The 72,089-nt window shown below is 34.7% G+C and overlaps 1 protein-coding gene and 2 long non-coding RNA genes across 3 annotated transcripts; 1 reads left to right on the top strand and 2 right to left on the bottom strand.

Moving 5' to 3' along the window:
- Positions 1-11,208: 11,208 nt before the first annotated feature.
- On the bottom strand, positions 11,209-14,422 carry LOC123523634 (uncharacterized). The gene is made up of 5 exons (XR_006681149.2): positions 14,388-14,422; positions 14,060-14,171; positions 13,337-13,420; positions 12,786-12,919; positions 11,209-11,330 (listed from the first exon to the last, which is right to left on the bottom strand). It is a non-coding gene; the product is annotated as an uncharacterized LOC123523634 (long non-coding RNA).
- A 16,124-nt stretch (positions 14,423-30,546) lies between these two features.
- On the bottom strand, positions 30,547-34,444 carry LOC123523635 (uncharacterized). The gene is made up of 4 exons (XM_045301292.2): positions 34,287-34,444; positions 32,730-32,813; positions 32,212-32,339; positions 30,547-30,711 (listed from the first exon to the last, which is right to left on the bottom strand). Exons 1-3 carry the CDS (start codon positions 34,432-34,434, stop codon positions 32,227-32,229), a joined length of 345 nt encoding a protein of 114 aa, XP_045157227.2. The 5' UTR covers positions 34,435-34,444; the 3' UTR covers positions 30,547-30,711; positions 32,212-32,226.
- A 460-nt stretch (positions 34,445-34,904) lies between these two features.
- On the top strand, positions 34,905-62,283 carry LOC128555514 (uncharacterized). Its single transcript, XR_008370122.1, has 3 exons — positions 34,905-34,991; positions 58,202-61,528; positions 62,156-62,283. It is a non-coding gene; the product is annotated as an uncharacterized LOC128555514 (long non-coding RNA).
- The last annotated feature ends 9,806 nt before the right edge of the window (positions 62,284-72,089 follow it).

Below are 72,089 nucleotides of genomic sequence, written 5' to 3'. Positions count from 1 at the left end.
ACATTTTCTGAAATTTTTTTCAGTTTTCATTTATTCTGTTGGATATCTATTCTAGAAACAAAAAGAGTTAGATCGCTATTGGAAAAGTATATTTTATTACCTTTTGTGAAATTTTGTAGTTGTCTCCTTTTTATTTTTGTTCAAAGCTTGGCTGCCACATTTTCCATTCTGAACATAAAATACACTCAGCAAAATTCCTAATCGGTCAGTTTTTATTGTATTACTATTTTGTCAATAATGCATGCATTTTACAAGAAAGTTCACATACCGACATTTGAGTAGGTACTGCAGCTAATTATTGATTTATTTTTGGCCGACTCACGGCCAACGTAACCGCATTAGGCGTTTTGACCAATATAGCATATATTGCACGTTCTGGGCATGTACACCAATATGCATGTGTTCATGGACACATTTGGCATTACTGACGAATGTCCTGCTAGAAAAACACAATACGCGACCTACCTGTCTGAATAATGCTAGCCGGGACACATTTACGACCTGTAGGTATTATTTTTGGCACTATAATCTTATAAATACTTCTTAATGTTGGTATTTGACTGCAATAAATAACAATTTTTATTACCTCCCTTTATAAATACAGCACATGATCAAGCATGTTTCATGCTAGAATATATGTTTTTCATCAGTATCAACAGTTACAGAGAGATAAAGGTACATTGTGCACACTAGGGTTAGTTAGATATACAGAATGATGAACATTTAAAATGGTGGACCATTGCCCAGGACTGAGTTTAGAGTTACCCTTGTCAGGGCCTCATTCGCATTGTATATTTGCCTATCGACTTTCCTTTGTCAAAATGTTTTATTGTTGTAAGCAACTTCAATTTTAAAGTTCGTGTTTACTATAAGGAAGTGGAGAGCAACATCTGTTTCTGAACTAATGAGAAGGGTTATCTCCTGCTTTTCTCTTATTCTGTATTACTGGCTTTTCCAGTAAATTACTTGAGATTTTAACCATAAATCAGCGAGAAGATCAGGAAGTATAACGATGAAATATTTGTTAATTGTTTTATAAACAGACCTTTTCGGCGTAAATGTATATATATGCGACTACGTACATGTATTATGTAACATGTACTTCGGACAAAAGTAGGGGGTTGTCTCAAGACAACAAAGTATAACGTATCACCGGTTGATATTAGTACCAAGTCTCATAGAATGGCACAGCTGACTTTGACCACCCTAAGAAATGGTCTTGCATATCGCAATTTTGAATATACTGAATAAGATACTCCAAATGATCTTACGCTCGACCTCTAATTTTTGCGTCCAGTTGGTATTTTTACACAAATCATAGGAAACCTGGAGTCACCTATCTATATTAAAGTGATGACTATTAGAAAATTAGGGGCGAGACTGTCGGTAAATAAATGCTCCACCATTAAATTAATATAAATTAGTAGCTTGTCTTCTTTCAGTTATAAGAAATCAATTTCTGGAAATATATTCTAAAATTTTATAGGACATTTTGCTCGCTTTACTTTCAATTTATAAATATTTCAGCTAGCGGTCATATATAATTTGCCGACCCTACTGTGTTGTTCATTTTGCATAAACTCCGAAAAAACAACAACATTTCTTATATTTACACAATGCATCGTATTTCTTTTCCATTTGTAAGCAAGATTATATTAAAAATTGCACACATTTTGTTGCATCAAACATTAAAATCAGCTTCCTGGCTATTCTGTGTACAAGATGGAACTTCTGTGATGTCAACTCAGGAACGTTCTCTCTGACTATACGCGGACGTCGTCAAAACAGCGACCCGATACCATTTAGCAGCATTGTCGTAACTTTGGCGCATTTTCTTTTGCAGTGCATACAAAATGAACGTTATAATTTTCAATGGAAAAAAAATGACGAATGTAAATATTACAGCAAGGATATCCACATATGTATTGCTTCACGTGCAGTATTACAACTAAATTTAAGAAATGACATGACAAAATTTTACCTTTATGCCTACACCGTAATGTGTTCTTATTGTGCATAACCTTTTGTTTCATATATGCCTTTCACCCATTTAAACATGTTTATTTATACATGATACTGTTTGCAGAAGAAGTAAAATTATGACTTGCAAAAACGCACACAAATGTTTCTCGCAACTGTACTTTTTATGTTAACAGATGTTTTGCACCAGGTTTTCTATGAACGTAAATAAAGGGGTCTGAGAAAAAACTGGCAGCCCAAGCTCCACTAACTGTCTAATGGCTATCTTATTATTGAATCACCAGCACAGCTTTTATTCCCCGGGTGTCGATAACCCGCGAGGCATACGGTATCCGTCTGTCCTTCACTGTGAATAATTGTCGGTTTCAGCTCTTTGTAAAGTGCTCATTCAAATTAAATAAGACTAGATATATATCACTAAATGCCTATTTTCTCTAGATAACCATTAGTTAAGTATTATCACAAAGTTTCATAGTCTTGGCACAGCTGAGTTAGACCACTTAAGGAAAAACTGATCATACTTATCGCACCGCCAGAATTATTATCACGTACTTCCTGTTTTGACTTTGTATGTAGACTTGTTGAATTATTCGTTAAAATTATTGTTATTCAAAACATGTTTTGTCCTAAGAAAACCCATAAAAATGATCGAAATACGTAAACATTGAAGTAGTTGTTTATATTTCCATTTACACTGAAAAAGGTCTAATGCTAATATTTCTACTTATTCTATACCTATTTTATCTATCCAATCGCGAACGTTCATTTGCAACACGTGACCGTACAATATATTACGGTATTTGGATGCACGTGCGTACAAAAATCCTGTATTTTCTGTATTTGGACGCACGCGCGTACAAAAAATCCTGTATTTTCTGTATTTGGACGAGTCAACAGTCCCATGTTAAACATATGATAAAGCCAGAAACGCGTGAAAATGTTCCGAATGTAAATCGGATAAGTAGGCGCTCTGTGTACAGAGTTTGATTATGCGTCTTGAAATCTGGATTTAGTTTTAGTTTGTTTTTTGTTGTTTTGTTTACAACACACAAAAACGATTCAAGGGATAACAACGCTATTTGATTTAGATATTAAAACGTTCGTTAAGGAATACAGTAAAAAGGATCATCAGATGTTGGAATATTTGAAAAGTCGCTAAAAGAAGCCGTTCCGGACGAAACCTAGAAATTGGTGTCTGAATAGCTACCTAAGCATTTTTTGTTTAACGGTTAGAAACAAAATGGAGAAGACTATAAATGGCAGCGGACGGGCGGTCAGCATCCAAAACATGTCTGCTCTATAACTCAGTTTTCGTCGGCTCTTCACCAAACTTGCTGAGAATGTTAGTGGGCATTACATCTCGGCCAATTTCGATAACCAGCCAAATTGTACCAGGCACTCTTTGATTATAGTCCTTGAATTACTCGAAAAACGGGGAATTTAGCCTTGTCCGCTCTTTTAAGTCTAACAGTTTTCCTCCGATCTTCACCAAACTTGCTGACAATGTTTGTGGGCATAATATCTGAGCAAAGTATTATTACCACCCAAATCGCCAAATGGCTGTTGTAGAGAGGTTGCACCATATACTTTTTTTAATGATGATACGCAGAAAAAACAACATTCAATGAATTACGTATATTACGTATGAAGTGAAATAAATATAGAATAAAAAGGTTATTTAAGGTCTAACATTGTTCTGTATAATAATTATATATTTGTACTCATACCAAGCTGGGTAAAAAAAGACAGGAATACAATATTCAGTGAAACATTTTTAATTTAAACTATTATTATAGTAAGATAAAATAGATATAGAATAAGAAGGTTATTTAACATTGTACTGTACAATACGAGATATATTTGGACTCGTACCCAGCTGAGAAAACCATATTGAACTCGCCTAGCGGCTCGTCCAATATGGTTTTCTCAGCTGGGTACTCGTCCAAATATATCACCGTATTGTATAGAACAATGTTAAATAACCTAATATTATATCAATTTAATTTTACATACTGTTCTGTACATAGCATGCTTGACTCTGAAGAGTTTGGTGTTGTTAGCCCTTCACAACTAAAATGAAATGGCATGAAGTCATCAAAAAATCTCATTAAACAAGTTTCAGTCTTGTGTTTTAAAAAAATGTTGTGAAATACACAAGTTTTGAAAATAACTGTGAAATATCTTGACATATATGGTAGCCATCTTCGCTGAGTCTTAACAATCATTTCAAAGTGTCTCCTTAGGTGAATTAAAATTGTGTTAAATTCATTGATAAACTGCATACTTTAACAGAATTATTGTACTAAAATTTCAGCAACAACAGATTTTTCAAAACGAAAAAGTTTAACGAAATATTTAATATAGCTTCGCTAATTTAACAACATTTTTATTGCTAAAATTCTGAACACCCGAACAGTTTTACAGCAAAATTTAACAAAATATTTAACGAGCCTTAAGCTATTTAACAAAAATATCATCGTTAAATATTTAACGAAAGTTTTGAACAACTGAGCCATTGTTTACACACAAACAACGAAATTACGGAAAAGTTCGTATTCTCTCAGAAGATAGTGTCCAATAAAAACACATAACCGATAGACTACATCCAGATGGCAGAAGATAGATAGAAGCTACAAAGACATGAGAAATGCCAGCAGTAGGTTGTTTGCTTGGCACTCAGCACTAAATGGGAAACTGGCTTCTCTTCTCTCATACCCTCGCGGTGTTGGATTTCGTCAGGAATGAGGTCTCGGGAGTGATTAATAGAAGTTTCAGAATTTGCTTCAAAATCGACCTAAGATAATTAGCATAGATTAACGTTAATTTCGACAGCTTTGTAAATATTAATGTTAGATACTACTTGTAAGTCAGAATTCTATTTCTTTGACTTTATACTAATTGACTCAATCAACTATTTGTCACTTGAAAACCTCTGGCAATGCCATACACCTGAATATCTGGACGAGCATTCGAATAATAAAAGTTACGTATGATTGACATTATTGCAATGCCTCTTATATTTAAATTTGAGTTTTTCCCGGCATCCGTAAGGATAGTGAGGACATTGACCCAATAGTTCTTGATATTGCGACCCACTGCATAACATCGAGTCGAAAAGATCAAAACAAAGGTTTATTAAATATCGTGTCATGCTGGTGAAGTTCATTTCGTTCACTTGTCTCGTTTTATAAGCAGAGTGTCATACTGAAGTTCTTTGCAACATCAGTCAATAAGAATCTCACTAACGATTAGTCGGAAATGCTTTTTCACGCACGGCATGTGACGGCATGTGGTATGTTTTAAAATCGTTGGGATAGTGCTTATAAAATGCATGAAAGATAAGAAAACCAGAATTTTTGTAAACGTGCTTTAGTACACTTCATTTACTAATCTGTCCTTCTACTAGTCCATTGACATTTGCAATCCCGTTCTAAAGTAGTTGAGAAATATAGCCACATACCAAATTTTTGGTTGCGGGTTTATCCCGCTACCAAAGTTAAAGTGTATTTCTGACAATCATAGCATCTTTATTTTATTCCGAATCATATCCAAAGGATGTTCATGTGCTACACAAAATAGTCCCATTCAAGAACAATGCGGATGAATTATCAATGAACAATCATATGTATCCACTCACACTGACGATTTAGATTATATAACATCTATCGATGATAAGGTATTCCAGCCCATGGTTACATCACAAGGTGGGTCAGCAAAGTTCATCTTAGATATGAGGCACATTAAATTTGTATTTGTTTCTCATTCATGTATATTCATAGACTGGCATTTAAACAGAAAATAAATCTACCAAAAACCCGCAACCATCATACATTTCGAGGCTTTGATTCCTTGGTCTAAGACAAATATAATATGTATGTATCTCTTCAGAGACCGCGACAGGATGCGAAAGTGACGACCGATCACGAAAATAATACTGCTGAATAACGTCTGAAAAAAAATCAGTAAAATTACTTATATGTAATATCGGATATCAATTCATTTAATAAGCCAGTGTGATATTTCATATTTTTAGGATTACACTTTCTCGGAAAAAGATCAATTTAATTTATTTTAACAGTTTAATTTGTACCCTACCTACTTTATTTACAATGCATTCTTTGACGTTGCTTCCACCTCTTGATATTAATTATTATCGAATATCATTATGGTGTTGAATTTGAAATATGATTATTTCAGAAAGTTACAAGAAATATAACATGTAACCAATATCTGCCTTAAATAAGAACCTAGAAGGAAAGGAATTTGACGAAAATTCAGTACAAATCAATGTCGGTACGAGCAGTTGTCTATGCTCTAATTATAAGTTTATGTGCAAATTACATGTATTTGTTTGCAATTTCAGTTTCATCAGATTTATGCATGATCAAGACAATTGTGCCAGTAGAAGTTATACAGATCTTTTTTTTTTAATTAATGCAAGTGTTAAATGTATTAGATTCATAATAGTCTTCTTAATTACTCAAAAATACTAGTTAATTATAATCATCAAAAGTTGACATCAATACTGAGAGTATTTTATTTAATTCGCCTTCTACCCCGCGATAACAAAGCTATCTACAGACAGTATTACCTATTACCCCTGCATTCAAAACGTTCTGAGTTTATTGCAGAAGGAAGGACATCAGGGGCAGGTGTAATGTTGTCATAGCATAATTATAATAATGTTGACTGGAACAATGTAATTATTTTATTTCTTTCTTTCATCATTTCTTCCCTGCAACTAAAAGTATTTCTCAATAGATCCAGTATGTGATATACTATTATTCATGTAAATGAAACGTTCCAACAAAACAGCCTCTTTAACCTGTAACACTGCAGCAATGAATCTATAGTTTAGAAGAACAAAGTAAAACATATAGAATACAAGCTCAAAAATAAAGGAACGTAGTGCGGCAACGCCTGAAAAACAACACTGGTGTGTTTATAACAGTAGTTTGGGAAAAATGCTCACACTGTATATAAAAAAGATTACATAAAATTAAGCTCCCGGTATCTGAGTGTCTTATTCCCGTAAGGGAAACTAAAGGCACGTTATGTGAAACAAAAAAGTGATAAGGTTAATAATTATATGAAAGACCTCTGGTCTAGAGAGCAAAAGGGGTATTTCACCTTTCTAAACCTGTAATGAACAAACTCAGTCAAATCAATTCTTCTATTATTGTGCTTAGTTGAGTTTTATACTTTCAAGGGATCTTGAATTTCACAATAACTGCTATTTTCATACACTATGTAAACATGACCTACAAAGTTATTGTGCGACAAAACCAGCTGATATATTTCAAAAGATTGTATGTAGAACCCATCTAGATAGATAAAAATAAAATTCGAGTAAATCTGTGCACTTAAATCAATTTTCAATATGGATATATGTCAGTCCCAAGCAATGCAGTATTGTAGTCTTTGAATTGTTAGTTCATTTAACAAGTGTACAACCCGGCATGAAGATTATCAACTATTCGAGCAACAACTGATTGTCCGTATTTGGAAACATCACCAAGAATGCGCGAATTATTGTTAACCTCACCTGACTGTGTAAGCAGCAAGCAGAAGTTCTCACGGAACACTAACACTAATTACCTCTCGAAAAACTGCATTCCCTAACTGGATATCAATGTTCACAATAAGAAGGCGAAGGTTTTACGAACTGCCTCACAGGCTCACATGGAAATAACGTTTAGCAATGTTACAAGCAGAAAAAGGCTTAACTGAAATTGAATGCTCAAAAAGTGCATTTAATCAAAGCAGTTTCTTTGTCATTCATAAGATTATTTGGTAGATAGGTACAAATAGTCAAGAAATCATATAAAATCTGGAAAGTAGATCCCTCGGAAGCACCGAAAACAAGGCAAACAGTGAAAATTCAGTAAAACGACTGAAAAACAAGCCTTGTAATTGTTGGATTTAATTCTTCTAGAGTTTGCCAGATTTTGCATTGACTACGGATGTGTTTACCAGAATTTGCTTATACGTTGTCGCAATATCTTTTCACGTGGGGTAAAACAGCAGTTCGACATGAGGATATATGATTAAATGAATTAGTAGGGGTACATGTATAAAGGTTAAATTATCTATGAAACGAGCTTAATATGATTGTATATGCAATCAAGGAATCCAACATAATCTTGCTGATCATTTATGCGAACTTTGAAAATACAAACTTTAGGGATGTATTTAGTATCAAAATTTTGTTCATTGGAAGGACTCAAGTGTAGGTTTCAGTACTATAAAGTTCCTTATGTAAAACGTAAATAATACTGCAGGCGTTAAACCATGATGACATCATAGACCACCTTGTATGCTGAACTAAAACATACGTAGAGAAACTCCTGGTGATTCCTTTCAAAGATGTCTTTTACTAAAGTTTACGGGGAAATATGCATGAATTGGATTTATCAATTTTAATAGGAGAATCGACACTATAAAATAGTTAACATTTTTAAGCTGTTTATGCGTTAGAAACAGCTTCCTCAAGAATGCACTGTGTCACAGATCTTTTTCTATTGATTTTGCGTTCTGACCACAGTATCGGGACATTAACCTGATCTGACACACTCATACAGATGACAAGGGTATGTAGACATATAATCAGACTATTTTTAATCGCATATACTGCGCCATTAAACAAAATTTGCTAGCTATATATCGTTATTTAGTCATTTTCGGACACTAATGGATACTTCTTTTCATTTTAAGCAAAATATAAATTCCACCTTTTTCATAAAAGTATTTTATCTGCTAGAATAAACATTACCTTTAATAAATGTATACTTTTTACAATTATATCATAGTTTTCAAGGATGTAGTCACCAGCAACTATTCAGCAGTCATACACTTTCTACCTCTCTTATTTTCTCTTTAGCCGCCATATTTATGACGCCATGACTGTTCAAATCGCGTGCCCGGAAAGAGATACATGGGAAATTAAAATAGCTCACTTCAATCTACAATGTAGTATAGGCTTCATAGTTCTCGATATTTTTCTCACGGCGGCCCATATCCCCACAAATCGCCATAAACTATACCTGGCGGGGCTAAATGACAGAATGATTTCGCTCTGTTAAGATGAATAATCTGCTAAATGTCATCCATACATATACAGCTAATGTAAGCAAATAATTCAGTGACGTAAGACAAACAGTGATCTTAGCACTAAACTTGTTTAAATCACATGTTACGTTGTCTCGTTTATAGACTTGTTATAATAATTTACATACAACTGTTATACACATAGTCAAACTGAAACAGACATTAAGTCCTTGTGCCAATGAAATCCAATATCTTACAGTGATACGCTGACAATTACGGTAAACTGGTTAAACAATGTTCCAATTATGCAGCTTGTAGTCTCTATAACTTAATCTTACATTTCCAACTTCTTATGGCCTACTAGATGTTATATAATAAACCTTTTCTTTAGCGAAATAAGTTTGTGTTATCAGCTTTAGCATTCCTTTTTTACCAATATAGAAATATCATGTTTTCTTTAACGTTTCTATGTCTGCCATAGGTCTAGTATGAACTCTAGCCTATATAATATACTTAAGTGAATAATGCACACGTTTTACACATAAATGCACTTTTTAAGAATGATAGTCATTGAATCCGCGGAAGACTGTCGAATTCCAAATTTAACATAGCTGAATCATTTTGAATGTAAAAAGACTCTAAGAGGTAATAATATTTTACATGGGCGCAGAGCTAGTTGAATATACATTTTACATATGGCAATATTTAATGTTACTATATACTTTATTAGGAAAATTAACTAAAAGGCGTTACAATAAGACTGTCGTTGCAAAGGTGCAATGTGCCTCACGAGCCATAATCAGAATGGCCCCTGTAACTGGAACGTCTGCGCGTTTTGACGTTGTCGTCATATAGCAAAGTCATTATGGCGGAGGAAATTCTAAATGTGTTATAGCGATACAAATGATACTTCTAAGCTTATAGAAAATAGGCAGACTGAAAATACTAAGGTTGATATGAGGGAACGTATATTTTAAAAAAGATAATAATAAGGTCGATAAGCAGGTAGTGTTATGTCCTCTAGCAATAATAACATACCTATTTTCATAATTCATAATGGCTCTTGGGTTAAAGCACTAGGGCAATTTTGACACCAAGTGTGCAATAATAGCAAGAAGATACATCCAATCCATATATAACCTCTTAGTAATGAAAACGTTATAACTAGAAATTACAAATATTTTTCTGTGTAAATATGTCTTGATTTTCCACTTCTTTAGTAAATTCATATCAACTTAGATCTGAGATTAAATATCGAAGTCTAGGCATATCTGATGTTCAATATAGTAAGAGGCCCTGTGGAGTGTAAACACTGGTAATACTTAAACATAATATATGATACAAAACTTGCCTAATGACAGCGCGCTCGGCTTTTTAAAGCCCTTCCACCCAAATAAATCCAATAATGCTTTAGGTGTGTGGAGATTCTGGAAACAAATTGTCATGTTATTCTTGAGAAACATAGCGCTTTATTTAACTTGTCCTTGGGGTCATCCCACCTCGTTCAAAGCAAAAACATGAAACTTGGAGAATTTTGAAGAAGCTGAGGCATTTCAATGAGTGGTTTAATAAATGAACGTCTAATAAATTCAGAAAGAAATTTTTCAACATCTTCATTTGACACAGAGTCCTTCAAACACCTTGAAATGTCTTGACTGCCGGGCCAGTCTTTACGTTGCATTATGCTTGCCAGTGTTTCGATTCTGCACGATACTTTTTTACTATTTTCACTGAATTGTGTATTCGCTCAATCTGCTGTGAATGATAATGACGTAACTCTGAATGACCGTATCTTCACCATATCTTTCAAGAATATCTATTATATTTTGAAGTATTTAAACTGAATTGAGGACGATGTAATTATTTGAGTGTTACTGACAGGACAAGAAAGCTAAAGACTTAGTTCAAAGCAAATGTTTCTTAAAAAGAACATCGTCGCATATAGATTCATCATTGTCGTATCATGAAATGGTAATTGGTGTAAACAAGTTACGAAGTTACGGTAAAACGTTTCCAATAAAGTATTCCTATATTTATTGACCATGGGCCGTAATAATCACTGTCAAGATGTGTTTCACCTTACTGTAATACGTAACTGTATGTTACACATTATATACATCATGGTAATAGTGCAGATACAAGATTAGACTCTGGTTTGCTGCTGAAGGATAAGATTTATTAAATAGAAAATACAACTACGTTAAGATACAAATAGTCATTAAAACAACTGCAAGTGGCAATCTCGTTAGTCGGTATCAGTTCGTACTTGTTTCTCCCTGGGTACTGCTGCAATGTACTATATCCTGAAAGAGGAATTAATCAAGGCATTGAAATGTCTGATGGTTGCGGGTTTTTTGGTAGATTTATTTTCTGTTTAAATGCCAGTCTATGAATATACATGAATGAGAAACAAATACAACTTTAATGTGCCTCATATCCAAGATGAACTCTGCCTGACCCAGCTTGTGATGTAACCATGAGCTGGAATACCTTATCATTGATAGATCTTATATAATCTAAATGGTCAGTGTAAGTAGATACAAGTTTAGTAAGAACTGCTTGTTCATTGAAAATTCATCCGCACTGTTCATGTATGGGACTATTTTGTGTAGCACATGAACATCCCTTGGATGTGATTCGGAATAAAATAAAGATGCTGTGATTGTCAGAAATACACTTTAACTTTGGTAGCGGGATAAACCCGCAACTAAAAACTGAAAAACATGAAACGGTTTTGATAACATAACTCATACATGGATATTTCATGTTCTTACAGTAACAGAATATGTTTGATTGTTGGTATATTTCTTTGAGTTTTAAATCTCACAGACATGGATCAATGAGGCCGCCATCAAAATATTTCGACATAGTACTTATACTTTCTATTATAAATGTAATTATTATGATCATAATAAAAATATCATATTTTTCTGATATCAATTTCACCCCTCGATAGGACATTTATTATCTTACGAAAAGCAGATCTAAGATAATTTTTTTATAAAAATTGTAAGTAAAAGTATAGCAAACTTTCTATCCATTACATAATCCATCTGCACGAAACAAATTAAACGAAATCAATTTGAAACTTTACAGGAACAATCATCTAGAATTTACCATTAAATATGTGCTTTTATACTATTTGGGAAACATCTCTACATACTTTTGAAATAAGATAAAATAATAATGAGTGCATAAGATGTCTAAGTTAATGAGCGTAAAATGCCTAAGATAACGAATGCATTATGCCTTAAAACGGGTGTAGTATGTCTAAGTATGTCTTAGATAACGAGCATAATATGTCTAAGATAACGAGTTTAGTATGTCTAGGACAACGCGTGTAATATGTCTAAGATAACGATGGAAAGATGTATATGACAACGAGTGTAAAATGTCTAACCTAACAGGTGTAAGATATATCAGCTAACGGCATGTCATTCATTATATGGGTCATAAGTATTCTACTATATGATTCAAGTGGTACTGAAAACTGACGATGTTCCATTGATAAATGTATCTTAGAATCTTATAATCTTGATTAAGTAAAGTGTCTGTTATATGAAATCTATTATTAGGCTATACTTAAGGGTACCTATAGGACAGTAAGGTAAAGGCGTTTACTTCCCATTATTATCGTTGTTGCTTTGCTGTAGATAATTAAACATTGTGCACTAAATTTCATTGAAATCTGTCAAAATTTAGCAGCCATCAAAACAAACCCCAAGGTGTGGAGTTAGAAAAGTCGTTGAGCATATTACCAAGCGCCGTGGTATTTAATAATAATCGCCGCCGCGGGCCCAACCGCCGCCGCCACCACCGCCTTTGCCAATTCCGCCGCCAAGACCACCAGTAGCACCAAACAAGACTTGAATGATCAGGATGAACACACACACTGAAATATGTCACTATGCTAAAATAATATATTTGAAGGTAATTGTACTCGACACAACAAGTGAATATGTTTTAAAAAGATGTTTGTGAAAGACTTGAAAGAACTCGTTATGTTAATAAATGGGGTTTAAATTTCTATGACATGTTCTGAGACGCTTATAAGTCAAGTGTATATATTCATATGCGAAGTACAGTACCATGTAATTGAAGTAAACACACTTTCAAACATACGCGTAACTGAAAATGAGTATCCTTTTATTCAAACTCGTGTTACAACGACTTTATCTAACACCTTTATTGAAAATAATTTCAAAATTCAATGTACCAGACTAAGGCGGTGAAAGTTCTAGTCGTGTTGACTTTATACGCCTAATATCATCTTCTTAAATCAGAATTAATCAAAATGGCATGTACTCACAGAAAATGAGCATTCCAAAAATGCCACCAAACCCCTGTCCCACACCGCCGCCGATTCCAAAACCTCCACCGACGCCGTAACTACCTGAGAAATTAAATAAAAATTCTTAGTAGGAAAAACGTATATTAACAGAACTGTTATTCAGATTTGACTCATTTATCTAACAATTCACTTTTTTTATTTGATATTCAAACGATCGATGGAATTTCTTGAATGCATTAATATATATATATTTGTCTGACAGATACACTAAAACAGAATTACGAGCATGTTTGATAGTTCAGTTAGTTAAAGAAAATGTCTTTAAAGCATATAATTATACACATTTTACATGACAAATACACCATAACACAATAGTTAATTGCTGTTATTAAATGACCAAAGTATGTTGTGTCTGTGAACATTTTGAATTATTTATCAGAAAAACAAAGTAGCAAAAACGTAAAGCAGGTTACGAGGAATGTTTTAGTCATATTCCGAAAGGTACATTGCTATCTAAAAATTGTGTAGTTTCAGTGCAGAAAAAATAAACAATGCACAATGCAAGGATTGAAAAATAAATAAGAAATAAACAATTCTTCTTTTGCATATATGATATAACATTAATTTTGAATTCGAAGCTACCTAGAGTGACTTTAAAATCATTTCAGTATCGAAATCGCTGGCATCATACTTCTTATTTTCATAAAATATACATTAACACCATAAATTATAGCAACTAACCAATATATCGTTGACCATAAAACGGCATTTTATAGTTGGCAGAGACCATCATAGCCGCGCCAAGCATGGCCATCACTCCAACAAGCAGCAGCTTCATTCTTGATGGTGACTTCTGAAACAAATAAACTTTAAACATGAACATTTCATAACAATAGCTAAGATGTAAACGTATTTAAACAATTTATCATCTATAACAACTATTTCTATTGAAGAAAAGTCTATTAGACAATATGTTATTTCAACACTATTTGAAACTTTTATAAATTCAGTTTGTTCCGAAAAAAATGATGCAAATCAAATTTAAAGGAAAGAAAAACAGTTTTCAGACTTAAAACAGCGTATAGTATGCCTCGAAGCTCACATGGTGCATGGTCAATATGTTGTGCATTTATACAAACGACAGCAGGAAGTGGTTTTGTAACGGTCAGTACACATTGAACTTGCACTTTTTGCAGACAGACAAGGCAAAATTGCACATACGATTTGAGGTTTACAAACGGAAAGGAAGTTACACAAGGAAGTCTAGGAACTTAGGACAAATGCATACGCAAAACAAATCTTGATTTAAGCTTCATTTTTGAAACGTAATTTTCCCTGTTAGATATCTATCCTTGCATTTTGAGATGTAGAGAGGCAACATACTCAAAGTATAAGTTTAAGGGCCAGTACCATAATTCAGTCAGAAGGTAAGTGCAAACATCTGAATATAAGGTTTCAAGTTATAACACAGGAAAGACTGTGAAATACTTCCATGAAATCCAGATACATTTATTTAGTGAATACTTGTATGAGCATGAAGATTATTCAAATGCGTAGTTATTGCGATATTCGATTCACTTTTGGCGTGTATAAACTAATAAACAATTCTAAAATTATTTCAGCTGCGTACTGTATCTCGACGAAGACGCTAGACATGTGAAACCATATTAATGGATTGGATGTTCTCACATTAGTGGCACACAGTCTGTAATTAGTTTGTAATTCCTACTTGTTGATATATAATCAATTTACTTCTTTCTGTCAATCAAATGTAAACCACTGGATTATCAAATTATATAAATTATATATATATATAACCCCAGGTGCCCCTCCAAGCATTATTTCATCACGAACGGGCACCTGGGTAGAACCACCGACCTTCCGTGAGCCAGCAGGATGGCTTCCTCACATGAAGAATTCAACGCCCCGAGTGAGGCTCGATGAGGGGCAAGTAATTAAAGTCAGTGACCTTAACCACTCGGCCACGGAGGCCCCTCTCTGAAGATGTACATAGCAAAATACATGTGATACAAATAGAAAAATAATACACGTCAAATTACATATGATAGACAAACAAAATATGCACAAATAAAATAAGATAGTACGATTATAACTTTACACATAATTACAGGTACTGCCTTTGACTTTAAAGGTCCAATACTAAGGAAAGTGAACATTTAAATTTCTTTTAAAAAGCACAGAAACTATTTCATTTTATTGGAAAATGAAAGTTGGTATGTAGAAATTCGAAATAAATCGCAGTATATGTACAATTATTTTTCTATGAAGTATGAAGAAAGTTAAAAAGACCTGGGGCGTCATTCTGTCGATTCATTGAAATTTCAACATAATACACATACATTTCTTTGAGTGCCAAAGACCTTCTGTAAATTTTGACCTGCCAATCTTCATTATTAAGTGTCTTGCAGAAGTCTATGCACTGGCTATGAAAAAAAAGCCAACTCACTTTCCCTTAGTAATGGACCTTTAAACACTGTTTCTCCGAAAACGAAAAGGAAACGATGTTTATCGAGTCTTAATGTTTTACATGAACGGGACTGAAATGTCAGCCACCTAAATTACATTCATGAGATAGTCATACAAGTGCATGATATTATATAGTCTATACTATTTGTGCACTTGTTTTGGAAGTTCAGCACATAGAATCAAGAATGTTGGGTTCAGATCGACAGTTAACACTTCAGTTAAGTTTTCGTCAATTTTACCAAGCATATAGTCATTGAGTTCTTGAGTTGAAATTCGACTTAATATTTGACTGAGAGTAATACTCAATGAGCTGACATTGGTTAGGAACGTATTTAGCAGTCTGTCGCCGTCAGTACAGGGACACTCGAACAATTAGTGCACCGGTTGGTCGGATAGTCGCTTACAACAGATGCAAGCAAGAAATTTCATCAATAAGAGACTAGCTGGACGTAATTTAGCAACATTCCAAAGACTTGATATACTAACTTTCGGATGACAACGTTTGAAGTTGTCAAAATCTTCGGACGAGTCCATTCTAGCAGGCCAAGACGACTGTTCGAATGCGTATACAGCTCGATAACAGTTTTTTAAGACATAACCGTCTTTCGCACTATCACTACACCAGCAACCATGCCGCTTAAATAGCATGTCTTTAATACCACTATTAACCGCAACTGTAGCAGCACCCGACCTCAAAGAATGTAAACAGTATTTTGTGACAGGATGGACGAACCGGGGACAGCAACTATCGGAACAACTTAACCCCCCATTACACTATTTACAAGTGTATTTACAGAAAATGATTATTTACAATGAATGAAGAAAAAAAATCTTATTTTAAGAAAGAAACAAACAGAAAATAAAATAAAATATCTGAGCTCAGTATCTATTTCTAGAAGATGTACAGTCCTTAAATTTAAAGTTCATTTTCATTTTGACGTGTCACAGGTGTTTCCTTTTACTCCGAACTTAAAGTAGCAAAAAAAACGTATCTTCAAAAAAATGTCCCTCTAAACCGTGAAAACATTGACTCCTTTTTGGCTCCCTATGTTGGTAGGTGTTTGTATCCCTGAGCTGTCTCAGTTCATTACAAAAATCATCGTCTTTACGGTGAAGGCACAATCATGGGACAAAAGCTCTGCGCTGGGAAAATCACATCCAGGCGAGTGAAGACAAGTTAATTTCGGGTATTGTTCTTCCGGGTCGTGACATCATCACAAGGTAAAAGTCTTCTTGTGGAAGAAGCTAAAGTATATAACATATAGTAGGCACAATAGCAAAAAACAAATAAGGGCATAACACTGCTCCTTTGGGTACACCATACCTCCGTAGGCTCCAATTAATAGTACGTGCGACTTATACAAAATATATGTGCTACTAAGTTCATATGCCATATGATTACAATCCGTCACTTATTACATCCATTATTTCTCAAATTAATTACTTAGAAGTCTAAAATTAAAATATGGAAAAGATATAAAATATTATGATGAAAAATTATAGATAAGGAAATGATAAACTGCAGCTTTTATTTACAATGCAATGCAAATTAAATGTTACACAATTGCTAGTATGAATGTATCAACTACCATACAACAAAACGGACATTGTATAGATAGGCTATAGACTGGCACACAATAATTTCAACTTACAATTACATATTGAATACACGGTACTAGACTTGCCAACATACACATTTATACATTACAATGCAATGCAGTGCCGGCGTTCCATAATATACAACGAAATGTTTGACACAGATGTTTTATGAAAAAGAGTACTTTACAATTATCATGTTACACAAATTTCAGTACAAATCTTACAGCTTATACAAACGAAATATTTTAGATTCTTCTTTCGAAATAATTTACAAATGTCTGAAAAATTTACTAAATTAGCCTGACATTCCGAAACTAGCTTATCTCTTGCCAGAAAGTAAACGTTTACAAAATTCTGTAGAATGGACAAAAATTTACTAAATAAAAATGGTAATTCAAAAATTATACAAAAATCTAACAAATAAATTTCTTACCTCGATCGAGCAAAATTTCTTCCAAGAAAAAATCAAAGTGACATAAATTTCGTTTAATGTCGAAAATGGTGTGCACTAGGCATATGTAGTCCAGCCTATTTGTAGGGTTATGTCCCGCCAAATATTTGATTTCATGGGACTCACGACATAGGCGTGAACTCTGACTATTTACATTTTCACGGGAATCATGATATAGCCGGGAAATTCGACTACTTTGGCGCGGCTATGAATTTGACAATTTAAGGCCCGTTATAGTGGTTTTGGGGATAAAAACATAAATTACTGAAGTTTGAAAAATATCGACTTTCTTATTACTGAACCGAATTTGATAAATTTACATGGAAATTTAAGTTGTGAAATACAGAAAAACATGAGAGGTATTTTATGCGTAAAATCTGACATTTACCTTAATAACTCAAAAATTTACAAAAGATGATGCAATACCTGCATTTAAACTACAGATACATTCAGGCCCGTATGTCAGTTTGTGACATATTTCTTAATGTCTTTAACATGCGGCTTAAGCGCTCTCAGGAATTCTTCGCGTAAATTAGTGTATGACATTTCTAACAACACACTTATTCTTGGAATGATTTAAATTACAAAACAAACAATCATAATCTTTCAATGAAGCCCGTAATATAAGTTTTTGAACATTCACAACTGGATATAAATAAGTTCCTGTTTTTTGCTATTGGTATCCAAGAGCCATTCCTGTACCTGTCAGTTTCACTGCTTTTTACGAAAAGTGTCATGAAAGATTGATATAAATGAATACCAGAAACTTTTATATTAAGCAATTCTAATCTACGCACACATCCGGAAGAAAGCCACCAAGCATGCGCAAAAATTCTCTGGTTTTTACAATTTTCTTGTTTCCATATTTACGACTTGTATTGTCCGATCTGGACTTCCGTAACAGGTCCGGGAGTAGGTCTACCTACCGTGTCTGCCAAAACTTCAGTTAACTCGTCAATATCATCTTTATACGACTGCAAAAACTAAACGTATAATGATAAACGAGTTAATATGGCATGAAAAATGATTTCTATATGATCATAACATTAAACTACGTAGCATGTTAACATCAAATTCTTGCATGAAGTATTTGAACACATTACAAATTTTCAAAGCATTTTCATGCAATTCCCCCTTTGCATTTAATCTCTCTGGCAATGTTGCCTTATTTCTGGCAATGCTGGCTTACTTCTGGCAATGCTGCCTTATTTCTGGCAAATATGTCCTATTTCCGACAATGCTGCCTTATTTTCCGTCAATTCTACCTTATTTCCAACTTTATACTTCTGCAAACATAGATATAGCATGAAATATTATTTCTTTCTATGTGACTAAAATATTACTCAGCAACATAAAAATCTTGCACTTATTATATTATTTATAGATTTTCATTTAATTTATCTGACAATGCTCCCATATTTCTTGCAATGCTGCCTTTTTCCAAGCAATGTATTTTCCAAAAAGTGGCCACTTACAAGTTACATGAACACAATTTGTTACAGCAGTAATGCAGGATAAGGGAAATAACTCGCCTTAATTTTTTCCATTTAGAATAATCAATATCGATCCCTCTTGCTGAAGTCTAGACGTATTGCAAGCATTCGAAAATGCATATCTGCACTACCAAATATTGCGGAGTCCACTCAAGTTCTAAAGAAAGAGAGTTTCTCATACAGAACTGAAAAATCTCAAAAGATACATCCTGTAAGTCTTTTTCATGGACCCTCTTTTCACAATAGCAGTAATCGCTTGATTTACTGAAAGAAAACCACTTTACTCTACGACGCGCTAAAATATGCGCTAATGACTGTCACACTCTGTACACAGCTTCAAGTTCCCTCCAAGTAGAGGACTTATTCGACTCTTCAAAATCGCGTAGACCATGACCAGTTGAAACTTCATACCTTGCATAACCTATTCAACTGGTGTCGGGATATATACTTTTAGAGCACCTGTGCAGTTAAAATATTTTCTGTTATTAATAATGCCAATATTGGCTTTCCAAAGCATTATCTATTCAACAGATTCCAAGGAAATGGAAATATATGAGTTTCAATGCCGGGCTGTAAGTATATCTGAACTTAAGTATCTGGCCATAATCTGTGTCACGTGACCTAATACTATTGACATGGATAACAACTGATCCACTAAATCCGCATATCAAATCCTCGTAACTTTCTTCTTACTTTCTCGTAACTGGTCAATCGCCGTGACGCAGTTTGTAGTATTTACTTTGTCACCTTTCAAATTTTACATGCTTCAAGTAGAAATGCCCCTTGCGTAGGCCAAACTGGTTTATATTCATGCTTATAAAGCATGCGAAGAGAGGATCTTTGTAATTCTGTACCTCTAAAGTCAGTGATCAGGTTACTTTCTCGAAGGAGACAGCGTGAAACTGACACTTTGAAAATGACTCTGTTTAGGATATCATGCTGTTGATATATTCCTATCTAGTACGTAACAAAAATGATTCCAAATGCAAACATTCTGCCTTTCACACAATGTAAAATACCTATTACCAAGCGGTGTAAACAATGGTACTAGTACTCGATTTACTTCGCAACACATATCGCCCAAAGACGTTTATATCAAGCATCTGCCTTACAAAAATGTTGAAATATTTTAGTAGCATGAAACCATTAAGAGGTAAACCTACTAAAATACAATGTTTTCTACAAATTACTGTAAACAATCAGTTACACTACTTCCCTTATTTAGGCGTTATGTAGTGTTAAAATATACCGCCTTTGTTCGTGTTTTGCGTTAAGATACATACGTTATGCGACATTTAGGTGCACTAGTTCATGATTTTATGGATACATACAGACGAGAAATTATTCATGGTTGAAGCTACAAATATGTATACGACTTTTGATAAACATGATTACCTCTAACATTATAAGTTAACGTTGGCATAGACCTATAAAAGAATAATTAACTGTTACAAAACATATTTAAAACATTAACAAATAGTAAATTGCAAACATGATTAGCGCATGAAATCATAGATATACTCTTACGGTACCATAAACAAATACATTTGTTGGAGCAATATGAATAGTTTATGCGTCCTACTTGTGAGTTAAAGTACACTAGAAACGTAACATAAATATCATTAGATTAAATGAAATGAATTACATGGATATAAGAAAAAATACATTTAAGTTAGGTGTATTATGTGGCAAATATGACTGTCATTCAACATAATGTATCTAATAGAACGAATTTAAGTTCATTTAATTAAGCAATATTTTAGAAACATTTATGAAAATCAACCATAACTCGTATTTAACTTGTCAAAAGATAAAACATATACATTTTAGCAAGAATTTTCTTAACAACATATGCTTCTGTTGTAGTTATACTTTTGTAGTATAACCGTTGACATATAATCAGCATAATCTTATGCACAACATGACAATAAAATCTTGGTTTACCATCTTCTGATCAAATCGAATCAATTCAACTGCGGGCACCGAACTTTGTGTTCAAGATTGCCATCAAATTAAAGTCGACCATTTTTTTATCAAATGCACGAATACGAGTACATATCTATTCAAATTAATTATTTCTTACGACTTTCAAATGAACTTCTGGTATTTTCAAAGGCGGCGTTGATAATTTTGTCCTCTTGTATATATGTAGGGTGGCAACATTTATAACAAGTGCTTTTACCACTGTTTCTATGAATCGCACAACATCAAGCTGTATATAATGAAATGCACGCCAAAAAGTTGCTTATTAAAATATTCCAAAACGATTTTAACCACAAAAGATAATAGGTCAGGGTAGATTTCTCGGAAGCACAGAGCACCATAAACACAGCCCCAGAGCCACGTATTTGCCAACAACAAAAGGAAGCTGTAATAGAAAAATATAAAGGTAAAGTGGGAGGGGATGCAAAAAGTAGCGTAAATGCAAGGGAAAAGAGCGGGCAATAACGGGAGTGAGGAAAAACCTCGCACTTTCCCTATTTTCAACAAGTTAAACAACACAATGTAAATAAAATCCCCGCTGCGAAAGGCTCTAACATTAGTGCAAAAATAACAGATAAATAAAGCAAAACATAAAATTAAGGTAAATTTAAGGTATATTTATAGCAATGTACTCAATAACTTGTCTGAAGTCAGAGCAACAAGAGCCTAACTTTTAAGGGCACAGATAAGAAAACTGTAAGACAAAAATCAACTCCCTCCGTCCGTTGTATGTAGGATTTAGGAGTCCTACACTTTATTAGCCATCGCACCATCAAATAGGAAAGTGTAGCAATTAACTGTAGAGGGGTCAGTCACTAAACATGCACTGTGCTACACGATTTTCGCATCGTATCCTCTTTTGATAAACTTTTTAACCAATTTTACAAATATTTGATTAAAATAAGGTGTATGTTCAACTTTCTGAATTTTATAAACTACATCTCCATAGTATTTCAGGTGTGTAAGTCCAAGTTTTAAAAGTGTTTTAAGGGGCGTATTGTATTTTTCTAACAGTTCTGACGATCTGTAGTAAAATTTACTAAAAGCTTTTCGTAGCTTATGATAACGGTAACCCTGTTGTAACAATTTCTTGGTGATATAAATATTTCTGTCATTAAATCATCTATCTTTGAGCAAGCTCTTGCAAAACGAATAAGCTGTGAAATATAGACACCGTATGATGTTGCTCGAGGGACATTTCCATCAAGGTGGAGAAAGTTCACAATTTCAAAATTAAAATCGTCCCCTTTATCATATATTTCCGCTTCTATATTATTATTAACAATTCTTAAATTTAAATCCAGAAATGACGCTTCTAAATCTGAAGTATTAGCCTTGTTAAGCTGTAACTGTTTAGGGTAAATATATTTCACCATTTCTGAAAAAATATTGGTTGTCCATATTTAAAATATCATCAAGATACCTTGAGGTTTCATTAAAAGCTTCAATAATTTCAAATTGTGTCTCAGTAGATAAACTAAGCATGAAATCTCGTTCATAACAGTATAAGAATAAATCAGCAATAAGGCGGGAGGGGGCGCAGTTGGTTCCCATCGGGATACCAATTACTTGCCTGTAAGTTTTATTGCCAAATTTGATAAATATATTATCTAGAAGAAACTTTAGAGCTTCACAAACCTGATCACAACTCCATAAGTTGCATCTCTTAAATGCACTGTTAGAAAAGAATGCTCTAGTTTCATTACAAGCCAGATAATTAACGTTTTCTCTTGCAAATGTTTTCTCAATTAAAGCTACTAGTTTGTCTTTAATAAGATTATGTGGTAAATTAGTATAAAGAGTAGAAAAATCATAAGTAGTTATCTTCGAACATTTGAAGTGGTTTTTTTTAGCTTTTTGATAACGTCTCCAGAGTTCTTGATGGACCAAAACAGATTAACACCCGAGTTCTCATAAACACTGGAGCAATACTTCTGTACGTGGTCTTTAATTGTAGTAAGACAAGAAGTTAAAAGTACAGACATGTTTTTTGTAGTGCATAAGGTTAAAGTTGCAATGAATCGAGCTTTATATTGAGTTTTGTGAAGTTTAGGGATCCAATAAAGAGTAGGGAGCTTCATTTGGCTGTAGTCAAGTGAGATATTAAAATTTATACAATGATTTGCATGACTTTTTGCAATAGTGTCTCATCTAGTTGTGATAACTGGTAGGTTTTTGTATGTTTCAGTTCATTTTGTTATACTTCTGTGTAGTAAATGCGTCATATAATAATGATATTATTAGAAGCTTTGTCTGCAGGAGTGAAAAAACAATTCGTATGTACAAGTCACCGCTTTTCCAAACAATTGAATATAGATATTTTTATTTAAGTTCAGAACAACCACACTCATACACCAAGCATCACCACAATCCGACAGTTCCATTTAGTCTATATCTACTGTAAAGACTTTTTAAAATCTATTTACATTCTTGAAAAATCATGCTTGAAACCAAAATATGTGCCCTCTTTCTATTAACAGTATTTTAAGGCAGCTGTTTTTAAAGTTAGCAGTTATATGGCATCGATTTGTTTATATTTTTAAGGTATCAGTTTCAATAGAAAACGAAAATAAAGTAAAATACATTTAAGTCAGCACTACAGATACTATCTTTTCGGTTTAATCTGTGCTGGAACAACCAAAGCCTATTCAACAAACTAAGAAACCGACACTCCAGTCTCCGAATAAAACCAAGTACATTTTCCCAAGGAATGTATAATGTCATATTGTGACGTCAGTAACGTATGTATCATTTTATATGTTCAGTTGACTTCAGCATTTTCTTTTTGGATTATGGATCAGGTTAATCCAATTGATATTAGGTAACAAGTATAAACACGTATTCATTGACATTCTAGTAGTTTTAATTTGCTCTTGTTCATATAACAAGGAACACTCGATTGTTCGTCATTAACGACTTTGTGCGTATATTATACAATTCTAATTTCTCGTCGCTTATTAAATTTTTGTTTTACCTCAGTGTCGTGTTACTGGAGGTATGCAATGCTATATATCGGTTTTGAAATTCTATTAAGAAGTCTGATGATAAATTCATGTAACGGCAGCCATATTGTCTGTGTAAGAATTGACTAGTAAAGTAAAGGTAAATTTAACGTGCTAGTTTATGTTTAAAGTCCTTTAGGTAACGTTCAAAATCCATGAATATGTTTCATTCACTTTAATTGCGTATTCCCGGTACGAATAATCGTCAGCGAAGACTTTCAGATGCAAAATGTGTCAAACAATTGAAATGATTACTTACAATATTAACCTCATTTACTCAAAAGTAGCCTGTATTTTACACATCCGAATATTTTTCCCGATCCACTGCGTTCCATTCCCCTAAAAAGGAATATCACTAGAGAGATGACGTAATAGATATATAGTTTGTGATTCTTATCTGGTCCCGTTTTTATACGTTACAGATCAGTTATCATAACATGCAAATAGCAGAACAATTTGACATTGAGATTATTTCCTGTGAACTGTAATTTGAAGAATATGTTTTCTTTGTGTTGTGAAATGCCGTCATCGATTTCGTCCTAGACCTGCTGACCCGATGAAAAGGAGAAACACTACATGCTCTCACTTGACGTAATTCTTGTTTTCCCAGGTGAATAATTCAGTGCCTATAATTTGCCATGGATAATCAGGGATCTCTGTGGAGATTAAGGGTGCTTTTGGGTTGGAGTATCTGTGATTTAAACAGATTTCAAAATTTGTGAACATGTCTTTGATACTGCCTGATATGTTGGGCCAAAGCATTACATCTTTGGTTCTGCGGAGGCATTTTTCTATTCCCTTGTTGCCAAGATGTATTAATTTTAGCATTTCTGGTCTAAGAGATCTGAGGATAATGATTTGATTGCCTTTCATAACTAAACCCTCTACAATAGTGAACTCGTCCCTATAATTCCAGTAGGGAAGAATGTGGTCAGAACATTTGTTTTTCACATAGGCCAACCATGAAGAATTGTTTGTTTCAACAGCACTAATTCTTCGTCTTGATCTGTAAGCGATTGCATTAACGTATCATTAATTAATAACGATCTTTTACAAAGATTATGATTCACCTTTGCATTATTTTTTCAGTAATATGGCTAACTTCTTATGTAACATAGTGCTACCGAACATGCTCAGCAAAATCATCTCAATATATGCAAAGATCCTTTGGAAGAATTGAATACAGTCAAGCAATATAATAGTAGACTCGGTTTGTTAAGTGTGTTCTTGAGAGGTAATAAAATGTGCAACACCCCTCACGCCTCCTAGCACCGGCTTAAGTTGAGATGTTGAGATCTATCAAAGTAAAATTGAATGTTCTGTATGATAACAAAGGACCACAAAATTAACAATACAGGGATATTTGTTATAGTCGTCACACGGCACCTTAAGACTGCTGCTGTGATAGTTAAAATCTATGAAAAGATCCTTTGAAAGCTTAGAACGCAACCACACATCGTACTAAGAAATGCAGAGATAAATCTCTCTTTGTAGCAAATGTAATAACCATTTTAAAATATTGACGAAAGGGGAAGTGTTCTTTGTACAGGAAAGCTTGTGGTATGTCCAATTAGTTCCAAGTCGGGACTTAAATGTTAAAGGAAAAATCTCTCGAAAAAAAGACGACCCATAGATTTCAGGTACACGATGGCCTTCAGAAGATAAGCAAGACTGAGCTTCCTGGGAAATTCAAAGCCTGGATGTTCCAGCATGGTCTGCTTCCAAGACTTGTATGGCCACTCATGGTGTATGAAGTACCAATCAGCCTAATCGAGACGCTAGAGCAAACTGTTAGCAAGTATCTCAAGAGATGGCTCGGCTTACCACCATCTTTTACCAACATTGGGTTGTATGGCAAGTCGACAAAACTCCAGTTGCCATTAACTGCGCTAACAGAGGAGTACAAGGTGACAAAAGCAAGACTCCTGCTCACCCTGAGGGATTCCGCAGATGAGAAGATCAGTAAAGCGGGCATAGACGTCAGAACAGGAAGAAAGTGGTCCGTACAGCAAGCAGTTGCCCAGGCCGAAGCTAATCTTAGGCACAGGGACATAGCTGGTACAACGAACATCGGGAGAGAAGGGTTTGGACAAAGACATCAGCAACGCTGGGAACAGGCATACAGGCTGGAAAAAAAGGTCCATGGTTCAGAAAGAGATTCGGAGAAGTGAGGATCAAGCTAGGTCTGCAAGATCCGTGCAGATGCCAGTGCAGTGTGCATGGACAAAATGGACCGTTCCAGAAAGAACACTTACCTGGCAGGAGTTGTCGAAGTACGAACCACTTCAACTCAGCTTCCCTCTTCGGTCAGTGTATGACATACTTCCAACACCAGCAAATCTCCACAGGTGGAAGCTTGCAGATGACCAAAACTGCCCACTGTGCAATAGAAGGGGCAGCCTCCAGCACACTCTCTCATTCTATAAAACTGCGTTGACACAGGGACGTTACCGCTGGCGCCATGACCAAGTCTTGCGCGAGCTGGCAGATACCTTGGAAAGGGAGAGAAAGAAACCACGAACTCCCAAGAAAGGACCCAGTTCATCCCATTTGTTAAGGAAGGAGGGAAGAAGACCACAACCACTAGCACATCTGGCCTGCTAGATGAAGCCAGAAGTTGGGAAATGTGTGTGGATCTGGGAAGGAAGCTGGTGTTTCCGGACATCATACAAACAAACCTACGTCCAGACATTGTGCTGTGGTCACAGTCTCCAAAGAAGGTGATACTGGTGGAACTGACTGTGCCCTGGGAGGAGAGAACAGAAGAAGCGTGTGAACGCAAGTCAGCCAAGTACCAAGATCTGGCAGATGCCTGCAACGAAGCGGGATGGAAAACACATTTATTCCCGGTAGAAGTCGGCTGCAGAGGATTCCCAGCCCAGTCACTATGGAGAATGCTTGGCGCATTGGGCATCAAAGGGAAAGTAAGGAAAGCCACAGCCCATGCATTAGGAAAAGCTGCCGAGAGAGCGTCCAGTTGGCTCTGGTTACGCCGAAATGATAAGGAATGGCAGCCATCACAGACAAGCAGTGCCTGATCAACACTGCTGGCCCCACCGTCAGGGGAGTGTATCGAGAGTAACGGGGCGAAACACTTGTTGATAGACGGTTCTCAAATGATGAATCTGCGACTAGCAGTTCTAGCAACTGTTTCTACATTGTCATTTCATGTAAGTTTTAAGATTTTTCTTCAAAATCTGGCAAGTATTTTAGTCAGAAATAGGACCTAGCTATCCGTTTATATATTATATATAGAGAATAGAATTAAAAACATGTATGCGTGTTTCTGCCTGAAAAATGTCAGCGCATTTCGACCCAAATGAATCCGGAATTCTGCCGTTACAACTATACAATACACGAGGTTTTGGCAGGATGGAATAATTAAAAAAAAACCAATGAAGTGCTGTTTAAACTTAAACTTAATTGTAGGAAATACTTATAATAATAATAATATTATTATTATATATTAATATGAAAAAATTAAATCATTATTACCATTATTATTAATAAAAATTAATTGATTAATTTAATGAAGGTATGTTTCCTATATAAAATGGATGGAAACAGACACAGAAGAAAATTCTGGCGCTCTTACGTTACTGTATTTTGCAATCGTTGATCCTCTAGCTTCTACGTCACCGGCCAGTCCGGTCACAAAATGCAATATATCGGTCTCCAAAGAATTTCAATTCATCATTTATTGCAGAAACATGTTCCAGGAATGTATCAGGAATATCACGGAAAAAGTAATATTGTATTTTTGTACGTACTGCTATAAAAACATTTTCGGCCACGGCATTGTTTACCGTCTAAGAACTAATTGGAAAAAAATCGGGAGCGCTTCTTAATTGCCATAAATTTTGTAATTACAGAAAATATCTTTTCTTCCAAATTACCAAAGCCGCCCGATATTATTACTGACCCAGTTTCTCAAAATTACGTCTGGACACCTTGGGACTGTTGGCATTAATTTTATGGTACACTATAAACCTGGGTTAACGTTACCCTCACCTTTAGTACATTATACACTCAGTGCATACATACATCCATTAAGTAACCCTAACCTCTTTGGTCAATATATCATACCCTCAATGTGTGCTACGTACATACAATAGGAAGGAATTAATGTTTGTGTGAAGTGCAAATTACCCATCTGACCGAGTTACCGAACGCGCAGCGCATATAACCAATCTTTGTGAACTGGTTATGTTAGCAGATGCCAGTTTTGGGATTTTTCTCAAGCTAGCCGGAGACCGTCTTCCTTCAATTAAGCAGAAATCAACTAAACAATGTGATTTGAAAGAAATAAAGCATATAGCTATCATGTATTTGTATGCTTTCTTAAAATACAATAGAAATATTTGCCATTTATAAGACTCTGTAGTCCAAAGGTAGCTAATATTAAAACATAGGTACGCGAAAATATGGACAAATTTTCCATAATATTGCCATATTTTGGCCTCGTGGCAAATTGTTAGTGGAAAAGCAGGAGTCTAACAATGCACAGTGCCATGAACACAAGCCTCTCCTGTACCTATTCTGCACAACAAAAATATCTGTCAACCAATTACTTTTTTCGTACTCCTTCTTGAATTAGGCCTCTGTTGTTTTGACATTTGCACATAGAGCCAGCAATCAACATTTGCAGTTTCGCATCTTACCAACTTTAGGACATTTATTCCGTTCAGGTCGGCTGAATACTTGTCAGAAGTTTTTTTAAATGTCCATTACACAGCACCAAAGCACAAAATCTGCATTGAATATTATTTTGAATGAAAACGGGGCTTTAGTTTTGACACTTACCTTTATTTTAGGATTTTGACCCTGGCCAATTCATATCTACCAACTGCTACCTATATGCGTGCCTATTTATCAATCCTTGCACTGGATAGATTTGTCATATCTGCCCTGCGCGATTTACCAAACACATAGAAAAGATAAAAGGTAAAGGTAAATTTCTCGGAAGATCAGAGTACCACAAAGTTTTTAACACAGTCTCAGAGCGACGCATCAGCAAAGAAGGACCACAACAAAAAGAAGCTGTCACGGAAAAAAATTATGGTCGTGTTCAAAAATCCAACAAGTATATTTTAATTTTATGCAAAATATAGAAAAAAGGATTAGAAGAGGAAGGGATAGAAAGTGGGGGTGAAAGGGAAAGTGGAACAAGGGTGAATATTCAAAAGGGACTACTACGTTCTTTAATCACAGTTACCCTACAACGTAAACCACAGCAGCACAGACGCTCACGTACAAAAGACACACGCACACGCTCGCACACGCACACACACAACTAACTACATTGATAAACAGACAAGTAGATATAACAACACTATAGGGCACCGCCCACCCAAGACACACAGACGCACAAGCGCACATATATAAGCAGAAAAAAACAATCGCGCACCGCCTAAGGATTTCGGCAGACAAAATTATGGTGGGCGCGATAACTTACTAATAATAAAAGGAGAGGGGATGCCAAAGCAAGGGGGCGCAAATGCAAGTAGAAAGGATTATATTATGTAGAATTTTCCAAAGTACATTACACCTTATCGCCTTCCTTAAACGTGAATTTCACCGGAACTACTGTCTCTTACAACAGGTATGAAGTGCAAGGACATGCAATTGCTACTCTCTGAAATTGAATTTACTTCCCTAGATAAGCGAAGGAATGCTGAAATAATTAGTTCATTGTCTTAATAGGAAATAAATATTGACAGTGACTATTCGTTGCAGCCATGAATTTAAATATTTTTTAACAAATAAAACAACAACAAAAAACACAAAAAAAAACAACAATAGCGTCTGCTTTGATCGGAATTGCTTCTAGCGCGACATGTGGTATGTTTTAAGTTTGGGTTAGTGTGACTGGGTACAATTCATTCACTAGCCTGTCATTTACCTCGCGGGACTAACTCTGTTAAGATGAATAGTCTAGTACTGCGATTCTACATGATACTTTCAGAAATAACGAAATCTTAACTGTACAGTTGTTACTGTTGTGCATTTCTAGAATTGTGTATTTGAACGATGACGACGTTACTCTAAATGAACTTAGCTTTACTATATCTTTATTATACTTATTTGACATTTATTGACAATTGGCAATAATAATCACTGTCAAAATGCGGTTTTTATCTTACAGTAATGTGTAATTGTATGTAAAACATTACATACATCATAGTGATAGTGCAGATACAAGATTCGACTCTGTTTTGCTGCTGAAAGTTAAGATTTATTAAAAAGAAAAGTACAACAATATTAAGACACAAACAGTCATTAAAACAACTGCCAGTAATCCTGCTGTTGTAGCAATCTCATTAGTCGGTATCAGTTCGTGTTTGTTTGTCCATAGGTTCCGCTGCAATGTGCTGCATCCTGGAATAGAAATTAAAATTAAATTAAACATCACATAAACATAACAAAAAGTTCACAACTCACTCATGCATTGATATTTCATGTTGTTACATAAACAAAATACGTTTGATTGTTTGTATATTGTTTCTGTACGTTTTTAAGTCTCACAGACAAACTTTTATTTCCCTTATAGCGTCTTTCAAAATTTTGTCCCAAGATGTCACTTTGTTCATTATTTCAAGTACGAGTGTCAAATTTGGAGAGAACGTCGACCTTTCGCAAGCCAACTGGGTGCCTTCTTCACATGAAAGAATGCTACACTCTAGTCGGTATCACAAAGAAAGAGCGGAAAGTGTAAGGATTCAAATCTTGCGACATTGACAAGCCTGCCAATGAGGCCGGTATCAAAGTATGTAGAGTCGGTACCAATATTTACTATTATTGTTGTCATTATAATTATAAACATGTGTATTTAATCCCTCAATAGGACTTTTATAATCAAACGAAAAGCAAATCTATGATGATTTTTATACAAATTGTATGTAAAAATATACCAAACATTCTAGTCGTCTTGCTGCCGTTACTCTACTCATATTACATAATCTATTTGCACGAAGCAAATTTAAAAGAAATCAATTTGAAACTTTACAGAAAAAATCATTTAGAATTTACAATTAAACATGTGCCTCAATACTATTTGTGATACATTTCTAAAGTACTTACGAAATAAGATAAAATGATAATGAGTGCATGCCTAAGATGAGGAGTGTAAGATGCCTAAGATAACGGATGCAGTATGCCTTACATAACGGATGTAAGATAACGAGTCTAGGATGTTTAGGATAACGCGTGTAATATGTCTAAGATAACAGTGGAAAAATGTCTACGACAACGGGTGTGATATGTCTAAGCTAATGAGTATAAGATGTTTGAGCTAACGCGTGTAAGATGTATAACATAAAGTTGTTATACGTAAAACGTTATACGTAATATACGTATTACTAGTGTGTGATATCTAAGACAAATAGTGTTATCTAGGGTAATAATTACACGTAGATTCATTCAGCCGCGTATTACCCAGTAAGGTAACCCGAACCTAAAGGGCCACAATTGAGTGCACTTTTGTACTGATAGCAGTAGCAATGTGGCAAATAGGTGTAATTAAGGGATCAAACAATTTCACGGCCAACATTACACTTTTCAAGAGAAAAAATATGCTCTTATCCTGACATCGTATACTATTCTGCAAGTGTGCATTACTAGATTGTCAAATTGTCACGCAGAAAAATGCATGTTTTGCGATGGAGAATTTTCGCAATATCAACATGCATCACAATATTTAGTTTAAAAATAAAACAAGCAAGTGCAAATAATTATTATTTTGTTGCGTATTCATTTTGACATAAGCTGTAAAATATAATTAAACGTTGTGTTCTAAATTATATTGAAATCTGTCAAAATTTAGCAGCCATAAAAACAAAACCTCAAGTGTGGAGTTAGAAAAGTCGTTTAGCATATTACCAAGCGCCGTGGTATTTAGTAATAATCGCCGCCGCGGCCGCCGCCGCCACCACCGCCTTTGCCAATTCCGCCGCCAAGACCACCACTAGCACCAAACAAGACTTGGATGATCAGGATGAATACAAACACTGAAATGTGTCATTATGTTAAAGATTATATATTTGAAGATACGTATACTCGATACAACTAGACAGATATTTGTGAAAGACTTGAAAGAACCATTATGTCAATAAATGGGTTTTAAATGTTTGGACATATTCTCAGATGCTTATAAAATATAAATTCTTGTTTTTTAATTCACCTCAGTATAGTCCCTAGACATACTTTACTCATTTGTTTCCTTCGAGATTCGAAATTAATGACGAAATTATCACCTTTTAAAAACAATATAAACAACAGTATCATCACGTGTAAAATTCAATGCAACAGACTAAGGTGGTAGAAATCTAGTTGTGTTGACTTAATACGCTTAATATCATCTTCTTAAATATGCATTATTCAAAATGGCATGTACTCACAGAAAATGATCATTTCAAAAAGACCACCAAAACCCTGTCCCCCACCGCCGCCGATTCCAAAACCGCCGCCGACACCAACACCACCTGAGGAAGGAAATAAAAACGATGTCTGTATAGTAGGAACAACGGATATTAATAAAGAAATGCAATCTGACTAAAGTACATCTCCTATTACGCTACGCATAGGATCTGACAACGAGCTATTGATAGCCTCGTTCTGACGACCCTTCCACTAGCCAATCAAGAGCTAACTTACAACATTCTGCAAGCTTTAAAAAGCCTTGGTTTTTGATATCTACAATTTTTATGTCGAAAGATGTCAGACAGCCTGTTTGCTCAGTCGGTAGGGCACTTGCTTTGTAAGCCAGAGGTCCCTGGTTTGAGCCCTGGATTGACTGCAATTTTTTCTTACTCTTTGACATTTGAACAAATTGTCTGATATTTGTGAAAATATAAATAGCAATACTGGAAATCCAAAATATACAGAAGACGTATGTGAATGGGTCGTTTTCAGATCTTCGTTTAGAAGATCAAGTACTTAAGTCAGATTGTAAAGAAATGTTATTAAGATTTTATTCACATTATACATCACTATTCATCCTAAATTCACTTTGTTATTTGATATTTCAAACGTTCAACAAAATTATCTTGAAGGCATCTATATAAATTTGGTCTGACAGATACAATAAAACAGATCCACTTGCTTGTGTGATATTTCAGTTAGTTAACGAAAATGTCTTTAAGGCATATATACACATTTCACATGACGAATACACTATAACACAATAGTTGGTTGCTGTTATTAACCCTTACCCTGCTAAAGTTATATAATGAACTTGTCCATCTTTCAATCTGGACAGGGCCATTAACTGTTAAAAGGGATGCTTGCCAAAAAGATACTGGCTGAACGGCGAACAGTGCAGATCTTGATCAGACTGCACGTATGTGCAGGCTGATTATGATCTACACTGGTAGCAAAGGCAGAATCAATCGCGTCCAGCATGATAAGGGTTAAATGACCAAAATATGTTGTGTCAGTTAACATTTTTAATTATTTATTAGAAAAACAATGAGCAAAAACGTCAAGCAGATAACGATGTCTACATTTCAGTACACACTATCCTCTAATTTAAAGTGAGTTCACTAACCCTAGGGCCATAAACTATTCAGAATAATTCCTATATATGTCTTTAACATTATTTGTCTACACTTGCATCCGTATTTGGACTTCAAAATATGTGTTATTCAAAGGGAAGGTTTTTGTTAAATTCCGAAAGGCACCTTTCTATCGAGAAATTGTGTTGAGTGTAAGCAGTGGAAAAGCTGATATAATTTCTGTGCAGAAAAAAACGTTTCCACGATGAATGAAGGACTCGAAGTGATTGAAAAAGAAATAAGAAATGAACAATTCTTCTTATGCATATATGATGTGACATTCATTCTGAATTCGTAGCCACCTAGAGTGACTTTAAAATCATTTCAATATCAAGATCGCTGGCGTCATACTTATTATTTTCATAAAATATACATTTAACACAATAAAATATAGAAACTTACCCATATATGGTTGACCATAAAATGGCATCTTATAGTTTGCAGAGACTATCATAGCCATGCTAAGCATGGCCATCACTCCAACAAGCAGCAGCTTCATTCTTGATGGTGACTTCTGAAACAAAATAAAGTGGAAACATGAACATTTCATAACAAATATCTAAGTTGTAAATGCATGAGAACAATTAAACATCTGTGATTACTATTTCTATAGAAGAAGTCTATTAGACTGTATGTTATTTCAAAATCACTTTTGAAACTTTTATCGATTTAGTTTGTCCCGCAAAAAATGACGCTTATGGTATTGAAAGAAATGAAAAACAGTTTTCCGACTTAAGATAGCGTATAGTATGTAAAGCTCACAATTGGATAACCACTACTGCATGGTGCAAATGTTGTGCATTTATACAACGACAGTAGGAAGTGGCTTTGTAAAATTCAGTGCACATTGAATTTCCGCTTTTTTGCAGACAGATTAGGCGAATGGTGTACGGTTTGAGGTTTTCAAAAAGAAAGAAAGTTACACCAGGAAGTCTAGGAACTTAGTGCAAATGCATGCGTAAGACAAATATTGATTTTAACTTCTTTTTTAGAACGTTGATTTCCCTGTTGGATATTATCCTTGGATTTTGAGATGTAGGGAACCAACATACTCGCAAACCCTTCAAAATATGAATTCTAGGACTAGTACCATACTTCAGTCTGAAGGTAAGTGCGAACATCTGAATTTAAGGCAGGTTTCGGGATAAAACTCAGGAAAGACTGCGAAATACTTCCATGAAAGCCAGATACATTAATTGCGTAAGTACTTGTGTGAGCATGAAGATTATTCAAATGCGTAGTTATTGCGATATAGATATTCCACTCACTTGGACGTATATTAACTAATGCCTTGTACGTGAAAAAAAGTTTAATGCTCTGTATTTTATCACATTAGGTGCTAATTGAACTTACACGTATACGTTATTGCACAAGTCATATACAGCCAGTACTGAATCAAGTATCACACAAAGGAATGAACCAATGCGGCTACCAAATGCATGTGTCTGCTTAAGTCGGGTGGCGTTGAGGACAAAATATATTTTAAGCAGCGTATCTACCGTGACTGTTCAATGCAAGGATCAACGTAAGACAGCTTACCACCAATGTCGAATATACAGAGATTTTATGAGGTTCTCCATAACCATAACAGTCGTTGCACGAAGTCAGTATAAATATAAATTATTCTATTAGCATACAAAATCAACACACACAAAGAGCTGCTTTGGAAATGTCCGCGATTTTATTTCATTGATATTATTGCATATAAAATTATCAAAACGTATCAAAATTTACAGAAATGAATATAAACAGAATAAACGCGAAAACGCAGAAACATTGTTTTAAGCTGATAAGGAAGAAATAAGCAAAATGTGAGATGAAAAAAAATGAGATTTCTTCGCTCACAGCTGATAGAAAAGTGAGGCGATTGTTAAATGTTTACTTAAATTTGTAAGGAACTATATATCATACCGTAAAGCACATCCGAACGCATATGTTTTGAGAGCCATTGAGTATTTTATGAAATATAATGCGACCAAAGTAGGTGTTCTATACTTCTCACTTGCATGTAACAAAAGTCACATAAGTTTGTTCTTGACAATTTCACTTTAAACAAATACTTATTGGTTGGAAATATCCGTATTAAAACTATACTGAAAGTTTTTATTTTTGTGTCTATTGTTGCTCTGAAAATTGTCCATAAACTGAACTTCATTTTATATCATTGTTCCCTATTTCTTTTCAGATTATATTTCTGGTTTCAGTTTTCTCTCTAACTACAAAGTAGTTTGTTTGACGTTGTACCTGTCTGAACTTTATTTAGCAGGTTTTCTGTAGAAGTGTAGGTAATGCTGACTCTTTCAGGTCTGTCTAAATGATGGTAATAATTTGATAAAATTCTAGAAATTCATTATTTCCTGGGCTATTTAAATACTTAAACTGTTCAAACGAATAAAAGTCAATTTCTTGGAAACAAATATATGTTCTAAATATATGATTCATTTTTTATGTCATTCCTTATAATTACAATTCATTCCCATTCCTCGTGTTCCTCGTGTTAGAGTTATTCCAAATTATCTGTTTCCCACTTATGCCACTTGATTTGACCTTTTTGCTGGGCAGGTATGCCATGCAATAAGAAAATTTAAGAAGTACATTGTTTTTTTTTTGCATTTGTTTTAATATCTTTATCATGTTACATTCAAATACTTACTTCCACTTCCACCCCCACCCCGGATGTTTTAAGAGCTGCATTGTAAAATGTAAACCAAGGCGCTTTATCGCTGTCACACATCAATCGTGTTATACTGTCGCAAACGAGTTCACTTTCATGGGGGGTAGGTGGTCTACGAATGTGCACATCGCAAACTATATATCAAAATGTTTGATGCGAGGTCCTTAGAGTCTTTACAAGTATATCATGTCAGTGTTATGATGGAATCTAAACTCTACAAAAGTGTCAGATAAGTGGCAAAGTTTAGCATCAACAGTCATCAATAATTTGCGGACTGTTCCATTTTTTATATTGTAGCGTGCGAGGAATTAATTAGTACTTATGAACAAATGACTTTACAATTAAATATTTCATATGGTTATAGTCATGTTGTCTCGGGGAATTCTAATAACAAGTGTTTCGTGTGTGTCATCTATGCGAATAGAAATTATAAACATTAGTTATATTATTTATTTTATACAAGTAAATTATTTGTAAATAATATATTCTTATAAAATATGGAGGATATTGAATGCAAAACTATAAGAAAACAATACTGTTTTAGATACATTCCTTTAATAATTCTATCACTTTTAATTGCTTGATTATATTTTACAAATTTTGTGCTGTATTATGTTCAGAAATTTTCATAAACTATATCATCAGTATTTTACATGACAGCTTTTAATTGATTCATTATCTATTTATCCAACAGTCAAGGACTAAGTAAACAGTTAAGTGGGTGGGGTAAATCTACGTACACTACGTATAGTGTAATAATTTAAAATTCATGTTAAGTAAAGGTGTAGTTTTTTTAATGTCTAAACTGTTTCTTTTGGGCAGAACAAACACGTGAAAGAGAATTATTAAAGTAAAACTAAATTAAATAATGGGTGTGATTAATTTGCAAATGATTAAAATATATTATTTTCACATTATGACAATATTCGATGTTTAAGCAAACATACGTTTCTTAACTCTTTCTATAAAGTTATTAACACAGACTGAAATGTTAATTCGAAATTTAAAGCCACATCTAGAAAATTTAGTAGCAATTACATAAGATGCTGATTTAATTACTCAGGTCATTTTCTTGTAAAAAGAGAATGTAAAAATGATTCAAGTACAACATACGAATAATGTCTTCCACATTTTAAATTTACTTGTAAGCTTGTGAGATATTATAACATCAGTGAAAAATGGAATACTGCTCTGCAATGGCATCTTTTTAAAATATAAATAAATAACCTTTAGACTGTTAATTCCAAATTACAAAACAACATACATTGAACAAATGTTGATTAATACAAACTGGCATAATATGATTTAAGTACTTTAAGTCACTAGCATACACGATGTGTATTTTGTGTACATTTTTATACATTTCAGTGTCTTATCTCCTGTACATCGGAAAAAAAACAAAATTTTAATTTTATTTATTTGTTATTTAAGGAAACATGTTTCTATATATTATACTGCTATAATTACCTCATACTACAAACGTGTAGGGTAATTATAGCAGTACAAGATGTAGAAAATCCTTAGGTTGAAAAGGCCATTGAGAACATATGTAGGAAGCTATCTGGAAACGTTTTAATGGGATATCTTTGTATACGTCAAATACACACAGTCATACATAATATGTATTTGCAATTTAAAGTATACTTGTAAAACATAAGTTGTTTCTGTAGAAATAAAATACATGTACTGCTCTACAGTAACTTATATCTGTATTAACAAGTTGCAATATGTCCAGAACACGGCAGCTCGCGTCATCACTAAGACGCCCCGTCACAATCATATAACACCGATTCCGAAGGAGTTCCATTTGTTGCCAGTGAAATAAAGGGTGCAAGGTTCTGACCCACCCTTTTAAGGCTTTACACAATCAGTCCCCTGATATGATAGAAGTGTATAAATCGGTCAGAAACCTAAGATTCCAAGACACGCTGTCAATGGTTATGCCAAAAACTAAAAACATGATGTATGGCATTCGCACCTTTCCATTCGCTGCTTCTAAGCTTTGGAACTCCAACCCAGTCAAGATCAGGGTAGCTCACACGCTAGCTGTTTTCAAAAGCTTGCTAAACACCTACATCTCTGTACAACATTTCGTTAACTGACCGATACATTATTTTTCTTTCATAAAACAGCGTAGAACAGTATTTTATCCTAGAGTAATTTAAATACTTTTAAATATGTATGTATGTTTGTCTTGCTTTATCTGTATGTTTTACATTCACGATTGAAAAATAAATAAGTAAAATGAGAACACTTTTGGTAAGTTCATTTTTACAAAACTACCAACATATATTTGAACAAATGTTGACTGATACAATCTGACATAATATAGTTTGAGTCATCTGAATTACTGTAACACACGATGCAGGCTAAAATTTTAAGCATAGTTTTACACAAGGTCATATCTTTGCCAGCGCAAATGCTACATCAGTCCTAATTTCCTATGATAGAAAAATGTATTTGCTAAAATATGTGGAAATTTCATAAGATACTGCCTGAAAACATATAAATGGGGCGATGCTGAAAATCTTTTGATGGAGGATTTGTACAAAATACATGCCAAGAACACACATAGGCGATATTGTATTAGTCAGTTTAAGTTTACTTGTAAGATTTTGTTACTTCTGTTTAAGTAATAAACATTTCTGCATATTCAAATATATCAAAAATGAAAAAAGTTGATTCTTTCAAAGAAGTAACATACACCTGAATGAATGTGAACTGTGACAATCAGGCATAATATCAGTTCAGTCATCAGTATGAATACCATGGTCTATGCTCCTGTATTGCCATCGCAAAAACTCTGGAGCAGCTACTGGCTGTATCATCAATTCATGTTTTAAGTATTTATTCTCCCCATTGTAATCATAACCGAAGTCTCTTGCTCGTGGAAGTGCATTCCGCCATAACATTAACTGCATCGTAGAAAGTGCTGGTAAAAACTGTTCTCTGTTGGTGGAAGGTTTTTGGGCTTCTTCATGATTAGATTCCAAGTCATTTATGACATGGCTACTGTCAATAGAAACTTCGATTGCTTTATCACCTTGCCAATCAAGGTTTAATGAATACTCCATTGTTAGTGAGACTGTTCCTTGCGTTTTGCAGTATATACTCTGTATAATTGAACGAGCAATGTTTTCTTTGTGTTGTCCTTTAGGATTTGTAACAATGTGATTTTGTACTAAAAGATTTTCAAAGTTTTCCCTAAACAAGTCTAAATAAACCATGTGACACCCATGGTGGGGCCAAACAATATTATTAGAAGACCACTAGATGATGCTTCATACAAAATTTCAAAGCCCAAGGACCTGTGGTTTTGTACATGAAGATTTACATAGTTTTCTCTATTTAAGTCTGTATGAACTATGCGACCCCGGTGACATATTTGTCCTTAGTTATATAATCGATAAATCTTGGTAGAGGCCCACTAGATGATACTACATACCAAGTATCAGAGCCTTATACCCTGTGGTTTTGGACAATACGATTTTCAAAGTTTTTCCTCTATATAAGTCTATATAAACCATGTGACCCTAGGGTGGGGCCATTTTCGATCCTATGGATATAATTTGAACAATCTTGGTAGAGAACCACTAGATAATGCTACATACCAAATATCAAAAATAATCTGAAAAGTAGATCCCTCGGAAGCACCGAGAACAAGACAATAAGTAAAAATTGCAGACTCGGTTTGATTCAGTCTGTTCATGAGCAGTAATGGAAAATGCAATGCTGCTCACGCCCCTTGGCACCGTTTAAGCAGTATTCAATCTTCAAATCTAAATGAGTTGAAATCAATGATCCCGACGAACCAGAAAATATAACAACATTGAGATGAAGTCGGGGCCTAGGCCATGTGATTTTGTACCAAAGATTTTCAAAGTTTTCCCTAAACAAATCAGTCTATATTAGCCTTGTGACACCCAATGCGGGATCATATTTGACCCCTGGAGATGATTTGAACAATATTGTCAGAAGACCACTAGATGATGCTTTATACAAAACATCAAAGCCCAAGGCCCTGTGGTTTTGTACAAGAAGATTTACATAGTTTTCTCTATATAAGTCTATATAAACCATGTGATCCCAACGGCGGGGCCATATTTGATCCTATGGATATAATTTTAACAATCTTGGTAGAGAACTACCAAATGACGCTACATCAAAGCCCAGGGCCCTTTGGTTTTGGATAAGAAGATTTTAAAAGTTTTCCCCATATACGTCTTTATTAACCAGTTGGCCCCAGGGCGGGGCCATATTTGACCCTAGGGGGATAATTTAAGCAATCTTGGTAAAAGATCACTAGATAATGCTACATATTAGATATCAAAGCCCTAAGACCTGTGGTTTTGGACGAGAAGATTTTTAAAGATTTTCCTTTCGGTTGCCATGGCAACAAGACTTCTGTATGGAATTTAATTCGTTAAATAATTTTAAAGAAAACTATCCAAAGAACATCCCTATGAAGTTTCATCAAAATTGACACGGTGGTTTAGGAGATATTGTATATAGGAAAGTGTGGACAGACAGAAGCCGGCCAGTGAGCGATCACAACAGCTCAACCTGAGCACTTTGTGATCAGACGGGCTAATATGATAACATGCTACTGTTAATAATTAACTATTCATTAGATATGTATGTAAATATTTAAATTTACATCCTATATCTGGTATGCATGTATACACCATTATGCTGTTTCATTTATTTATTACATGTCAAAAATATTACAATTTACTCTGTAAATCACAATGCATTTGAATAATCAAATTATGTGCGGCTGGTATAACATAAAGAAATCAACAAGCTGAAGCATATTCTTCAAAGTTGTTGCCAGTATATAACATTAGTCAGTTCAAAACATTTTGGCAGCCATCTTAGCGGTCATTTTTTAAAATAATCTTGATAGTTTCACATTTTCGTCTAAATATATATTTCGTCCTTTACACTGTTTTGATAATGTTAATATATAGTAAGATGTATATATCACAAAAGATGATTATTTTAAAATTTGTTTCTGATTTCACCTATCAATAAATATATTTTACATTGACCTACCCCACCCACTAAAATCTATGTGTTATCAATAATTTAGATGTACCCTATAACAAAATAATAATGCTTTTACAATTTATTATCACTTGATCAACACGGGATTGCATAGTGTAAAGTACAACAGTAAATGGAAGTACACAAACAAAGTATATTGACCGTAATTTCAAGAAAATAGTATTTATCACATTTTAGTCCATATTAAATTGGTATAAAATGTGTAAAAAAGTTTTATTTCATATCGATTTATGCATATAATTTTGTAGATTTATAACTTTAAAAATGTTATAAATATTCCAAATGAAATTACAGCATCTAGATGCTTTTATTTTGCAATTCTATATATTGGATGTCATTTTTATTTATCAGCGGCCATCTTGGTGGCCATCTTGAATTTGAGGACTTTACCCAGTGACTAGAAACTGGCATCAGGCAGTTCCGAAAGCTACAGATTCTGACAAACATTTTGGTATGCAGAAGTTGATGTGCACATTCATAGACCACCTACTACCAGTTTTAAGCTACTTATCTGGCCATATTTGTAGCATGATTAGCCAGCTTGCTTTCATTGAGTTCAAAAACATTTAGTATCTATCATTTTGAGTCCTCCATTGACAAAATCAAGTTGTATTCTATAAAATATTATGCTAAAGTTTACTATCGTAATTCTAATGTGGTTTTAAAATTCAATAATTCTGCGAGGAGGTATTTCAAAACCCTATTTTTATAGGGATGTGGTTTACAAACTTCGTAAGAATTTTGGTACTTTTCATACTGTATTTGGTAAAATTATGAAACGTTTTATTAAAAGAGGTAACGATCCAACTGTTTTCAGACACACGGCATGTTTAGTGTTCAATCCATTTCCAGCTTTCCTCATTGATTGTGTCAGTTTTTAAATCCCACCAGGACTGACCTGTCTTCTGGCCGGTTTCTTCGAGACTTTAAGGGTGTTTCTCTTGATGCTCGGTCTTCTACAAAGGCACTGAGAACATACGTTTTTGGTTATTAAGGTTTGCTTATTATAAAATGGTACAGGAGCATTTATGTGTATTACATGACATGCCTTTGTTTCCATTGCGTGTGGTAGAGATTCACTTGGCGAGGATTATTTATTTACACAGTCCAGTGACTTTGGAACATGGTTCGGGTAAGGGTGAGCTTGGGTGCGCACCATAAACCGGTTTAAGCTCCCCAGTGGTGTTTTTGCCACTGACCGTTCCAAGGCGGTGCCCAACTGTGTTCCTTTATTTGTTGGTTTTGTCCTCGTGTGTTTGCTTTGTATGTGAGTGTGTATGTTGGCAGTTTGCACATCTGCGTGCTGTGACTTTCGTTTCGGGGAGGCTGCATTTTTGGAACCTGGCATTCCCTGTTTGATATTTATCCTTGTATTTTTGTAGCATATCTCGTTTGGTTTTTTCTCGGGTTTATTGTTCCATATGAAATTATACAGTACTTTTATCATTCCTTTTAATTGCTCTTCAGACGTGGTCGGTAAAACTGGCTGTAAAAGGATATATAAGTTTCAGTAGTACAAAGGTTTTTATCACTGTAACATTTACTAGTAATGTTAGTTTTCTATGTTTATATTGTTTCAATGTTTCAATTTTCGAAGCTGTTTAATATTAGGTCTAGATTAAGAGTTACATTTTTATCAATTTTCTTCGAGGAAGTCATGCCAAGTGTGTTTGCCGTTCAGATGTCCAATTAAATTTTTTGTCATTACATAGTTTCAAATCTGTGTTTACTAATGATCCAGCTCTTAAAAGTATTGATTTATTAAAATTAAGTTTGCAGACACGGGTACATTTTTAATTTGTAAATATTCAGTAGTTTCAAATAGTAACCTAATATTTTCACCTATGTATATGTTTTTCAAAAATCTTGTTTGTGCTTTATATATTATGGAATTTATAACTTTTTTTATGGGGATTCGCTATTGGTTTGTTGCTTCTTTTATAGTCAAATTTTAGAGATTTTAGGGCGCCAATTTGAAAAGGACAATGTATATTTCCCCTCCTAGGTAGTAATGTAATAATTCCTTGTTTTTTGTAGGTCTGTTGGCTTTATATGAGTAGTTAATTGCTTTAAGGCAGTGTGTTTTCATTGTTTGCCAAAATACTTAGAATATTTTCAGACTTGCTAAATGTTTATGTGTTGTTTCTGTCTTATTTTCAGAGGGAAGCTCCAACAGGGAAACAAAGTTTTTAATTGGTTATAATCTGTGGGTTGTTTTTTATGTCATGTAGGGGATATGCTTGAGTTTATTGAAGGTGTAGATGACAACAAAGACAAAAATGTTCTTGATTTTAATAAGAACTTGTACGGTGCTTTTTAGTAAATTTTAAATGATCGTTAGCACTGTACTTTAAGTGACATAAATTTTGTTGCTAATGGTTTTACTTTTGTTTCAACACTGATAATGATAATGTTGATAATGTTGCTAACATTTGTAACTACGGTTCATAATAGTAGAATAGAAGTAACCGGTTTTCCATAGGTAACCCTAAAGGGTTTTGGAAATTCATTGATAGGGTAAGAATAAGAGATAAACAATATATGGTATCCCTGTAAATACTTGTTAGTGATGGGGAATTAACACTGGATAAATATGATATCTTTAATAAGTGAAAAAAAAAATTAATACTCATTATACTCCTCCATCTGATCTAAATACTGATTTTGATTCAGATGTTGTTAATACTCTTGTTACCAGATAAACAAATGACTATGTTATCAGTTTTATTTTTACAGAAACAACATAATAGATGTTTCCACACAGTTTTTTTTCTGCAAAAGTTGTGATATGGAGTAGGACTTTTATAAGGCCTATCCCTAAATGTTCTATGCGTGATCCAAATGACATTTTATCACATCATGATGTATCTAGTACATGTAGTATGTCTGTAGATTACGAAATCTATTGTACCGTGTTTAATGAAAGAATAACGCACTGGACTGAAGAGAATAATATTATCCATGATAATCAAAATGGTTTAAATGGTTTAATAAAATGCTATAGTACAATATATCACATTCAATCAGTTCCTAGTGTTATCGATACAAGGGAAAACGTAAGTTGTCAACCTTTTTGTTCTTCCTTTGATTTAAAAAGGGCTTTTGGCACCATAACTAAAGAACTGCTGCACAGTGAATTCGGTTTCTATACAAAACAAATTAATGCTATTAAGTCCCTTCATCAGAATGTTTTGTGTTCTGTGAGAGTAAATATTTCAAACAAAAAAAACTGGTTTGTTGTCACCACTGGGTTAACACAAGGCTGTTCATTGCCGCCTAATTGTTTATACTTTGTGTACGTGATTTGCAATAGAATTTATATTGATGGTGAAAATTTGCCTATACCGTTTTATGCTTATGATTTTGTTATGATAGTAGCCTCAGAAATCGACCGTCAATGTTTGTTAAATGTATTGAATATATTGTGTGTTAGAAATGTAATAAATGTAAATCCTTTCAAGTCAAATGCGTTTGTTATACATTTTCAGTTTTTAATCTGAATTGGTGATACAACTTTTAATTATGTAACACAATTCAAATACTTCGGTGTAATATAAACTGAACATTTGGAGCATGCAAATATTGTCAGTCTGCAAATAGATCTTCTAGTATGTTAATTGCTACAACAAAAGCATTTGGATGTTTATCGTATGAAGATTTTATAAAAATCTAACCTCGCATCTTAGCAGAGCGCAAAATGACCTAATTGATAGGTTTTTAGCAGCGATTTTATATGAAAATAAAACACGGATATAAAATATGTTTCGCGTAAAAACGCCTGTACTAAAAAAAACTGCGGGATAGAATTTTGAATAAATTTAAACAAACATGCAAAATTTCAATCGCTATCGATTCCTTGAAAGAACTGTAGCGTGTCTGTAGGACAACGGGTATGCCCTCCACGCCCCCCCCCCCCCCCCCCCCCCACCCAGGTACATTTGTCACAACTAAGAGGCAATTATTCTAATGTTGGTAGAACCTCAAGAAACATTTCATATAAAGGATTTATTATATGCCATATCATTTTTGAGCTATGAACATCACAAACAAACATCCACTATTTTGTCTATTTCAAGGGCCGTAACTCTAATTGAAGATAGGCCTAAAATCTCAAGAAGAATGTAAAGTGGGCAAGGTGACATCATGATAAAGGCTCATGCAAGGTTTCATGAATTTGCATCAAATACTTTTTTGAGCAAGCCATGTCAATTTATTTTACTATTTCAGGGGCCATAACCTTGAAAATAGGGGGTGGAGCCAGAAAAAAACCCATAGAAGATGCGAAAGTTTATTTCATGATAAATTCATCACTTTATATATCAAATACTTTTTAATTTAGGCGCGTCACAAGGAGAAAATGTGCATTTTTTTACTATTTCAGGAGTCAGAACTCTACAAATAGGGAGTAGAGCTAGCCAAAAAATAAGAGGTGCGCAAGTTCATATCATAATTAAATAGAAACACGACAAAAACGAAAATGTTGCAGGTTGATTGAGCCTGTTCCAGGACGGTAGTGGAAATGCACGCTACCATCCACAAACTCATGCAGGGTTTCACTAATTGATATTGAATACTTTTTGAGCTAGGCGTGTCACAGGGTGAAAATGTGCATTTTTGAGTAGCGGGCACTAAAAAAGGGGTCACCGCTTTAGATTTCGCTCTATTTATCGTCGAAGATGTTATATTATGAAATTCTTTAAATAGATGAATGTTTTCAAGAAAATAATCTTCTATACATGCACAAACAGGACTTTATTGACAACAGGAAATATGTATCGGTAAAGTGAATTCTAACCAAAAGTCGTTTTACCGGGTTTGCATTTCTTTTTTATTTGCAGTGCAAGATGTTAATGTTTAATCAAACTTTATTTAAATAAAGGGCACTTCACCCATGTTGCTTCATACTGTTACCTTTTGCTGAAATGCTAGCATCATCAGTTTTAATGTAATGTGGGACCTCCGTGGCCAAGTGGTTAAGGTCGCTGACTACAAATCACTTTCATCGATGTGGGTTCGAGCCTCACTTTTGGCATAAAAAAATTCATCTAAGGAATCCTTCCAACTGGTTTACTGAAGGTCGTAGGTTCTACCCAGGTGTCCGCTCTCGAAAAAATAATGTCCGGAGAGGCACCTGGGATCTACTATGAAAAGCTGGAAAACCACCATATGACCTTTAAATGTGTCGGGTTGACGTTAAACCCAACAAAGAAATCGAAAAACAAAATGAAATAAACATAGCTACTGTTTCAAAATAAGTAAAAAATACTTTAGCAGAAAAGTAAATTTAGTCTTACAAGCAAGCGCATTTTGACACGCACATTAAATGTTAAGAAACATACTGGTTATTGTCGATCTTTAAAATATTTTATTACCTGATACCTTGATCAATGGTATAAAACAATTCTAATATTATAATATTATAATTATGCCTTTGGTCAATATAAAGGTAGTGCTGGGACACAGCAAGCCAGATGTGTGTGATATAGGCTGATCTCAAAACTGTTTGTGCTGGGACAAAGCAAGCCAGATGTGTGAGCTATTGGATGGTCTCAAAGCTGTTTGTGCTGGGACACAGCAAGCCAGATAGATTTTTGAAATATAGGCTGGTCTCAAAACCGTTTGTGCTGGGACACAGCAAGCCAGATGTGTGAGATATAGGTTGGTCTCAAAACTGTTTTATTCTCTGGACCCTCTTTAGTATCAGTAGACGTCAAAATAAATGCTATTTTTTCCAAACCAATATTCACGGAACTAATAATTACAAGGTATGATTCATGCTGGCCCTGGATATTCGCATGTTAGGGCATTTCTATCTTCTTTACATATTCCGTCCAACGTATTGTGGGGACAATATGAAGCGTTATAGAACAGACTGCTTGGTACTTGTGCGCACAAGCCGCGGAGCTGGAAATGAAACAGGAAGAAAAACGTGCAGTCGACCAGATTCAATGGAATATTCAAAATAAAAATAAAACAAAAACGCAGACGACGGTATTCTGAAATCAAAATGCAGTTATTTCGATACTGTTTTATAAAGGTCTTAGTGTTTTTTTTTTTCTTCTTCTTCTTTTGATTTGGGTATAATGCTGTTTTTCAATAGTATTTCAGTTAGCCTAATCAGTGTTCCTGAATACTGTTCCTGTACAAACCTGTTCTCCGCAAGTAACTGCCAACCTCCACATGAAGAACGAATGATTTCAGACAAAGTGTCTTTTATCAAATCGTCACAGAGTACATACGCCTCGCCCGAAGATCGAACTCACGACCCCGTGATCCGTACATATGCGCTCCCCCTAGAGGTCTTATTAAAACAATAGATAATCAGGGCTAACAATCTAAGTTTGTAATAATAAAGAATGATTCTTTATGCTTACAGACATTGCCGGTGGGGGGATAGAAAATGCTGGCTGTATCTCCATGCAGAGGGGTACGACTCCTCCGAAAATGGAGCCAACTGTTTGCCGTGGGTGGCGACCCGTAAGCCGGAGAGGAGGGTCCTGGATGTTGAGGTACCCCATAGCATCCCGGGGAGATGATGCGCACTTGTTTGCATGTGCGCATCTTCTTCCCGGGATGTGGGTGCCAATACACATCTTTGGCCTCTAATTCGGTGTAGACGTTCTGGCGGTCGTATTGGCCCGATACGATCAATCGGCTAGTCATGCCAAGCCCTAGGAAATCTCTTTAATTACGTTTGCATCTACTTGTTCTTCACTTTAAATATCATCTATGTGTTTTCTTTTCTAAATTGTACAATTTTCTGAGCTTTTGCAAATTTATGTTATACAAAATCTGATGTCTCTCTCTATTGTCATATCTTAATGCGCTCAGCAAATTTCATTGTACGTTCACACAGTTATTGAACACTTCACTGTAATATGTATTTCCATCTTATTTCCTAGAAGGCGGTGGCTTAGGGTCAATTGGTTGGGTAGAGTAGCATTCCCTTCAATCCCCTTATTGTTTTCAGCAATACAGCTGGTGATATAAAAAGATTGCAAAATATCTGGCCAAGTATATCACTACAGTATCCCTAACATGTATAAGCTGGATATCCGCTTTGTTTACATGTTCCCTTGTTGGACGGGTGGGGGCTGAGAGTGATGAATCTGAATAATTTAAATATGGAAAATACAAATAAAAATAAACGATCGCATACGGAAACAGACTCTGACTGCAAGGAAGGTGAGAATTCTTCTCACCGACCAATTGGCTCAAACACTATTTACTCTAGATTTCTTCTGATTCAGTCCACCGACGAAACATTTTAAAGGTCAAGTATCTCTCCTTTTGTGATTGAGAAAACACTCGAGAGTGTCGATGGTGCTCCAAAATCAGTTAAGAAACTACGTACATGGGACCTGCTCGTGGAGGTTGACAAAGCAGCGCATGCACATAATTTACTAGGCATGACGTCATTTTTTAACCACCCATGCAAGTGTATCCCACACCGTTCTCTGAACTCCTCAAGGGGGATCATTTGTTGTCCTGATCTTGCAGGAGTATCGGAGACGGAAATTGTGCGAGAACTTGCTGCGCAACATGTCACTGCTGCTAGACGCATTAAAATAGAGAAACTAGGCAAAGAAATCCAAACGAACACTATCATTCTAAAATTTGGCGTTCCATTTCTTCCTTCTGTTATCAACATTGGCTATCTTCGTACAAAAGTTTCTACTTATATTCCAAATCCTCTTCAATGTTATAATTGTTTCAGGTTTGGCCACAATGAAAAGAACTGTAAAGCTGATCACATTTGCCTAAAGTGCTGCCAAGATGGCTATTCTCATGAACATGACACCGGCAGATATCCATTACGTTGTGTGAATTGCGGCGAGCCCCATTCAGCCAAGTCTCGAGACTGCAAGACATGGAAGATCGAAAAGGAAGTTCTCCATGTCAAATTCACACAGGGCATTGGATTTCCTGAAGCTAGACAAATTGCCAATGCTTAATTCGTATCTCCATCACTGACATCGACATATTCTTCCATAACAAAATCTAACTCAAACAAATCAACTCAATGTATTGATGCGTCTACGCAAACTGATTCTATGCCTGTTCCAAATGCTCAAAACGAAAAGCCAAAAGTTGCAGCAAAACCTGTTCAGACATCAGTAGTTCAAAATGCAGCTGCTAAACCAAGGCTGCCACCAACTGTACAAAATGTTCCCAACTACGCAAATTCGCAATCGTCAAAACAAAATATTACATCAAATTCTAATCTACGTGGGATGAGTCAAACACCCAGACAAAAAAAATTGACTTGAAAACTGATGGGTTTGGAAAGGGATCAAATGATCCCATTCAAACCCGTAACAGGTTCCCTCTTGATATGAACCGGTTGACAGGTGAGGATGATGACGATCCGCCATTATCTGCTCCGTCCAGTGTAACTAGCACAAAGGAGGGGAAGATCAAAAGGTTCCCACCTCCTGAGTCAATGCAACACTAATACTTTAAATTTCCAGTCGTTCAGTTTTTGTTTACCATTGTAAATGGAAAGTAAAATTATCCAGTGGTAAATGGAAAGTAAAATTATCCAGTGGAATTGCCGTGGACTTAAAGCAAACTATAATGAAATTCTCCTTCTCTTATCAAAATATAATCCTTCACTTATGTGTCTTAATGAAACATTTTTAAAGGAAACGGACAAAATAGCTTTTAAAAATTATTCAGTGTATAACTTCATTAATACTAACACTGATAGAGCTTCTGGTGGTACATCTATTATTATTAATAATGCATGTCCGCACAGACAAATTGTTCTAAATACAAGTATTCAATCAGTTGCAATAAACGTTACATTGCATCGACCAATTACTATCTGTTCGATTTACATACCTCCCAAATTTAAACTAAATCTTGAAGATCTTGATGATCTTATAAAACAATTACCACAACCTTTTTTGTTTATGGGAGATTTTAATGGTCATCATGAATTTTGGGGCTGTTCTGACAGCAACACTAGAGGTCAAATTATTGAAACTTTTATTGAAAGAAATGCGCTCTGTTTATTAAATGGTAAATCATAAACGTATCTTCATCCTGCAACAGGTAACTTTTCTTCGCTTGATTTGACAATTTGTCAACCGAACATCATTCTTGATTTTGAATGGAAAGTACTGGATGACTTGCATGGTAGTGACCATTTTCCAATTATTATTTCAAATACTTCTAATCTGCCATCAGACCACCCTTCATATTTCAAATTTAATAAAGCTGACTGGAAGCAATTTGAAACGTTATGTAAAAACGATTTGACTTCGGAGAATTTTACTAATTTTTATGATCCTATTGATCGGTTTTTCTGTCCGATATTGCTGACAAGTCCATTCCTAAAACTTCAAGAAATGGTAAACATAAAAAAAAGCCTTGGTATAATGATGATTGTAAGACCGCTGTTCGAAAACGTAGAGCGGCCATTAAAATATTTAATATACGGCCGACAAAAGACAATCTTCAAGCAGTTAAGATTCTGAGAGCAAAAGCTCGCAGAACTGTAAAACAAGCAAAGAAAAGATCATGGCATTCATACGTTTCCAAACTTAATTCTAGGTCATCGGTTAAAAAAGTCTGGGAAATGATTCGTAAAATAAGTGGAAAAGGAAAAACTTCAAATGTTTCCCATCTTAAAAAAGCAGACCAGTCTATTGCATCTACCAAGGAGGACATTGCCAATACACTTGGTGAAACTTTTTCAAAAAACTCTTCATCAGACAATTATGATAAAAGGTTTCAAAACATTCAATCAACTAAAGAAAGTAAACCTTTAAATTTTGATTCAAATAATAATGAAGATTATAATAAAATCTGGAAAGTAGATCCCTCGGAAGCACCGAAAACAAAGCAAACAGTGAAAATTGCAGACTCGGTTTGATTGAGTCTGTTCATGAGCAGTAATGGAAAATGCAACACTGCCCACGCCCCCTAGCACCGGCTTAAGCAGTATTCAATCTTCAAATCTAAATGAGTTGAAATCAATGATCCCGAAGGACCAGAAAATGTAACAACACTGAGATGAAGTCGGGGCGACTTTTTACGGCCGCCACACAGCACTTAACACCCGCTGTTGTGAAGTAAATAAAATCTGGAAAGTAGATCCCTCGGAAGCACCGAAAACAAAGCAAACAGTGAAAATTGCAGACTCGGTTTGATTGAGTCTGTTCATGAGCAGTAATGGAAAATGCAACACTGCCCACGCCCCCTAGCACCGGCTTAAGCAGTATTCAATCTTCAAATCTAAATGAGTTGAAATCAATGATCCCGAAGGACCAGAAAATATAACAACACTGAGATGAAACCTTTTTCGCTCACAGAACTGCTTGACTCTTTAGACAAATGTCATGATACTGCAGCTGGCCCAGACCAAATTCATTATAAACTTTTAAAACATTTACCACAAGAATCATTAGACCTCCTACTTGAAATTTATAATATTACATGGAAAACTGGAATGGAGAGAAGCTATAGTTATTTCAATACCAAAACCCGGGAAGGATAGCACTAACCCCAGTAATTATAGACCGATTGCCCTTACTAGTTGTTTATGTAAAACTCTAGAACGTATGATCAATTCTAGACTAGTTTGGTATCTTGAATCTCAAGGCCTAATTACTAACTTTCAAAGCGGTTTTCGCAAGCAGCGCAGCACAGCACAACTGATCATCTTGTTCGACTGGAAAATTTTATTCGTGATGCATTTGTTAAAAAAGAGCATCTAGTGTCTATCTTTTTCGATTTGGAAAAAGCTTATGACACTACCTGGAAGTATGGTATTATGAATGATCTTAACGACTTAGGTTTAAAAGGTCGTCTTCCAACATTTATATCACAATTTTTATCTGATCGCAATTTTAAAGTACGTGTTGGTTCAACCCTGTCTGACTCATTTGAGCAAGAACAGGGAGTTCCACAAGGTTCTATTTTATCTGTTACACTTTTTAGCATCAAAATTAACAATATAGTGAAATGTTTGTTACCAGGGACAGATTGTTCATTATATGTTGATGATTTTTTGATATGTTATCGTTCAAAAAATATGCGTACGATTGAACGCCATTTACAGCAGTGTTTGAATAAACTTCAAACTTGGGCCATGGAAAATGGTTTTTAATTTTCTCAATCAAAAACTCAGTGTGTCCACTTTTGTCAATTACGGAAACGTCATTGTGACCCTGAGCTTTTTCTAAATGGTACAAAAATACCCGTTGTTGACGAAGCAAAATTTCTTGGTGTTATTTTTGATAAAAACTTTCTTTTATACCACACATAAAACACCTGAAAGCAAAATGTTTGAAATCGTTGAATCTTTTAAAGGTAATTTCAAATACTGATTTGGGAGCAGATCGCAAGGTTTTGTTAAGACTTTATAGAGCTTTGATTAGATCCAAGCTGGATTACGGTTGTGTTGTTTATGGTTCAGCCAGGAAATCGTATTTACAAATGTTGGATACTATCCATAATCAAGGTCTTCGTATTGCTCTTGGCGCATTTAGAACATCGCCTGTTGAAAGCTTGTATGTTGAAGCAAACGAACCCTCTCTTTACACGAGACGTGAAAAACTGTCATTACAATATGCTCTGAGGGTAGCTGTCAACAAATCCAATCCTGCTCATAAAATCATATTTAAACCCAAGTACCAGGATTCGTATGACAGAAAACCAAAACAAATAAAACCTTTTGGATCTCGCATCAGCAATTCTATGAAGGAAACTGATTTTGAATTTGATGATATAAAAGAAAACTTAGTTCTGAATACACCACCATGGACTCTTAGTTCTCCAACAGTTCTTTTTGATATGAAAACCGCCTTGAAAAAGTCTGAAACAAACTCTGAAATATTCAAGTCCAAATATAATGAAATCAAGTCGACTTACAAAGATCATTTTCAAATTTATACAGATGGTTCTAAAGATGATTCAAAGGTTGGATGTGCCGCCGTTAGCCATCTGCATCAATCAAAATTACGTTTGCCAAATAACGCTACAATTTTTTCAGCCGAGGCAAAAGCTATTGATTTGGCCCTTAATTTTATTTCAGAATATAATGAAGAAAAGTTTATCATCTTTTCCGACTCACTTTCTGTATTACAATCAATACACATCCGTCATACAGAAAATCCTCTCATTCAAAATATTCCTGTCAAGGTTCATGAACTATCTTTTAGAAGTCCATCATATTCTGTTGGATTCCTAGTCATGTTTGTATTCATGGAAATGAGGATGCTGATACTGCAGCAAAGACATCACTTTCATTAAATCAATCTCAATTGAAATTACCATATACTGATTTTAGGTCAAATATCATCAAATACATTTTAACTAAATGGCAGTCTTCATGGATCAATGCTTCGTTCAATAAACTTCGTGAAATATAACCTACTTTAGGTGAATGGCACCAGGGAAATAGATCTGTTCGCAGGGAGGAAGTTGTTCTTTCTCGTTGTCGAATAGGTCATACTCGGTTAACTCATTCGTATCTTTTGAACAATGAAGATCAACCTGAATGTGTACCATGTCAAACACCGCTTTCTATTAAACATATTTTAATCAACTGTGTTGACTTCGATCCACAGCGCAATTCATACTATAATGTAGAATCGTTAAAAGGTTGTTTGAACAAGTTCCTGCCGACAAAAATTTTGCAATTTTTGAAACAAATAGCCATATACCATAAAATCTGAACTTTATTTGATTTTTATTTACATGTTTTACATTTTTATGTTTGCAATTGTCTTTTTACGCTATATATGTATATACCTTTTTACTTTAATAGTTTTATAGATGCTTTACAATCAACGTAATTCATTTAACCTTTTCTCGGCGATATATGACCTTTTTGTGTCAATTCGCCGTAAAACCCAACTCATTCATTTTTACAATTAACGTAATCCATTTAACTTTTTCTCGGCGATATATGACCTTTTTGTGTCGATTCGCCGTAAAACCCAACTCATTCATTCATTTATTACTTTATTATTGTATTATTCATTCTAATACTGTTCTTCAATATTTGTCAATATCAGTCCAATAAACCTATCAAACCTTAAAAGTTAAAACTGGATCAAAATGATTTAATTCTAAATTGCTACAAACACCACCGATGATAGTTTGAGTTTGATATCAGAAGTCGTAGGTTCAAACTATACAAATACCACAGTTTTGAATTTCAATTTGAAGGCGTTGAAAGCATGTGTACAGCACAAACTAGTAGCTGAATTAAATAGCTGTGGTCAGAAAGTAAAATAGGGACTTTGTAAAACATAACTGCATGTTCCATGAATAATTTATTCAATTCACTGGATAATTTCCAGCAGACTTTTATAATTTATGTGGGATATATATTATCTATATATATATATAAACGTATTTATTCCCTACAATGTACATAATTATATTAACGTACTAACTTTACAAGTACAGTTGATGGAAATGATTAGAACGAAAGACAAGTCTTACTTTCAGCTATGTAACAGTGCACACTTGTAAAAATGCTTTTGGCGGCAGCCTGTATATAAGGTGATTCTAAGAGGTAATGGGCATTTGTCTCCATTTGACCGCATTGACAAAGAGGTGTGTGTGTGATATATTTCTAAGAAATAGATGATGATTGAGTGCACTGCATTTAGTCGTAATCTTGTGTGAAGAACTTGGAGCTTCCTTTATCCGACATAATAGTATGTAGGTATGCGGCGAATATCTTTATTCAAGTAATTTTTGAAAGAAGATATTAGAGAGTTTGAGATTTCAACCTTCGCCTTCCCCTTTAACGTCTCTCATATATATTTGGGGTAAAACGTCACCGATATGCGTGTTTTTTATTTATATCAGATGTTGCTACTAAAGTTTCCCTTGTAATATCAAGTTAGCCTAAGACTTCTCTTTATTACTATGCGAAATAAAAAGCTTAGTTTCGGGATTTCTGCTTATTAAGTTATTTGATTATCCATATATATAATTAGACTAAATTTGATGCGAAACACTATCAATAAATATAAAAATAATAAAGTTTTGTATAGCTAGTGATTTTAACCAAATACATTGAATTGAACGTGGAAGAATGAAGTTATCAACTGATTTTGAGAAACATTGAGATTTTGTTCAAACTTTAACTTCTACGGCATATTCGTGTCCCCAGGCGGTATCGATTTTACCAGATGGGCCTTTTTGTCGTATGAAGTGAAGTTTTGAACGTCCGAAGATGTGATATCACGACAGTCAAAACTTCAGTCTTTTTACATGTATTCTGTCCGCATACTCGGCATCAAAGACTGAAATCTGGATGAAGGCACATGGCATGACAGTCATTTTACTTGAAAAAAAAATAATTACGCGCGATTATCATTTGGTGGAACATTTTATTTTCACATCCAGATAAAGTCAATCCGTTACTGTCGGACACTTAATACGACAAATGCGTGTTAATCATAAACATAAAATGGTACTAGTAAGACGGAAAATTCTTCTGAAGTATCAGACAATTTCATATTTATGATATCATGATGCGAGAAGTTTCCTGTTAGCTGTAAGGGATAACTCCATTTTTATATGTACGGACTCAGAGCCTGACAGAGGGGCATTGTGGGTCAATTCCCACTATGATTCATACATTTTACAAAGAAAATCGGTATTGAAACTCGGTGTGAAGAAATGGGTGACCCCCTATTTAATATTGGTGTCCCTCTAACCAAAATACATAGACCTTCAGATGCTTTACTTATGAAATAGTGTATTAAAAAATTGCGTGTATATGCCCACATGTTATTTTGTGCTACAATATTCGTCTCAACCTAACATTTCTTGACTGTTTCGCCAGACAGCTGGTGACTTGGCACGATTATATTTTGCTGTCTGAGAGTTTTGCATTATACAGGGTCATACAGGGTGTCATAATGTCAAAAGGTATGATATCACGAGAGTATCTTACATTAATTTCAATTCGCTTTTTAAATGTTTTCATAAATTCTGTATATTGGCTCATGTTATCGACATATCTTTTAAAAGGTTAGATTTTCATCAGGTATATTGTTTATGAGTGTCTACAAGTAAAACGCGTCTTTTAAGAAATTCGAAAAAAAAAAAAGAAAAAAAAAAACACTATGGAATACTAGTCAACAGCATCACGGATGAATCTGTCCTTTATTTTTATGCCTTTTGTGTTTACTTTATCGCATATATGTAACTTAATTTCAAAGTATATCGAGAAATGCATTTGTAATAGTTGATGTCTCATGCTTTTTTGTTTACAATATGAACATCATTTTTATTTCCTCTCATGTATGATTTACAATCGTGCATTATATGCTGACATCATTTTATATAAAATCTAAATGTTTTGAGCAACACTAACGAGTTTTTTGTTCACATTGTTTGGTTTTTTTGTTTTGTTTTTTGTACTCGTTCTAATAACCATACGATGATTATGTTAATGGAAATGTTTTTTCTTCAATTTTCATTTTTAAAACCTCTTGTAAAAGTCCTGCCCTTTCGGACAATTGATATCAAAATGCACGAAAAAAACGATCATAATTACGGATAAATTGAATGGGCGGATTAAAAGAAGAAAGGTTCATTCTAATGTTTGAAATCTCAAGGAATTTTAATCGAATTTCAACTTCATACATTAACTTCGCACGTGACGTTGAAGGGGAAGGCGAAGGTTGAAATCTCAAACTCTCTATTGTTGTTAAACTACGGATATGAATTGGTAGGAGTTTCCAGTCACGTATCACTGAAGGCAGGAAAGAATTAAAGTACAAAGTGGTTGAAAGATATGCGGGTGTCCTTTTTGTGTACATTTTAAAGAAAAGAATGAGTCTATGTTTGTATCTGCGCTCCGACAGACTTTCCCATGGAGATTATTCATGGAGTTTTTCAAGGAAAACTAGTTTTGTTGCATCAGTAGCTATATTCGGATTTTGTCAAATTGATCAATTTCATTCTTTGTACAATTATTTCAAACAACATCGGCGTATTCGAGAATAAGGTTGACAAAGGAAGTGTAGATAGTTTTAAGAGATCTACTTGATTTTACGAATGACGTTGACTCTTTTCCATGATTTGTCTAAAATATAGTCAATATGGGAGTGCCAGTAGCCTGGGAAGCCGTTGATAATATATGTGCTTTGCCAGAAGAGATCATACCTAATACCTATGCATTAAAGATCATTCAATTTGCGCTAATTAGTGTTAATTGGCATTCATCGAGTTTCTGATATTATCAACGCCTGGGGAAATTTGAAGGAGTTTCCATGTGACTACTGATTATCGATTTTCTATAATTAGCCTAATTAACATGTGATCATATTTGCCCTTGTTTAAAACGAAAGGCAATGCTGCCGGAAATGCAGCAATTTTCGTAGATCACTAGGTCTCCATTAATATAAGTTGTCACCCCGGTATTGAAGTACTTCCTGGTCGTTGTATCCTAGGAAGTAGTTTTTGAAATTTTGAAGTTCCCAATTTAACGCTATCTCTACTTTGACATGTTAAATTCCAAATGTATTTATTGATACTGTGTACATTTTTTGTTATTTCTGATGTCTTTAACAGTTGTTTGATGTGTGTTTTTCAGGACTACATTTCTGTGCGGAAGGATTAAAAAACAACACCAGACTGGCAGCCATAACAGATGTCAGTGGGAAATTTAAACATGGACTAGATACTTTGATGTGTAGCAAAAAAGTTCATTGATATATTGACTGGGATAGTATTACTCTTCAGAAATACAGAGCTGTCAATGCTGCAATTTTGCTGTGAAATTCACAATCCATGTCCAAAAGTGCTTGTTTTACTATACAGCAAAGAAGGAGAAATTGTACTGGGCCGACACCATTACATCTTGATAGCTATGACGCAAATTTAAGTTTATACTGACATATTTAAAAGTTTTTAAAACTTGCTGAAAAAGCTATGGGAGGTACAAACTGGTATTTGTCTATGGCCCGGAAATGTTCGGAAACCTTCGGAAGTACACGATTCCGATATGTCTTTTCCGTGAGAATTCCGTTTCTATTTTTAGCCATGGATATTATTGCTTTCTGAAGTTATCGTTCTTTATCAAACACCCGCATATTTCTGGTGTAATATAGGTGGCGCTGCGGTCGGAAAACAGGTTTCCCCGGGCTGTCAATTTGCAGGTGGGAAAAAAGTTGTCAGACTGGATTCCCAGGCTAGAGTGCCAGCTGCAATCGCTGAAAAGAAAGACACCAAGATGTGTGTGTCCAGTAACTTCGGATATCTGTTGCCCAAACATAGAAAGTATGGGATGAGGAGATGTATTTCGTTATCTGGAGACAAGGAGGGATTCCGATTTGGAAGGATTAAATGTAACAAGCCATATGTCAGCCCAAGCAGAAATTTTGAGTATATATCTCTGAAGAAGTTCAGATGCCTCCAGGGGCCGTTCAACAATAACGTAAAAACTAGTGTCATCGGCAAAAAAGTTTTATGGAAGACTGGATGTAAATAACTATGTCATGTATAAAAACAGAAAGAGCCCTTAGGGACTCCTGCTTTTATTGTAGCCCATGATGACTTAAAGCCAGGAAGAACAACGCGTTGACGTTGGGCATAACGATAGTCTGAGATCCAAGCTAGAAGGGAACCTGAAATACCTGCCCAGTAGACACCTAACGTCGTACCGACGTTGGTTAGACGTTGGATTTTGGTCGCGACGTCTAACAGACGTTAGACTTAGACGTCTAGAGGACGTTGGAATTAGGTTGGATAGAAAGTCTGATAAATGTTTTTAGTTATAAATCTAACTGGTATAAGTTTGATAGTATAGTTTAAAGATATTTACTTGTTATTATAAAGGCCTGGACATGCGTTTATAAATAATAGTTCATTGGCACATGAAATATTATTAATTTGATTATGTTACAATATTGCTTGACATTGTTTATTTTCGGAATCTGATTTTTCTTTTTCACGAATTTCAAATTGTTTAAGAAAAAAATGCATTCTATACTCATGTATAAATTATTCCAAATTCACCTAATGATCTTCTCTTCTACACATGTCTATTAATCATACAGTCACGAGGTAAGCCTGCATCGGTTTACACAGTCTTCCTGTAATTTGATATCTGTTTGGATAAGATAGAGCACGTTTATGAATACTACACAAAGGGATCCGCAACGTGAGTAACAGATATTTTTTAAATTACACTTATTTTAATTGTTAAAGTTATAAATGTTCCGTATTTTTCAAAGATTGATGCATTTTATTTGTTACTTTAAAGAGCAATTGCGTTTATCAACGAACTTCGTTACATTTTACGAAGTTTTAGAAGACTTGTTATAGAATTTAAAATATAACGTGTTTGTTTGTCTCGTAGCAATTATGTTCTTAGTAATAACACTAGCACACTGTCAGGATACTGATTATATGACCAAGGGAAGTGCCTACGCCTTTAGTATCTTGAACAATGGCTTGGGTCCAATCGCTAAGGTGACTATGTCGGATGTCTCTTAATTGCTTTTTGTACATTTAGCATGTGTAAATGATGAGTTCTGCTCAACCCGGGGCTAGAGGGCGTGCACGGTAGCATGCATTTTCACTACCGTCCATGAACAGGCTCAATCAAACCGAGCCTGCAACATTTTCGTTTTTGTCGTGTTGAACGACCTGTGGAGTTTCCACTTTTTCTATTTTAGACTAGCTGACAAACGATGTAGAATGTCCTTTATTTAAACGTAGAGCTGGTGAAAGCAAATATCTCATATATAGAATTTTCCTCTGGCTACCTGGCCTAAATGATTCGTGTACCAATGATTCGTAAATGATTTCTATTATGAGCTAGCCAATTTCATGGATCAGGCAAATCACTAAATGCTTCAAACTAACAATTTTCAATTAGCTTAAACTCCTTTAGGCTGGAGACTATACTTGACTGGTATTTTTGTTGAAGTTCCCGTCAGACAATGTCTTTGAATCAACAACATACGAGTCCTATCGCATAGATGCTCGGCCTCTGTCCTCTCAAACTCTATGATTGCCCTGACTCCTGGATGCTCAGCGCCTATATGTTATCACATGTAGCATTCAACTACCATATATCCCCGATGCCTTGGCTGTACTTCGCCAATAATGCTGAACCGTCTATAAGCTGGAACTCTCCTACTATCTCAGTAGATTACCAAACTCTGGGTCTCTGTCTCAGCTTCCCGATGCTCAGCCTATATATGCTATCGTATATAGAATTCAACTACCCTTAAGGTAAAACTCCTATGCGCTGGCCCTATAGCTCAAAACCTTATTGAAATTCTGCAACTCTTCTTTAGTCTTCTTCTTGTTGGCGTTCACCGCCTACAATGTCACCCCTGATCCAGCAATGAAGGATGCTGTCTTCTTCAGGTCCTCCTTCTTGCCGTGCACTTTGCTATTCATTGGGGTGCTGTTTGGCCACATACTTTTTCTTTGGTTTTCCAGGTGTGGGCATCTCTGCAGAATGTGCTCAGCAGTTTGCTGTTCCAGACCACAGGGGCACATCGGAGAGGGAGACAATTTAAGCTTTGTGCACATGTGGGCATTTAACCTGTTATGTCCTGTGCGGAGCCTAAAGATGATGACTTGTTCCCATCTTTCTAGTAGGTGGTAGTCATCCTTGGTTGGCCTTGGCTTTGTAAGTGCTTTGATCATTGTCACCTTCTCCTCGTGAGTAATGGCATTCTGTGGCTGGTTATCTGTAGCTCCAAGCTTGGCTAATCTGTCTGCATTCTCATTTCCAGGTACACCACAGTGTGCAGGTATCCATTGTAAGGACACAACTCTTGTTTTACATAGACTGAACAGTGCCCTGGAGATGGATGTTTGTTTGGAATTTTCCAGTGTTTGGAGTACTGACAGAGCATCCGTGAAGATAACCACGTTGGGGCAGCTCTCTGGAGACTCCTCAGTGAGTTTAATAGCTTGTTTGATGGTCTCAACCTCTGCTCTATAGTTGGTACAGTGCCTTCCGGTTGGGAACCATGACTACTCTTCTTTAGTCTAAGAACTTCCAAAATCTTCTTTTTAATAATTTATCCGCCCTGACAGGGTAACTGCAATAGTCTCCTTCTCAAGGTACTGGGATAAATAATTAGTTGAATCCTCGATGTGTCTTCTTCGACCGCTGGATACCGAATGAGCTCTCCGTCATCCATCTACCTATTTATACCCCAGCAGACGTGCTATTTTTAGAACTTGTTTCTGATTGGTCCAAATTTAAACATAACGTTTTACAACGAGTACTTGCTCTGTCAAATATCTGGTTCCCTTTATCTTTTGTATAGGACATATTGTGTGATGCTGGGATCCAGCTATCTATATAATGAACCCAATTCAGCGACAAATGACCCAAATTCTATTAATTACAGTAATTCAACAATAATTATAGCAATGACAACATGAAAAGGGAGTCAAGCACTATCTGTGCTTATGTGTTACGTTATCAATATATTAAATATACAAATTATTCTGACACACACTTCTAAGTTTTCGATTTTTATGAAATGATGAAACTGCCAAATTTTATGCATTTCAGGTAGAAATTTCAGCGGAGTTAAAAGAATCATACAAAAATGACGAAACTTGAAAGTTTCAATTACTGGATTACTTTTTGGACCTATATTAGACTTACGTCGCCATTATATGAAATAAAGATGATAAAACAAATGTGTTGATTACTTGTTTGATTGCAAATTACGTCGAAAATTTGGTTAAATTTTGATTGAAAAGTGGTTAGATCTAGGTTGGAAAATGGTCAGACTGCGACGTCTAGCCAACGTCGGGATCCGACGTCTAAACGGTTTGCAAATCCAACCAAAATCCAACGTTAATCCGACGTCGGGGTCCGACGTCTATACGACCTAATATTGAACTCACTACCATTATTTTAGTATTGTAGTTTGGTATGCATGACCTGCTGTTCCATTAAGTTTTATGTACTTGACACGGAGAATAAGTAAAATAAGCGAAACTGGTATTAAGTTTTTCGAAAAACACATAAAATGCTTTACTCAGTTCTAAAAGAACTGTTGATACAGCTTGCAGAGACGCCTGTTTGTATTTGTTTGTCATGTATTCAAGAACATTCTATTAAAATCATTCATCTTTTGAAATAATTCAAGAAATATCATCTTCATTTATTATTACTGTGATATTATTTCATTTCATAATTAAATCTATATTTATAGTCCTTTCCATTGGTCTAGATGTAGTCACATGATCAATGATAAAAAGTCGTATTGACTCGAAGGCGGAGCCAAAATCACATATTGACCTCCAGCTGTAACGTCATCACGGTTTGACGTCAAAACAATGCGACGTCGTACACAATTTTCCACGAAAAAAATGACCAAAGGCTGCAGATACTTGTATTTAATGTTTATAATGATGAATAGGCTAGATTTAATAATAAAACAATTGTTACCTTTTAAGTTCAGTCGATATGTGGATTTATCGACCTGATAAATTCACATATCGACCTCATCAAAAGGCAATAATTGTATCATATCCAACAATTCAAACACTAAATTTGAATTTACGAGAAAAGAGTAAACAGTTCGTTAATTTTACTTGGGGTAGGGAAAGCGCCACGGAAAATAGAGCGAGACCTAAAACGGTGATACCCCCTCCCCCACCCCAATTTTTCTTTTAAGGAATCGATAGCGATTGAAATTTTGCACGCTTGTTCAAATTTATTCAAAATTCTATCTGGCAAATCTTTTAAATACAGGGGTCTTTACGCGAAATTTCGTGTGAAACTCGACGTAAGTTTTTCGTGTTTTGCGTTCATTAAACGTTTGCATCCGATGTGACGTCGATGTAAACTTGACAAATTATATATCACTGGAGAGATAATTTTAAGGCAAATTCGAAAATAAAGCTTTTTGTTGTGTTTTATTTTCATATAAAAACGCTGCTCAAAAAACCTATCAAGTACGTCATTTAAATGTGCGCTCTGCTAAAATACAACGTTAGTGGTCATGTTTGAAGATATACAGCAGTGAAATCGAGAAAAATAGAGACCTTAAAAAATACCAGTCTGTCAGAAATATCGTCAACCTTTTTCTGTGAAAATTTCATAACAGTCCTTTGAAAAATAATAGGTGGCACATATCACCTTAAGTCCTTTAAACTCCTTGAAATTTCTTGTGAATAACAGTACCATTGCATCATATTTATCAGTTTCTCTATTCTGCATGATGCAGAAATGATGAAGTAAACACTAAAACTAGAAAGTTTTTATTGTTACGAATTTCTTGAATTGCGTTCACGTACATTTTTCTGTGAACGATGATGATTTCGTTACGCTGAATGACATTAAGTTTACCATATCTTAAGGATGTCAATATTTTTAGAAACTTACTTAAACTGTATTAGGAACAGTGCAGTTATTTTATTGTTGTTGACAGGAAAAGGAAGCAAAAGTACTAGTTTAAGGCAAATGTATCTTAAAAAGAACATCGTCTTGCTCTGCATTCCGCACAGCATTACACCAAAATCGTATCAGGTGTAAATCATGAATATTCCGGGAAAATGTTTCCGCAAAATTATTGACAATGGATAATTAAAATCACTGTGAATAGAGGGTTTTTCATCTTTTAGTAATGTTTAATCTGTGTAATTCATTACATACATCGATAAACCGGTCAGTGGTGATAGTGCAGATACAAGAACACACTCTATTTTGCTGCTGAAGGTTAAAATTTAATAAGAATTAAAAAACGACAACATTAAGGTACAAACAGTCATTAAAAAACTGCAAGTAATCCTGCTGTTGTGGCAATCTCGTTAGTCGGTATCCGTTCGTATTTGTTTTCCCTGGGTTCTGCTACAATGTACTGTATGCTGGAATAAAAAAAAATCAAAATGCCGAACATCACGTTTTTGATAATAAAAACGTTTCAAATCATAAACGGCTATTACCTTTTGCTACAGTAACAGACTATGTTTGATTGTTTGTTTCTTTTTGTGTGTTTCAAGTCACATCAACACAATTTATTTGGTCGTATAGCTTCTTTCAAGCTTTTGACCTAAGGTGTCCCACTGGGCATTATTTTTAGTATGAGTGAGTACGTGGGAGAGAACATCGACCTTTCGCAAACCAACTGAATGGCTTCTTCACATGGAAGAATGCTACACTCCAATTGGTAAAACGGATAAAGAGCGGAAAGTGTAAGGTGATTCTAATCCTGCGACCTTAACCAGTCCGCCTATGATCCACCATCGAAATATGTAATGCTAATAATTACTATTGATATTATTGCCTTTATCATTATTATTTTTTCTAAGTATGTTGCAACCAGTAAAGTTAATATTCTGATTTCCAGTTCATGCCTTATCAGGACATAATAAGACGAAAAACAATTCTAATATAACTTTTAGTTAAAGTATGGCATACTTCCTAGCCGCCTTGCTGTCATTTCTCGTATACATTACACAACATATTTGCTGAAGCAAATTTAAACGAAATCCATTTGAAACTTTACAGAAACATTCATTTACATTTTACCATTGGATACATAATTCTACACTGTTTGTGATACACTTCTACAATACTAGAAATAAGTTTAAACTATAATGCGTGTCAGATGACTAAGATAACGGGTGTAAGATGTATAATAACGAGTTTCTATGTCTACGATAACGAAGGTAAGATGTTTACGATAATGCCTCTATGATGCCTTCGATAACGAGTCTAATATGTCTAAAATAACGGATGTAAACTGTCTGAGATATGATCTACTAGTGTAATATGTTAATCAAAACGAGTGAAAGATGTCTAAGGTAACGAGTTTTTGGTAAAGAAACATATTTTCTTAAGATTTCAGTACTAAGAAGATATATATCTATATCTTTTTTTTTTTAAAGTCAAAGGTCTGATGGAACTGAGAATCGGCTATTGACTGATGTAGTAAAAAACTCACATTAGGTGTAAGGGGGCAATGATAGCTTAGATTAATGAAGTTCATTAGGTTATTAAACTTTACTCTGATAAATTTTGGACAAAGTACTAAGTTGGAAAGACATATTTGACATGCCGATATATATTTACAGTATTGTACTGAACGATGTTAAAATAACTTATATTTTAACCTGTTCTTATGTTTCTTAGCAAGGAAAAAATAATATGCTAACTCAGTGAATTTATATTCCCCGCCAAAATATATTTTAAAAGATATTTTTTTCAAGATATACACAAGTTATGTACAAAAGGACACTGTGTATTGACTTATCCGAATATGTACTGTCCGAAATTCACTAAGTTTCTGGTAAGATTTTTGCCGGTTTTCGCCAAGAGTGGTTGCATCTTTGCAAGCTTTGCAAGTATTTTGATTGAAATAGCCAACTTTTTTATTACTGAAGATGGAACAGACAATATTAAATGTTCAACATGTTCTACCAATATCCGTTGTTTCAACTGAACAGATTCGTCATTTTTTCCCGACCGATTTCTTTAGGAATAAACATACAATCGATGCGTACATAATAAATCTTTGTTTGATCCAGTTGGTATAATTTAACCTTGAACTATAATGCCATACAAAAGTAAGATTAAGGATGTAAACAACGTCCTTAGTAAAGTAAACAAAATTATATGAAAAATACTTAAAATACATGTCAGGATTCGATATTTTATTCGTGTGTTTTTGAAAGTTATAAATTCAGTTTTTAAATGTAAAACTATAAAAGCATTAAAAAGTTTAGAATAATCAGTGTTTATAAAATACACCTGGGATGACGATAAGAAACTCTAAAAACGACTTTTAAAGAAAACGTACGTAAATTACCAAGGACGTAAGGATCTTCTTCAAGTGACTGAAGATATTCCATAGTGCTGACCTGTCAGACAAAACGTCTCTCTTAGAAGATGCATGACCCCTACTGTTCTTGGTGGTTTGGCATTTAAAAAACATAAGGCTAGTAATCATTTCTTACAATGGGCCTGTTTATCTGGTACAGCTTTCAGAAGATTGCTAATTTTATATCGCACATATAGCAAATCTCTTTACTATTGAATACCCTTATGGATAAAAAATACTAGTATTTCTTTCAGTCATCAAACTGAAAAGGAAAGGAATTTTCCAAGTGATGTCCGACAAAAATTGCTTTTTTTTTCATCTCTTTGATTTCTTTCCTATCTTATGAAACTTATTTTTCTCCTTTGTGTTTGTTAGTTGATGCCATTATAATGGGTCAGGCCAGACATTAAAAATAAAAACTTGTAATTTTGCAAATCAAAACGAAAAAATCGTCATTTACGAAATACATTGCATTGACAAAAGGCCATCACAAATACTCCGCGCCTGTGGGTGCGGAGAATAAATTCGACAAAACATATCGTTTTCTGGTCATATAAAATGAAACTGACATAATTAAATTTCATCAATGCGGTAAACTCTCTGATGTTTGAGACATTCCAATGGAATTACATCACTGCACTGTCAGTCAGTGTTTAAGTTTAAGGTACTTCTGCACGTTTGTTAAACCGGAATTGATGGCGTAACGTCATTTATCCGGAAAACGTAGAATAAAGCCTGGATTCGGCGTACGGAAATGAAAATCTTTTTATGAACCTGTGAGTTTTATTACAATGGCACTATTTCTATCTTTCTTAAGTTAAAATATGATATTAAAACATTTGACACGTTAAATAATTCAAAATAATGCCTTAAAATTTGAGTGAAATGTGCGGTTCACTTTAAACATGGTCAAATATCTCAAAAATAAGCAAACGGGTCTATACATTTTATTTCACTACATTATAGGCCGCCCGCCCGCTTAGCTCAGTAGGTAAGAGCGTTGGTCTACGGATCGCGGGGTCGTGAGTTCGATCCTCGGGCTGGGCGTATGTTCTCCGTGACTATTTGATAAACGACATTGTGTCTGAAATCATTAGTCCTCCACCTCTGATTCATGTGGGGAAGTTGGCAGTTACTTGCTGAGAACAGGTTTGTACTGGTACAGAATCCAGGGACACTGGTTAGGTTAAGTGCCCGCCGTTACATGACTGAAATACTGTTGTAAAACGGCGTTAAACCCAAAACAAACAAACAAACAAAACATTATAGGCCATAAGTTTATTAACAAGTTTCATTAAAATCTACATTGTAGAAAAAAATCTATTCTCGAAAATGTTATGAAAGTTATGATTTTCCCATAGACTACCATCATGAAAAAATGCGTGAGATCCAAATTTTCAAATCAGTCTAGCAAAAAATCAAGCACACGATCCTATCTGTTTTATTTGCTGAATTTTCTGAGTAAATTCTGAAGTTTTGAAAAATCATAGTTTAATCAAATTCTACATTGTAGAAAAAAGTTCGATCTGAACGTGCAGAAATACCTTAATTACGGTCCATCCGACCTTTCAGACACAATGAAGCATATAAATGTCCTACAGAGAATAGACCGCATCACTGCACTGTGCTCGGTCCATTTAATGAAAATTCGGGCGACAGAAAGGAATCGCCGAAAGCTTTCAGCGTTAGCCCACTCAGTAAAGTCTCTGCATCAACATGACCAGTGTCTTAGGTTTTAAATACCCCCTTATCCGCTGCCTTGCCACCTTTGTTACCAATCGTATGTACTTTTAGTAACAACATAGATGTACAAACATAAACTGTATTTACCGAATAGATATTACCAAGCGATGTAGTATTTCATAATTGTAATTGTTTCAGCCCCTGATTCCACTACCAGTACCACCAAGGCTACCAAACAAGACATTGATGATCAGGATGAATACAAACACTGAAATAAATCATTATGTTATATATTATATGTACTCGGTACTATTAGTGTATATGTTTCAGAAAGATGTTTGTTAGATTAAAAAGGAGAAGTATGTCACTAAACAGGTTTAAAAATCCTGGAACATACTGTAACCCTAGAAACGTTCGCGAAAACTATATTGCGCGTTTTTATGACGCAGGCAATTTAGCGGCTACTAAGCTTCGCGGAATACATCAGACGCGGTAACTTTATACTAGTTTAAGAACGTAATAATCGCAGGCAACATTACGGGTAACTTAAGCACGTAAGGTAATACTGTTCACAAACTGGGCAGATTATTTGACACTTATCCTCAACGCATTTTCAATTGACCATGCTTGATGATCGTTAGCAAATTTCACGTTTCACAATTCATAGGCCACTGTAAACTACTAAATATACCGGGGAGAAGCTTTGCAGCTGACAACCAATGAAAAATACAAACTTTCGCGTTTTCACGACAGCTGGTTGTTTCGCGACTATAAAATTTCGCAGAAACACACTGACCGCGAAAGTCGCTACTTTAATTAGCGCGATACCATATCTAGGTTTACAGTATTATATACGTTTTAGAAACGTAAATCCTGGTTTTTGAACTTCACTCAAAATAGTTACTGAACAATCATTTTCCATTTGATCAATTAAGTAATGGCGAGATTAAACAATATGACCAATAGTATCAACGTGTCGTATATAGATATTCATATGTGTAGTTCTATTAGCTGCATATGCACATCTTAATACTCTGTAAATTAAATTATGCACACTTCTTAAAATACGTGTAATTGAAAATAAATATTGTTTTATTCAAACTCCTTAATCATTTACTGGAACAAGCAAGAAAAGCTATGTTTTCTGTTATAGTTAAAGCTAGAAAATTGGATTTACCTGTTAGTATGCAAATACATTTGTTTGACAGTATGATAGCACCTATATTGTTATATGGTAGTGAAGTATGGGGGATAGAGAATGTTGATGTTATAGACAAATTTCAGCTAAAATTTTATAAACTTATTTTGGACTTAAAACAGAGCACTCCAAATTGTATGTTTTATGGGGATCTGGGGGTATTACCTTTATCTGTTCATATTAAGAGTAGAATATTGTGTTTTTGGAATAAGATTTTAAATAGCAAACATGAAAAAATATGTCGTATATTATATGATACCTCATACACCCTATATAGTAATGATATGGTTAAGCTTCCTTGGATTAGCAATGTTCATAAGTTATTAGATTCATTGGGTTTATCAAACTATTGGATTAGCAATGTTGCCACCTCACCTTCCTTGTTTAAAAATATTGTTAAAAATAGATGTAAAGATCAATTCATTCAAAACTGGTATAGTGATGTAACAGAATCTAGCAAATGTCTAAATTATAGAATTTACAAGAATGAATTTAGGTTTGAAAATTATTTGGATATATTACCTACACATTTGGCAAAAATACTTTTTCGTTTTAGATGTATGAATCACAAATTACCAGTTGAAACAGGTAGATTTTATAATATACCAAGAGAACTAAGGGTATGTAACTTGTGTACTTCAAACTCATTTGGTGACGAATTTCATTGTTTATTTAACTGTCAGTTCTTTAGTGATGATAAAAGAAAGTATATTGCTAGAGAACATGCTTTACGTCCTAATTCTGTTAAATTTTCTATGTTAATGAATAGCACAGATAAAAGTACATTGTTAAAACTCGCAATATTCTGCAAAAAAATTATGATGTCATTTAATTAGTTGGATTACACTGTATGTATGGTATGTAGTCTTATTACATTCTTGACTATGACAAATATCATTTGATTAATTTTTATTCTGTGGATTTTATGGATATGTCAACATATCATTTCACATGTTTTCTTTTTTGTCTGTACTGTATTATTGTTTTATGTGACTGATGCCTCTATGAGGCCCAGCTTATTCAAAAAACTTGAAACTTGAATTTTGTTACAATAATCTTCTTTAACACCAGTATTGTAAATGATTTTAAAATTCAATGAACTGGACTAATGTGATGAAAATCTAATTGTATTGACATTATACGCAATATATCATTTTCTTAAATTAGACTTAATCAATATGGCATGTACTTACAGAAAATGATCATTTCAAAAAGGCCACCGAATCCCTGTCCCCCACCGCCACCGAAACCAAAACTTCCGCCGCCACCATAACCACCTGAAACAGCAAAATAAAAACGGTATACGTAAACTAGAAAATAACAAATATCAATGCAAAAGGTCTATCGACCTAAAATCACTGGGTTATATTGATATTTCAATTGTTTAACAAAAATGTCTTCTAGGCATATGGCCATATATATACATTTTGTCTGACCGACTCACCAAAAGAGAATAGTTGCTGTGTGTTACTAAATGATCAAAGTATGTTGTGTCTTTTTGAATTATTTATCAGAAAAACAAAAGTAGCATAAACGTCAAGCAAGCAACGGCAGCAACATTTCAGTACACATCATCCTATAATTCATAGTTTTTTTACACATTTCAAAGTAACTCTATAGCCATTTACTAAGTAGAATAACTCATATATCTTTCATTAGCAGATGTCTACACTTGCATCCATAATTGGAGTTCAAAAGGTTTGTTATTCAAAAGCAAGGCTTTTACTGAAATAACTTTTGAGCACAAAACTACAGTTTCTACTGCGCATGAAAGACTCAAAACGATATGACATTCATTCTGAATTCGTAGCTACTTATGTAACTTTAAAATCATTTAAGCATTGAAATCGCTGACATCATGACGTGGAATAACTGAAGCTTAGATTTCTCTGTTTAACAATGAAACATTCCTTATTTTTCATAATATATACAGCTCAACTTGCTTGAGAGACCAAGTCAATTAAGAGACCACTTGCATTAAGAGACCACTTTTTCATCTCCATTTTGTGTAAATAACTACCATATCATGTTGTATTAAGAGGCCATTTGTGTTAAGAGGCCACTTTTTGTCCTTCCATTGGCTTGGCTGGTCTCTTATTGACTAAATTGTACTAAATAACAAATTAAAGTAACTGACCGTAATATTGTGGACCATAAAATGGCATCTTATAGTTGGCAGAGACCATCATAGCCGCGCCAAGCATGGCCATCACTCCAACAAGCAGCAGCTTCATTCTTGATGGTGACTTCTGAAACAAAATAAACTTGAAACATTAACACTTCACAACAAATATCTAAGTTGTAAACGTATGAAAACAATAATCTCTAATTACTATTTCTACGGAAGAATGTTTTTTTCATATTTCAAAACTTTTACTTGAAACATTTATCGATTTAAAGTATGTTAAAGGAAAGAAAAAATGATTTATCCCATAGCATGTGAACGCTCACATTAGGATAACCTCTACTACATGGCGCATAGCTCGTGCATTTATACAGCGATAGCAGGAAGTGGTTTTGTAAAATTCAGTTAATTTTTAATTTGTGCTTTTTGTAGAAAGTGAAAGCGTGTAGTGTATTTGATCAAATTTGACGACGTGTCATCTGCTTTGATGGTTTTCAAAGCGGAGGAAGTTATCTTTTCGGTCCGTACCAGGAAGTATGGGACTTCAAATGCATGCATGGGACAATGTTGAATTTTAACTTGATTGCTAGAGCTATGAGCAACATACACGTCTTCAAACTTTCAAACGAGAAGTTTTAGAACCAGTAATACAATTCAGCCAGAA

Source organism: Mercenaria mercenaria, chromosome 3 (genome assembly GCF_021730395.1).
Source record: "Mercenaria mercenaria strain notata chromosome 3, MADL_Memer_1, whole genome shotgun sequence".
Lineage (NCBI taxonomy): Eukaryota > Metazoa > Mollusca > Bivalvia > Venerida > Veneridae > Mercenaria > Mercenaria mercenaria.
The sequence above is the reverse complement of the archived record's forward strand: the minus strand, read 5'-3'. Positions and strand labels throughout refer to the sequence as shown.

Bases quoted from the DNA above. Each gene is read 5' to 3' on its own strand.
- LOC123523635 (XM_045301292.2), bottom strand. From the start codon at position 34,434: ATGAAATGTTCATGTTTCCACTTTATTTTGTTTCAGAAGTCACCATCA. The intron at 32,814-34,286 runs GTAAGTTTCTAT...TTCCTTCCTCAG, and splicing joins TTATGGTCAACCATATATGG to GTGGTGTTGGTGTCGGCGGC. The intron at 32,340-32,729 runs GTGAGTACATGC...GACACATTTCAG, and splicing joins TTTTGAAATGATCATTTTCT to TGTTTGTATTCATCCTGATC.